The following is a 71512-nucleotide window of genomic DNA, read 5'->3' as shown; positions in this document are numbered from 1 at the left end:
AAGCTTAGCAGAAGTAGACATGCTCATGTTATTTATGTTAGTGCAGGGTGAGCTGCTCACAGTGGACGTCCTCCTAGGGCCTCTGAACCAAATAAATACTGTTAGCACTGAGGCACAGCTATTGTATACAGTAATCATGTGCCTCAGTGCTAACAGTATTTATTTGGTTCAGAGGCACATGATTACTGTATACAATAGCTGTAGGATCAGCAGAGGCGTTCAGGGATTTATTTAGAATTCAAGGCACACTTAACCAGCCTGCCTACCACAGCATTCTGCAGTGATATGTAATCCCATCTGCTTTGCGCTTAGTGGGACTATCATTTGTTTTTCAACAGGACAATGACCCAACAGACCTCCAGGCTGTGTAAGGGCTATTTGACCAAGAAGGAGAGTGATGGAGTGCTGCATCAGATGACCCGACCTCAACCCAAATGAGATGGTTTGGGATGAGTTGGAGAGCAGAGTGAAGGAAAAGCAGCCAACAATTGCTCAGCATATGCGGGAACTCCTTCAAGAGTGTTGGAAAAACATTCCAGGTGAATCTGGTTGAGAGAATGCCAAGAGTGTGCAAAGCTGTCATCAAGGCAAAGGGTGGCTAGTTTGAAGAATATAAAATATATTTTGATTTGTTTAACACTTTTTTTTGGTTACTACATGATTCCATATGTGTATTTTATAGTTTTGATGTCTTCACGATTATTCTACAATGTAGAAAATAAAGAAAAACCCTGGAATGAGTAGTTGTGTCCAAACTTTTGACGGGTACTGTGTATAATTTAACAGACGCTCTTATCTGCAGCGACTTACATTAAGTAGTGGGTGCTGACATTTTCCTACTTTTCCCTTGTGAGAATTGAACACACAACCCCAGCGTTGCCAACGCCATGCCCTTACCAATTGAGCCGCACGGGACTTCCCGTTTTCACACTCACACCGAGTATTCAAATCACCTAGACTTTCCATGACATCGACTGACCAGGTGAATCCATGTCAAAGCCGTGATCCCTTATTGATGTCACTTGTTAAATCCACTTCAATCAGTGTAGATCGGGCCTGGGCAACTCCAGTCCTCGGAGGCCTGATTGGTGTCACTGTTTTTCATTACATTACATTTAAGTCATTTAGCAGACGCTCTTATCCAGAGCGACTTACAAATTGGTGCATTCACCTTATGACATCCAGTGGAACAGCCACTTTCCCCAGCCCCAGCTAACACACCTGACTCCAATAATCAACTAATCATGATCTTCAGTTTAGAATGCAATTAGTTTAAATCAGGTGTGTTTGCTAGGGATGGGGGTAAAAGTGTGACTCCAATCAGGCCCTAGGGATGGGGGTAAAAGTGTGACTCCAATCAGGCCCTAGGGATGGGGGTAAAAGTGTGATTCCAAACAGGCCCTAGGGATGGGGGTAAAAGTGTGACTCCAATCAGTCCCTAGGGATGGGGGAAAAGTGTGACTCCAATCAGTCCCTAGGGATGGGGGTAAAAGTGTGACTCCAATCAGGCCCTAGGGATGGGGGTAAAAGTGTGATTCCAAACAGGCCCTAGGGATGGGGGTAAAAGTGTGACTCCAATCAGTCCCTAGGGATGGGGGGAAAAGTGTGACTCCAATCAGTCCCTAGGGATGGGGGTAAAAGTGTGACTCCAATCAGGCCCTAGGGATGGGGGTAAAAGTGTGACTCCAATCAGGCCCTAGGGATGGGGGTAAAAGTGTGACTCCAATCAGGCCCTAGGGATGGGGGTAAAAGTGTGACTCCAATCAGGCCCTAGGGATGTGGGGACAAGTGTGACTCCAATCAGGCCCTAGGGATGGGGGTAAAAGTGTGACTCCAATCAGGCCCTAGGGATGGGGGTAAAAGTGTGACTCCAATCAGGCCCTAGGGATGGGGGTAAAAGTGTGACTCCAATCGGGCCCTAGGGATGGGGGTAAAAGTGTGACTCCAATCAGGCCCTAGGGATGGGGGTAAAAGTGTGAATTTACCAATCAGGCCCTACAAAGGGATGGGGGTGCATCTAAAGTGTGACTCCAATCAGGTGGGGTTTCAGGTGTCTCCGGAAGGTGGTGATTGACTCAATGGGGGTAAAAGTGTGACTCCAATCAGTCCCTAGGTATGGGGGTAAAAGTGTGACAATAATCAGGCCCCCGAGGACTGGAATAGCCCAGGCCTGTTGTCGATGAAAGGGAGGAGACAGGTAAAAAAAATACATTTTCAAGCGTTGAGATAATTGAGACATGGATTGTGTATGTGTGCCATTCAGAGGGTGAATGATTAGGACAACATATTGAGATATAGAACATATTCAGAGGGTGAATGATTAGGACAACATATTGAGATATAGAACACATTCAGAGGGTGAATGGACCAGACAAAAGAATGCCTTTGGGATATGGTAGTTGGTGACAGGCTCACTGGTTTTAAGTGTGTCAAGAACTGCAACGCTGCTGGGTTTTTCACGCTCAACAGGGTATAGGGTGCACTATTTAGGGAATAGGGTGCACTATTTAGGGAATAACGTGCACTATCTAAGGAATAGGGTGCAATATTTAGGGAATAGGGTGCAGTATTTAGGGAATAGGGTGCAGTATTTAGGGAATAGGGTGCACTATTTAGGGATTAGCGTGCACCATCTAGGGAATAGGGTGCAGTATTTAGGGAATAGGGTGCACTATTTAAGGAATAGGGTGCACTATATAGGGAATAGGGTGCCATTTGGGAAACTTAGTCAAAAGCCCACATGGCTCAGTTCCTATAGATACCGATGTTGTGGCGCCCCCTGGTGGAACAGTCGAAGGTCATCTGTGTTTTAGTTCCACTGTTATGTGTTAGTAACAGACAGTAGTAGTTGGTTACAGCAGTTGTACACACACACACACACACACACACACACACACACACACACACACACACACACACACACACACACACACACACACACACACACACACACACACACACACACACACACACACACACACACACACAGTGGTGTAAAGTAACCAAGTACTTTAAGTATTTTTTTGGGGGGTATCTGTACTTTACATTACTATTTATATTTACTCCGCTACATTCCTAAAGAAAATATGTACGTTTTATTCCTTACATTTTCCCTGACATCCAAAAGTACCTGTTACATTTCGAAAGCTTAGCAGGACAGGAAAATTGTCTAATTCATGCACTTATCAAGAGAACACGTAGTCATACCTACTGCCTCTAATCTGGAGGAATCACTAAACACAAATGCTTAGTTTGTGAATGATGTCTGAGTGCCCCTAGCCAGGGAGATTTAGGTCAGGGAGGACATTTTGTGAATGATGTCTGAGTGTCGGAGCGTGCCCCTAGCCAGGGCCGTAACCAGGGAGATTTAGGTCAGGGAGGACATTTTGTGAAAGTGGAACTCATTTACTGCATTTGTATACAATTAAAACATGTTAAAACGCTGTTTGGAGAACAGCAACAACAAGCGAAAATGCCCCCAGCCGTTATCACCTCGGCTGCTGTAGATTCATTCACCCAGCCATTATCACCTTGGCTGCTGTAGATTCATTCACCCAGCCATTATCACCTCGGTTGCTGTAGATTCATTCACCCAGCCATTATCACCTTGGCTGCTGTAGATTCATTCACCCAGCCGTTATCACCTCGGCTGCTGTAGATTCATTCACCCAGCCATTATCACCTCTGTAGATTCATTCACCCAGCTCGGCTGCTGTAGATTCATTCACCCATCCATTATCACCTCGGCTGCTGTAGATTCATTCACCCAGCCATTATCACCTCGGCTGCTGTAGATTCATTCACCCAGCCATTATCACCTCGGCTCAGCTGATTCATTCCCCCATCCATTCATTCACCCAGCCATTATCACCTCGGCCGCTGTAGATTCATTCACCCATCCATTATCACCTCGGCTGCTGTAGATTCATTCACCCAGCCATTATCACCTCGGCTGCTGTAGATTCATTCACCCAGCCATTATCACCTCGGCTGCTGTAGATTCATTCACCCAGCCATTATCACCTCGGCTGCTGTAGATTCATTCACCCAGCCATTATCACCTCGGCTGCTGTAGATTCATTCACCCAGCCATTATCACCTCGGCCGCTGTAGATTCATTCACCCAGCCATTATCACCTCGGCTGCTGTAGATTCATTCACCCAGCCATTATCACCTGCTGTAGATTCATTCACCCAGCCATTTTCACCCAGCCATTATCACCTGGCTGCTGATTCATGTCAGATTCATGCCCCCAGCCATTATCACCTCGGCTGCTGTAGATTCATTCACCCAGCCATTATCACCTCGGCTGCTGTAGATTCATGCCCCAGCCATTATCACCTTGGCTGCTGTAGATTCATTCCCCCAGCCATTATCACCTCGGCTGCTGTAGATTCATTCACCCAGCCATTATCACTGTAGATTCTCACCCAGCCGCTGTAGATTCATTCACCCAGCCATTATCACCTCGGCTGCTGTAGATTCATGCCCCCAGCCATTATCACCTTGGCTGCTGTAGATTCATGCCCCCAGCCATTATCACCTCGGCTGCTGTAGATTCATTCACCCAGCCATTATCACCTCGGCTGCTGTAGATTCATGCCCCCAGCCATTATCACCTCGGCTGCTGTAGATTCATTCCCCAGCCATTATCACCTCGGCTGCTGTAGATTCATTCACCCAGCCATTATCACCTCGGTTGCTGTAGATTCATTCACCCAGCCATTATCACCTCGGCTGCTGTAGATTCATTCACCCAGCCATTATCACCTCGGCTGCTGTAGATTCATTCACCCAGCCATTATCACCTCGGCTGCTGTAGATTCATGCCCCCAGCCATTATCACCTCGGCTGCTGTAGATTCATGCCCCCAGCCATTATCACCTCGGCTGCTGTAGATTCATGCCCCCAGCCATTATCACCTGCTGTAGATTCATTCACCCATCCATTATCTGCTGTAGATTCATGCCCCCAGCCATTATCACCTCGGCGCTGTAGATTCATGCCCCCAGCCATTATCACCGGCTGCTGGTTGCCCAGCCATTATCACCTTGGCTGCTGTAGATTCATTCACCCAGCCATTATCACCTCGGCTGCTGTAGATTCATTCACCCAGCCATTATCACCTCGGTTGCTGTAGATTCATTCACCCAGCCATTATCACCTCGGTTGCTGTAGATTCATTCACCCAGCCATTATCACCTCGGTTGCTGTAGATTCATGCCCCCAGCCATTATCACCTCGGCTGCTGTAGATTCATTCACCCAGCCATTATCACCTCGGCCGCTGTAGATTCATTCACCCAGCCATTATCAACTGTATTATTTGCTTTCTGATTATATTTTAATAGGATCTGATGTTCATATTGATACAGTGGTTGTATTGTAATGCAGGTCTATAGGGAAGATGGGTCCTGTGGAGATGTTCATATTGAAAGTGGCTGTATTTTAATGTCGGCCCATAGGGAAGATACAGTATATCACAAAAGTGAGTACACCCCTCACATTTTTGTAAATATTTGAGTATATCTTTTCATGTGACAACATTGAAGAAATGACACTTTGCTACAATGTAAAGTAGTGAGTGTTCAGCCTGTATAACAGTGTAAATTTGCTGTCCCCTCAAAATAACTCAACACACAGCCAGCCATTAAATGTCTAAACCGCTGGCAACAAAAGTGAGTACACCCCTAAGTGAAAGTGTCCAAATTGGGCCCACCATCATTTTCCGGCACTGCCTTAAGCCTCTTGGGCATGGAGTTCACCAGAGCTTCACAGGTTGCCACTGGAGTCCTCTTCCACTCCTCCATGACGACATCACGGAGCTGGTGGATGTTAGAGACTCCTCCACCTTCCGTTTGAGGACGCCCCACAGATGCTCAATAGGGTTTAGGTCTGGAGACATGCTTGGCCAGTCCATCACCTTTACCCTTGTAGTGGCCAATAGATTCAAACATGACACGACCAATAACTTTTTGAATTCAATGATAGACTTTTAATACAGCCCCGTATCAGAAGCCTGGAGAGCCCCACGGGACTCACGGGACCCACGGGACTCACGGCACTCCAGAGCTCTCGCTCTCCTTTTTATCTCCTTGCATACATTATCAGTTCATCCCCCCTTCCTGTGGCTTGTGCTCAGACCCAGTAATTAACTCTGTGTCCCTTTTGTGTGTGTCTCTAGTTTTTAGTGTGTTCAGCTGCCCTGGTCGCCTTCACTTCATATGGTTATCTAAGATCAAACAGACTTGTGTCCCCTGTGATGTGATTGATGCCTGCAATCCATCAGTTAGTCATTTGGCTGACCCCGTCCTTAGGCAACCTCTTTCATCCTTGTATGTCCAGCTAGTCTTAAGCATCTATGTGTCTGCATTTTTTGTGTCCCCTATGACCTTCAACTTCTTCCTGCCCTATACAATATAGAATGCATTTTTACCAGAACAAGGAATGAACCCATAATTGTACCTTTTCTCTTTTGTTATCAAATCATGTATATAATTCTACCACACCCTCAGCTTCTTTAGCAAGGCAGTGGTCGTCTTGGAGGTGTGTTTTGGGTCTTATCATGTTGAAATACTGCCCTGCGGCCCAGTCTCCGAAGGGAGGGGATCATGCTCTGTTAAGGTATCTTTACTTTCACTGAAGTATGACAATTGGGTACTTTTTCCACCACTCTGCACACACACACACACACACACACACACAGGCTATATTTGCTCACTCATCACCTCTCTACACTGGGCCGTTTTGTGTTGAAACTGTTGGGCCTTTTCCCCTGGCGTAACAACAAATCCAAATCTCGTTTCCTCCCCGTACGTCGGGTTACAAACGTTTATTATGAAAATATGTACAGTACTTTGTTTTCTAGCTGACTTAAATGGGTCAGGAAATGTCATGTGAATGTTTCCCAGAACAATGAGGCCATTATAAATGATATACATTATATACATGATATACATTAAAAGGACAGAAATGTGCAGGTTTGAAAAGAGGCGTGTTGTGTTACATTATACAGTATAGAGGTCAACCTCTAATACACTATATAATGTGACTTTCCAAATGGCCCCCTACTCCGCCCTATAGGCCCTGGTCATAAGTAGCACACTAAACAGGGAATAGGGTGCTATTTGGGACAGAATAGGGAATAGGATGCTATCTGGGACTAATAGGGAATAGGGTGCTATCTGGGACTAAACAGGGAATAGGGTGCTATCTGGGACTAATAGGGAATAGGGTGCTATCTGGGACTAATAGGGAATAGGGTGCTATTTGGGACAGAATAGGGAATATGGTGCTATTTGGGACAGAACAGGGAATAGGGTACTATTTGGGACTAAACAGATCAGATATCAACACACTCATTCGGACTGCATGCATGGCATATAGAAAAAACAGCAACCTATATCAATTATATTAACATTCATCATTGTCCTTATGTGTGAGGAGAGAGGAGGATGAGAGAGAGAGAGAAGAGGAGGATGAGAGAGAAGAATGAGAGAGAAGAATGAGAGAGAAGAATGAGAGAGAAGAATGAGAGAGAAGAATGAGAGAGGAGAATGAGAGAGGAGAATGAGAGAGGAGAATGAGGAGAGAGCAGAGTGAGAGCAGAGAGAGAGCAGAGAGAGAGCAGAGAGAGAGAGAGAGAGAGAGAGAGAGAGGAGAGCTGGAGCTGATGTCAGTTGTCCAGATGAGAGAGAGTCTGTGAGATCCATGTCTGAGAGGATAGAGGAGAGCCTCTTCAGGACAGGAGAGAGGGGAGGTTCTCTGGAAAGTTGACAGAATGAGAGAGGTCAGAATGAGAGGGGAATGAGAGAGGAGAATGAGAGAGGAGAATGGCTTTATCAGAGTGAGAATGAGAGAGGAGAATGAGAGAGGAGAGAAGAGGACTGGAGTGTGAGAGAAGAGAGAGAGGAGAGAGAGAGAATGAGAGGGAGAATGAGAGAGGAGAGAGAGAGGAGAGAGAGAGAAGAATGAGAGAGGAGAGAGAAGAATGAGAGGAGAATGAGAGGAGAATGAGAGGAGAATGAGAGGAGAATGAGAGAGGAGAATGAGAGAGGGAGAGAAGAGGAGGAGAGTGTGAGAGAAGAGGAGGAGAGTGTGAGAGAGAAGAGAGAGAGAGAGAGGAGAATGAGAGAGGAGGAGAGAGGAGAGAGAAGAATGAGAGAGGAGAGAGAGAAGAATGAGAGGAGAATGAGAGAGGAGAATGAGAGAGGAGAATACGTCACACAGTAACCTGAGAGAACAGAATGGGCAGAGGTTTGAGTTCCTTTAAGAGATTGAACTTGGTTCTTCTGGTTTGTGGTTTGAAAACAGGACTTTGCGAGAGAGGAGAATGAGAGAGGAGAGAAGAGGAGGAGAGTGTGAGAGAAGAAAGCGAGTTTTCATTGGAGAATGAGAGAGGAGAATGAGAGAGAGAGAAAGAGCAGAGGAGAATGAGAGAGGAGAATGAGTGCACTAAATGGGATAGGAGCTCTGGTCTAAAGAGGAGAGAAGAGGAGGAGAGTGTGAGAGCTGGCATGCTGATGTCACCCCTCTCTTTCTGTTGTCCAGATGTGTCCGTGTGTCTGTGTCTGTATCCATGTCTGTTCTTCTAGGATACAGGTAAATGCCTCTTCAGGACATCCTTGGCGTTGCTGGGGAGGTTCTCTGGAAAGTTGACATCAAACTCCACCACCAGGTCACCTCTCTGCTCGGGGTTCTTGGGTAAGGGGAGGCCCTGTCCTGCTACAGTCTGTTTCATGCCTGGCTTTATCACATCCGTGATCTTCATGTTACATGTCTTCCCGTCTATCGTAGACACCGTCACAGAGCAGCCGCACAACGACTGGAAGAGGAGAGAGAGAGAGAGGAGAGTAGAGAGATGAGGGAGAGAGAGGAGAGTAGAGAGATGAGAGAGTAGAGACGAGAGAGAAGAGAAGAGAGAGAGGAGAGGGGAGAGGAGAGGGAGAGAGTAGAGAGCGAGGAGAGAGAGAGAGTAGAGAGAGGGGGAGAGAGTAGAGAGAGAGTAGAGAGAGAGAGCGAAAGAGAGGAGAGAGAGAGAAGAGAGAAGAGAGAGGAGAGAGGAGAGAGGAGAGAGATAGAGGGAGGAGAGAGATAGGAGAGAGATAGGAGAGAGTCACACAGAGTGTAAAACACAGGGCACACATACGTCACACAGTAACCTGCTAGTCATTAACAGAATGGGCATTTAGGTTTGTGGTTCCTTTAACAGATTGAACTTGTGTTTTTCTGGTTTGGTGGTTTGCTAAAACAGGACTTTGCTTCTAAGTAGAAAATATGCTTCATTACTGATAAGCAAAGGCTCAGGCAGCGATTTAAAGTAAAGCTGTTTTCATTGTATGAATTCCGACAACATTTCCAGAACATTCGCACGAGGGCGTCCCAAATGGCACCCTACTCCGTATTGTGCCCTGGTCAAAAGTAGTGCACTAAATAGGGAATAGGGCTCTGGTCTAAAGTAGTGCACTATATGGGGAATAGGGCTCTGGTCTAAAGTAGTGCACTATATGGGGAATAGGGCTCTGGTCTAAAGTAGTGCACTATATGGGGAATAGGGCTCTGGTCTAAAGTAGTGCACTATATGGGGAATAGGGCTCTGGTCTAAAGTAGTGCACTAAATAGGGAATAGGGCCCTGGTCTAAAGTAGTGCACTATATAGGGAATAGGGCCCTGGTCTAAAGTAGTGCACTATATAGGGAATAGGGCTCTGGTCTAAAGTAGTGCACTAAATAGGGAATAGGGCTCTGGTCTATAGTAGTGCACTATATGGGGAATAGGGCTCTGGTCTAAAGTAGTGCACTACATGGGGAATAAGGGTGTAATTTGGGATGCATTCACCATGATATTATACAGCATTACAGGCACTTTGTTGTTTTAATCAAAAACACGACTGAGCTCAAGTCACGATAAGAGAGAAGAGGAGGAGAGGGCAAGAGGAGAGTCCACCTCCATGAGAGAGAGAGAGAGAGAGAGAGAGAGAGAGAGAGAGAGAACAGAGAGAGAGAGTTGGCGAGAGAGAGAGAGAGAGAGAGAGAGAGGAGCAGGGGGAGAGTGGAGAGAGTGTAAGAGGAGAAGAGAGCCCTGAGTCTGGAGAGAGAGAGAGAGAGACCCCTTTGAGACCTGAGGGACAAAGAGGGGAACAGAGAGAGAGAGGCAAGAGAGAGAGAGGAGGAGAGATAGATGACAGAGCAGGCCATATTAGTAGTCCTAACTCAGTCAGTATGCGTGGGCTACCAGCCTGCTGTCTCTTCACACTCCTGAAGTGTTACTGCCTCCTCTCCTGTTTCTCTCCTTTACAGTGGGAATTGCATAACATCCTCCTTATATCATAATGTTCTCTATCTGCACTGGTCTAAACCCTGTTCCCCCTCCAGTCTGCTGAACAATGACCAGGCTTGTGTTCAGTAGACCCCAAAACAGGAGATTGTGAAGTGAAACAGGACGGTATCACTTGAACTTGACCAACAAGATCACAGATTTACATTTTCTGTTGCAAAATGTTCTGCTACGATGTGCCAACTGAACACGATCCATTCCGAATGCCTAGTTCTATAGCATCTACACTAGCCAGACCGACTGAACACGATCCATGCTGAATGCCTAGTTCTATAGCATCTACACTAGCCAGACGGACTGAACACGATCCATTCTGAATGCCTAGTTCTATAGCATCTACACTAGCCAGACCGACTGAACACGATCCATTCTGAATGCCTAGTTCTATAGCGTCTACACTAGCCAGACCGACTACAGGGAAAGGGTTGCTCACAGAATAACCATGTAGACTCTACCATACACCCAGGGATCCATTCTGAATGCCTATTTCTATAGCATCTACACTAGCCAGACCGACTGAACACGATCCATTCTGAATGCCTAGTTCTATAGCATCTACACTAGCCAGACCGACTGAACACGATCCATTCTGAATGCCTAGTTCTATAGCATCTACACTAGCCAGACCGACTGAACACGATCCATTCTGAATGCCTAGTTCTATAGCATCTACACTAGCCAGACCGACTGAACACGATCCATTCTGAATGCCTAGTTCTATAGCATCTACACTAGCCAGACCGACTGAACACGATCCATTCTGAATGTCTATTTCTATAGCGTCTACACTAGCCACACTGAACCACCTTGTACTGGAAGTGTTTCCCCTTACTCTCACTTTGAGGCGGGCCACCAAGATCCGCCCCAAGCAAAACCCATCTCACCTGTCGTAGACTAACTTTCACCGGGTACACGATGTCCGACCCCTCCCTTCTAAAGTGCATGTGGGGCTTGTCCTTGATGACGAACACGATATCAGCAGGGATGGTATTGGGCGACTCGTCTCCTTCTCTGGGGAACGTGATCTTGGTCCCCTCCTTCCACCCTCTCTTAATCTCTATGGTGAGAATCTTATCCTCCGTCCTCATGGTCCGTCCGTCAGGGTTCATCCTCTTCCTGCTGATCTTCATCCTCTTGGTGCAACCATGAAACACTTCCTCCAGCGATACCCGCAGCTCGTGATGAACGGCCGGGTCCTGCTTCCTCCTCTGCTGCCCACCAATCCCCACGGGACGGTCCCGAGGGAACCCGTTGAGGTTAAACGAGGTGAACGAACCGAACGGGTCGTTGCCGTCCACCTCCATGTCCTCGTCGTCCCCGCCGCCCGGACCGCGTCCGTTGGCCTTGCGGCCGAAGAACATCTCGAACGGGTTGGCGCCGCCGAAGAAGGTGGCGAAGGTAGCATGGGGGTCGCCGTGGAACGTGTAAGAGGTGAAGTTGCTGCCCTGTCCGTCTGGACCGTTGCCGGGGCCGCCACCCCCTTTGAGACCTGAGGGACAAAAGGGGGAACAAGGACACAGGCGTCATCAACAGTCCAGGTAATATAGATGACAACCTACTATATACTGCACCAGACATAGGTCAAATATCCTTAAGCTGTACTTGAGTTTGTCCGGTATAATAAAATCAATTGAATGCTCCCAAAAGCACAACCTCCTAAATCAAGTGCTCTGAAAGTATTGTGGATGTGATCTGTACAGTCACAGAATAACCATGTCGACTCTGTACCATACAGGGAAAGGGTTGCTCACAGAATAACCATGTAGACTCTGTACCATACAGGGAAAGGGTTGTTCACAGAATAACCATGTAGACTCTGTACCATACAGGGAAAGGGTTGTTCCCAGAATAACCATGTAGACTCTGTACCATACAGGGAAAGGGCTGTTCACAGAATAACCATGTAGACTCTGTACCATACAGGGAAAGGGCTGTTCACAGAATAACCATGTAGACTCTGTACCATACAGGGAAAGGGTTGCTCACAGAATAACCATGTAGACTCTGTACCATACAGGGAAAGGGTTGCTCACAGAATAACCATGTAGACTCTGTACCATACAGGGAAAGGGTTGTTCCCAGAATAACCATGTAGACTCTGTACCATACAGGGAAAGGGTTGTTCACAGAATAACCATGTAGACTCTGTACCATACAGGGAAAGGGTTGTTCACAGAATAACCATGTAGACTCTGTACCATACAGGGAAAGGGTTGTTCCCAGAATAACCATGTAGACTCTGTACCATACAGGGAAAGGGCTGTTCCCAGAATAACCATGTAGACTCTGTACCATACAGGGAAAGGGTTGTTCACAGAATAACCATGTAGACTCTGTACCATACAGGGAAAGGGCTGTTCCCAGAATAACCATGTAGACTCTGTACCATACAGGGAACGGGTTGTTCACAGAATAACCATGTAGACTCTGTACCATACAGGGAAAGGGTTGTTCACAGAATAACCATGTAGACTCTGTACCATACAGGGAAAGGGTTGTTCCCAGAATAACCATGTAGACTCTGTACCATACAGGGAAAGGGTTGCTCACAGAATAACCATGTAGACTCTGTACCATACATGGAACGGGTTGTTCACAGAATAACCATGTAGACTCTGTACCATACAGGGGAAGGGCTGTTCACAGAATAACCATGTAGACTCTGTACCATACAGGGAAAGGGCTGTTCCCAGAATAACCATGTAGACTGTACCATACAGGGAAAGGGCTGTTCCCAGAATAACCATGTAGACTCTGTACCATACAGGGAAAGGGTTGTTCACAGAATAACCATGTAGACTCTGTACCATACAGGGAAAGGGTTGTTCACAGAATAACCATGTAGACTCTGTACCATACAGGGAAAGGGCTGTTCCCAGAATAACCATGTAGACTCTGTACCATACAGGGAAAGGGCTGTTCCCAGAATAACCATGTAGACTCTGTACCATACAGGGAAAGGGTTGTTCCCAGAATAACCATGTAGACTCTGTACCATACAGGGAAAGGGTTGTTCACAGAATAACCATGTAGACTCTGTACCATACAGGGAAAGGGTTGTTCACAGAATAACCATGTAGACTCTGTACCATACAGGGAAAGGGTTGTTCACAGAATAACCATGTAGACTCTGTACCATACAGGGAAAGGGTTGTTCACAGAATAACCATGTAGACTCTGTACCATACAGGGAAAGGGTTGTTCACAGAATAACCATGTAGACTCTGTACCATACAGGGAAAGGGTTGCAATCCTACATTGATGCCGCTCTAATATAAACAGTGAGATCATGAGTCCTATAGCCCCCAATGTCAAGACATCGGTCAGTGGATTCCTCCCACCCATGGCAAATCTGCTCTTTCCCCATCTGCTGTTTGAAAGGGTCATGATGCCTTCAGCTAGTAACATTATCCATATTGACATGTTCGATTATCAATTCATGTAATTGACAGTAGCCTAAAAAATAATACAATCTGATCTTTTTTTCCTGTATTTCTGACCAATCAACAGCCATGTCTACATATTATGCGCAGATCGATATGCCACCCTGACAACAGAGAAATGTCTGCTTATTGGCTTTCTTATTATCATAAATGGTATGAATAAATAATGAGGGAAATGCTGTGTGGTCTCTTCTAACCAGTGTGGTTAAAATATCGGTCTGTATGACTTGTATAATGGCCCATTCTATTACAACGTGTTCTGTTGTTTACTAAATAATGGACTGGATGAAATGACAAGAAACCCAGGAATTAATAAACATCCGAATGTGTCCTGTTTTCTTACCTTCTTCTCCATACTGATCATAGATCTCCCTTTTCTTCGGATCACTGAGGACTTCATATGCCTCGGCGATCTCCTTAAATTTCTCCTCGGCGTTGGCCGCTTTGTTTTTGTCCGGGTGCCATTTCAGAGCCTGTTTTCTGTACGCCTTTTTAATGTCCTCGTCAGCCGCTCCTTTCACTATCCCAAGGATTTTATAATAGTCTTTCCCCATAGTTCCCCCGAAGCGGCCCCTTGCAGTAGCCAAAGAGAAGCTGCCTGTTAGTTTGATGGGGAATCCAGGAGAGGAGAGACAAGAGACAAACCCCTTTGAGGAAGTTGATATGGCGACAAGCGAAAGAAAAACCCTGAACCGCTTCTCTCTGCCTCTCTAAACAACAATAACTAGTAGATAGACACGGAGGTTGAATCGTGAGAAGCTAGAGAACGGGATGTGATGTAGCGATGTTTAGCGTGGTTACTCAGCGCTGTGGATCCTGGGTTATTTATCCATCACCCTCCCCCGTTAGACTCCCTTTAAATAGCTGTGGCTCCCTCTCCTGCGTCCGACCCACCGGCGGCGTTGCTCGCTGTCATCCAGGGGCTCTTCATAGATGCTAAATTTTGCTAAAGCACGTCATTTCCCATATTCGGCAAAGATTCCGGTTTTTATTTGATTATTTCTGTTTAAACACCCATCCACATGGAATTGACATCTCAACTTGAGTGACAAGAACATGGTAGCCTACATAAAACAATAATTACACTGTAACAGTCTTGACTGGTTATTATAGGTCCTGTGATAAAGGGCTGGTGTTTGGTAAGAGGAGGACGATTTGAATTGAGAAATTGCCTAAATTTGGTGCCTTCCTGTTCAAATGATCAGCTACGGCGAGGAGGAGGTCCATTACCAGAGGACAGGCCTCCTGTCAAGGCTTATAGACCTCTGACCTGTACGTACTGAGACAGACACTAACCTCTGACCTGTACCTACTGAGACAGACACTAACCTCTGACCTGTACCTCCCGAGAGAGACACTAACCTCTGACCTGTACCTACTGAGACAGACACTAACCTCTGACCTGTACCTACTGAGAGAGACACTAACCTCTGACCTGTACCTACTGAGACAGACACTAACCTCTGACCTGTACCTACTGAGACAGACACTAACCTCTGACCTGTACCTACTGAGACAGACACTAACCTCTGACCTGTACCTACTGAGACAGACACTAACCTCTGACCTGTACCTACTGAGACAGACACTAACCTCTGACCTGTACCTACTGAGACAGACACTAACCTCTGACCTGTACCTACTGAGACAGACACTAACCTCTGACCTGTACCTACTGAGAGAGACACTAACCTCTGACCTGTACCTACTGAGACAGACACTAACCTCTGACCTGTACCTACTGAGACAGACACTAACCTCTGACCCATACCTCCCGAGACAGACACTAACCTCTGACCCGTACCTCCCGAGACAGACACTAACCTCTGACCCATACCTCCCGAGACAGACACTAACCTCTGACCCATACCTCCCGAGACAGACACTAACCTCTGACCTGTACCTACTGAGACAGACACTAACCTCTGACCTGTAGGCCTCCTGAGATAGACACTAACCTCTGACCTGTACCTACTGAGACTGACACTAACCTCTGACCCGTAGGCCTCCTGTCCAGGCTTATTTATAGACAACACTTGAGACAGACACTAACCTCTGGTCCATAGGCCCACTAAACCTAAACCCTAACCCACACTAACCTCTGACCTGTACCTACTGAGACAGACACCAACCTCTGGTCCATAGGCCCACTAAACCTAAACCCTAACCCACACTGACCTCTGACCTGTACCTACTGAGACAGACACTAACCTCTGGTCCATAGGCCCACTAAACCTAAACCCTAACCCACACTAACCTCTGACCTGTACCTACTGAGACAGACACCAACCTCTGGTCCATAGGCCCACTAAACCTAAACCCTAACCCACACTGACCCACTGACTGTCTTTAAAATGATCAACTTGGATTAGCTAACACATCGTGCCATTGGAACACAGGAGTGATGGTTGCTGATAATGGGCCTCTGTACACCTATGTAGACATTCCATTAAAAAATCAGTAATTTCCAGCTACAATAGTCATTTACAACATTAACAATGTCTACACTGTATTTCTGATCAATTTGATGTTATTTTAATGGACACAAAAAGTAGCTTTTCTTTCAAAAACAAGGACATTTCTTAAGTGACCCCCGACCTTTTGAACGGTAGTTTCTATTCTACTGTATCTTAGTCTATGCCTCTCTGACATTGCTCATCCCAATATTTATATATACTTCATTCCTTTACTTTAGATTTGTGTGTATTATAATAATATAATAATAATAATAATATATGCCATTTAGCAGACGCTTTTATCCAAAGCGACTTACAGTCATGTGTGCATACATGCTACGTATGGGTGGTCCCGGGGATCGAACCCACTACCCTGGCGTTACAAGCGCCATGCTCTACCAACTGAGCTACAGATTGTTGGATGACAGCACAGCATTTGGTGTGTGCCAGGTGCAGAGAGAGGCTCAAGAGAGGTTCCCAGATATGAAATCAGTCATGATGTATCATATGCAGAGACGGTAAGACCGGTTGTTGGTGCTACAGTGTAGGAATGATGGGAGCTTTACACAGCTGTTCCTGTACTAAGTGGACCTACTGTCGGGCTTGGTGTTTTTTCTGGTCCTGGTATGGTTTTTCTCGAGGCCTGTTCAGAAATCTTCAAGCTCAAGAACGTGAGGTGTCAAAGGAAACTTTGATAATGAAGTTGATAAGTTGACTTCATAGCATTTATTGGTAAGGTTATCAATATGACTCGGGTTGTGGAAAGCAGAAATGTCAGGTTGAAGATTATTGTGGAGACAACAAAAGCTATTGGGGGAAAGGGGGTGTGGTAGAAGTAGGGATTTATTTTATTCATATTGTTTTTTCGAATTGTGTGGATCGTGATTAATCGTACATTCCAGCACAGTAGGTGGCGGCATTCACTTTAAACGTTTGTTTGCGGACAGCCATGATATCATCAAAGATGTTCTACTGTGATATCATAGTAGCAGCAAGCAGAATAATTCCGCCTTCTTCTTTGATGGACGCAATGACAGAGCCATTTCGCGAGATTTGTGTGGCCTTCTCTGCTGTGTCGCAGCACGCACAGCGACAGCAAATATTACTCAACCAAGACCACAGCCACAGTCGTTTCCAACCAGGCAAAAATAAGTCAGAGTGGGCAGAACAAACAAGTGGGCGGGCAGAGCCAAGCATATGTTAGCGAGATCCTATTGGCGCGTTCTAGCATTGATCTGCATATTTCCGTTAGGGAAACACCTCCTCTGTGCAGTGCGCATGTGCATTAACTCGATTCGCCTTTGCACTCCTTCTGAACAACGAGATTTTTTAAAACCTTTGCAACGGGTAAAGTCTACAAAATGTAATACATTCTGTTCATAACATATTGTAGTTTTGAGAACAGAGTGCTGTATTGAAATCAAATGTTTAATCGACGAGAAAATGTGCAGAATATCGGACAAAATCAAATCTCGTTCTATCCTTCTGCCACAGCCGGCCAGTGGGCTTCCTGTCACTACCATATTTGGGTGTGGAAACGCCATTAGCGGATGCTTCAGTTTTATACATCCGGTGAAAAATCTGTATCCTTGTTCTATCCGTGTGGTCAGGATCATTTCCGATGAGAACGGCCATTTTCTCTCTCTCTCCGGATTTGTTCATTTGCAACAGATATGGCCGACTATTCAAACGTGGCTCCGCCGTCGGGAAATGGCGCAGGAATGAACGACGCGTTTAAAGACGCACTTCAGCGAGCTCGACAGGTAAAGATAAATCATTGAATATGGTTTTGTTGAAGCACGTCGAAATTGAAAACTCGTCAAAAGCAAATCAACTTTAGGCCTTAAACCTCCAACTTGCCAACGAGACGATTTTGCGGCCTTCGGGAAGATGCCTGTTGAATTAAAGCTAAATAGATGTAGTTAAGTCTATTTAGTCTAGCTAATTAACCAGGTATTGCTACGCTAATTTAGCTATCTGTTTCAATGTGATTACGTTCGTCTGTGAATTGATCCACTAACTTAACCTACTGTACAATGTTGATATAATTTTCTATAAGGGGCTGTAAAACACAACTCTAAACTAAGTTCGCTATCTACGATATCCATATGCCCTTATCAAAGTTCCCTAATTGTATTGTTATCTGGATAAGAGCGTCTGCTAAATGACTTAAATGTAAATGTAAAATGCTGTTGAATTCTGTGGGATGTGATTGTGTGAAATGAATCACCCACCACCCCACATGCCCTCTTAACTCTGCGGAGTTAATGCAGAATATGTAAGTTTTAACTAACCAAATTGAAAACGCATTGAGAAAATAGTTAACGAAAGAAGTTGTTGTGGTTTTTTTGTCGAGGAGCCTCGTTCAACGTTATGATTCCGCTGGAACTTGGGGTGTTTTGTGTGTTTTCAGATTGCGGCAAAGATTGGGGGGGACGGCGTACCCCCCGCGGCGCCCTCAGGCAGTGAGTTTGGCTATGGAGGCCAGAAGAGACCCCTTGAAGATGCCGGTGAGTACGGTAGGCTACCCCCCCATTTCATACAAGACAGTACATGTGTTAAAATAAACCCAACACATGGTTCAGTACCGATTGCTGTTTTGGGGGTATTTTGCTACAGAGGGAATATTTTGTTTAATTTAAGAAAAATGTTAGTTATACCTTTCCATATGAGTTTGGCTATGGAGGCTTGATGAGCACACTATTCCTGAAAGACATACACCATGTATGAATGTCTTAGCGAATGCACAAGGGTCTCTGCGAACATGACAGGATCATGAAACGTGACAAGTAACCAAACCACTAATATACTGATAGACATGGATTGTCTCAGAAATATGCACAGTTCATCTTTTAATAAAGGAGAAATCATATCATTCTATTGGTCACATTCCCATATTTAGCAGTTATTGTAGGTGAAGCGAAATGCTTGTGTTCCTAGCCTAAACTGTGCAGTAATATCCAACAATTCACACCAATACACAAATCCATGTCTGTTTATGATGGACAGCAGCCTATGAGGTGCAGAGTTGAGTAACCGGGTGATGGCCACTTGAGATAGAAAGTGTTTTTCCCACTCTCTCCCAGCTTTTATGCACCTGTACTGACCTCAACTTCTGGATGGTAGCGGGGTGAACAGGCAGTGGCTCGAGTGGTTGATATCCTTGATGATCTTTTTGGTCTTCCTGTGACATCGGGTGGCGTAGGTGTCTGGAAGGGCAGGTAGTTTGCCCCCGGTGAAGTGTTGGCCAGACCGCATCAACCTCTGTATTTATATAGAATAGGTGTTGTGTATAGTAGGACGTGGGATATATACTGATACACCGGGTGATACAGTCTGGTTAGTGATATAGTCTGGTTGGGGACGATCAACAGGGCTGATATAGTCTGGTTAGTGATATAGTCTGGTTAGTGACGATCAACAGGGTGATATAGTCTGGTTAGTGATATAGTCTGGTTAGTGATGATCAACAGGGGTGATATAGTCTGGTTAGTGATATAGTCTGGTTAGTGACGATCAACAGGGGTGATATAGTCTGGTTAGTGACGATCAACAGGGGTTATATAGTCTGGTTAGTGACTATCAACAGGGGTGATATAGTCTGGTTAGTGACGATCAACAGGGGTGATATAGTCTGGTTAGTGACGATCAACAGGGTGATATAGTCTGGTTAGTGACGATCAACAGGGTGATATAGTCTGGTTAGTGATATAGTCTGGTTAGTGATGATCAACAGGGTGATACAGTCTGGTTAGTGACGATCAACAGGGTGATATAGTCTGGTTAGTGACGATCAACAGGGTGATATAGTCTGGTTAGTGATACAGTCTGGTTAGTGATACAGTCTGGTTAGTGATACAGTCTGGTTAAGAAAGATTTCATGACTTTTAATTAAAAAAAAAACGTTATTCAGTGCTGTTAATAACAGACTTGCCACAAAATGCCTGACTTGTTTTGGTTCTATATTCCCTTTTCGGCAGGATAACATCCCTGGTCGTGTGTTCAGAGATGCCCCCGTTTGTTTCTACAGAAATTCTGTTTTACATTTAAGTCATTTAGCAGACGCTCTTATCCAGAGCGACTTACAAATTGGTGCATTCACCTTATGACATCCAGTGGAACAGCCACTTTACAATAGTGCATCTAAATCTTTTAGGGGGGTGAGAAGGATTACTTATCCTATCCTAGGTATTCCTTAAAGAGGTGGGGTTTCAGGTGTCTCCGGAAGGTGGTGATTGACTCTGGCGTCGTGAGGGAGGGTTTTAATTCGATGGCTTGAAAGCTTTGCATTTCGCAGGGGGATTGTCACCTAGGTCATAAACCGGGAACCCTTGCCTTTGTCCTTAAAAAATATATATATATTTATATATTCAGTAGTTACGAAGTTGTGTTTCTAGAAAATACTATGTCTGTACCATGTCGCGCAGGAAGTGATGTCAAAAGGCCATTTTTCTTTCCAGAAGTATGAGCCCTTCCCAACTCTGCACACCGTTGACAGGGCTTAAACTCGGTCTTCATCTCAATAACGTCTCCTCTTCTCCTTTACAGACCAACCAGAGACCAAGAAGGTGGCACCTAATGACCGTGAGTATCTGCTAGGCCAGGGTCCTCGCAGTACAATATTATCACCGTACTTAGGTGCGCGATATGACATTTTATTCCCACAATTCTTCTATATGTATTGCGATTTGATGTTCCAGACGTCTTGTTCACCATGTGTCTGCAGCAGGGGGACACGGGAGAAAACGAGCTTTGACCCCGGAACTAAAATGCCTGAAAACAAATTGGCTTCCTATTTGTATAAATCAAGGAGAAAAAAAAACAAATATTTCTGGTGCAGCAAACTGGCGACAAAATGCTAGAATGTATCGTTAAGTGACTATCGATTGGTGTCCCTCATCTCTAGCTCGCTGTTAAAGGACATGTGTAGGTTGTCCTGTCTAGACTAACCATTTAAGTGTTTTTAGTGATTCATCCTGTGCTAGCAGGATTACAAGATTCTGTTATATTTATGCACAAAAATGGTTGTTTTTAGTTAGAGTGAGGTTCTTAGGACCTCCCTCTCTGAGTTAGGACCTCCCTCTCTGAGTTAGGACCTCCCTCTGAGTTCGCTGAGGGGTCTTTTTTAATGGAGCTTGGGCTAACAAATGATTTTTAAGGGATGATTAGTGATTAAAAACCAACAGCTGGCATTCCATAGATCAGATGTGGTGGGTGTCACAGAGAGAGAGAGAGAGAGCCTGGAGCAACAGAACAAAGGCCCCAGTATTCCTCATTATCCTAGCATCTAGGAGACAACACCAGAGGCAGATGACCCGAGGATGAACCCGAAGTGGCTTATGGTGCCCCTTTTAATGTATTTGGGGTCAGGGGGTTGAATCAGTGGAGACATTTTGGTATCGGGTATATGTGGAACAGGTCTGTGAAAGGGTAATGCTCTCGTGACAACTTGTTTCATTATTGCAATAATGAATGGATATTGAATAAGGGTGATTGATTGGAAGAAATGACCGTCTCTCTTATTTGAATAGAATATTCCACCACGAGTCTCCTATTCTTCTCAATGTGTTGCATGGCAGCATTTAACGTTGGGTGGGCCTTGGGTCTTTCAGAGAGTACCTTGTCAACGTTGGGTGGGCCTTGGGTCTTTCAGAGAGTACCTTGTCAACGTTGGGTGGGCCTTGGGTCTTTCAGAGAGTACCTTGTAACTTGTCAACGCTGGGTGGGCCTTGGGTCTTTCAGAGAGTACCTTGTCAACGCTGGGTGGGCCTTGGGTCTTTCAGAGAGTACCTTGTGACTTGTCAATGTTGGGTGGGCCTTGGGTCTTTCAGAGAGTACCTTGTAACTTGTCAACGCTGGGTGGGCCGTGGGTCTTTCAGAGAGTACCTTGTCAACGCTGGGTGGGCCTTGGGTCTTTCAGAGAGTACCTTGTCAACGTTGGGTGGGCCTTGGGTCTTTCAGAGAGTACCTTGTCAACGCTGGGTGGGCCTTGGGTCTTTCAGAGAGTACCTTGTCAACGTTGGGTGGGCCTTGGGTCTTTCAGAGAGTACCTTGTAACTTGTCAACGTTGGGTGGGCCTTGGGTCTTTCAGAGAGTACCTTGTCAACGCTGGGTGGGCCTTGGGTCTTTCAGAGAGTACCTTGTCAACGCTGGGTGGGCCTTGGGTCTTTCAGAGAGTACCTTGTCAACGTTGGGTGGGCCTTGGGTCTTTCAGAGAGTACCTTGTCAACGTTGGGTGGGCCTTGGGTCTTTCAGAGAGTACCTTGTCAACGTTGGGTGGGCCTTGGGTCTTTCAGAGAGTACCTTGTAACTTGTCAACGCTGGGTGGGCCTTGGGTCTTTCAGAGAGTACCTTGTCAACGCTGGGTGGGCCTTGGGTCTTTCAGAGAGTACCTTGTGACTTGTCAACGTTGGGTGGGCCTTGGGTCTTTCAGAGATTACCTTGTCAACGCTGGGTGGGCCTTGGGTCTTTCAGAGATTACCTTGTCAACGCTGGGTGGGCCTTGGGTCTTTCAGAGAGTACCTTGTGACTTGTCAACGTTGGGTCGTAAGATGAAAGGCTTTAGTCTAAAGTAGTGCACTGTATGTATAGTCGTGATGTGGGGGGGACATATTTGATATTTAAATATCATAATATTATTTTTTATTTTTTTTGTTATTACAAATGTAGTCATTGGTTCTTTGACTCTAAGTATCGATTTAGACAATTGGTAGGTAGCGTCGGCTAGTGCCAGTCGTCTGTACCTGCGCAAAAAGGCCTGCATTTTTCATGAGTCTTCCTGGGTTTGACGCTACAAGCTTGGTGCACCTGTATTTGGGGAGTTTCTCCCGTTCTTCTCTGCAGATCCTCTCCTGCTCTGTCTGGTTGGATGGGGAATGACTATATGTTCGGAAAATCAAATTGCAATAAAATCTCAGTATGGAATCGCATTACATAACGCATCGGCACCTAAGTATCACGCTAATGTCTTGTTGTGGGGTACCTGGTCATTCCCGGCCCTACTATATAGCGACTTGGGTCATTCCGGCCCTACTATATAGCGACTTGGGTCATTCCCGGCCCTACTATATAGCGACTAGGGTCATTCCCGGCCCTACTATATAGTGACTAGGGTCCCGGCCCTACTATATAGTGACTAGGGTCATTCCCGGCCCTACTATATAGTGACAGTCATTCCCGGCCCTACTGGGTGGTGACTAGGGTCATTCCCGGCCCTACTATATAGCAGAGAGGGTCTTTCCCGGACCTACTATATTGACTAGGTCATTCCCGGCCCTACTATATAGCGACTAGGGTCATTCCCGGCCCTACTATATAGCGACTAGGGTCATTCCCGGCCCTACTGTATAGCGACTCAGGGTCATTCTTGCCCTACTGTATGGGACTAGGGTCATTCCCGGCCCTACTGTATAGCGACTAGGGTCATTCCCGGCCCTACTGTATAGCGACTAGGGTCATTCCCGGCCCTACTGTATAGCGACTAGGGTCATTCCCGGCCCTACTATATAGCTTGTCAACTAGGGTCATTCCCGGCCCTACTATATAGCGACTAGGGTCATTCCCGGCCCTACTATATAGCGACTAGGGTCATTCCCGGCCCTACTATATGGGACTAGGGTCATTCCAGGCCCTACTTGTAACTAGGGTCATTCCCGCCCTACTATATGGGCCTTGGGTCTTTCCCGGACCTACTATATAGCGACTAGGGTCATTCCCTGGCCCTACTATATAGCGACTAGGGTCATTCCCCCCTGTAACTAGGGTCATTCCCGGCCCTACTATATGGGCGACTAGGGTCATTCCGGCCCTACTATATAGCGACTAGGGTCATTCCCGGCCCTACTATATAGGACTGGGTCATTCCCGGCCCTACTATATAGAGGTCATTCCCGGCCCTACTATATAGCGACGAGGGTCTTTCCCCAGGACCTACTATATAGTAACTTGTCATTCCCGCCCTACTATATAGGGACTAGGGTCATTTCAGGCCCTACTATATAACTTGACTAGGGTCATTGGGCCCTACTATATAGTACCTTGACTAGGGTCATTCCGGGCCTACTATATCGACTAGGGTCATTCCCTTGCCCTACTATATAGTGGGACTTGGGTCATTCCCGGCCCTACTTGTAACTAGGGTCATTCCCGGCCCTACTATATGGGTCTTTCAGGGTCATTCCCTTGCCCTACTATATGCGACTAGGGTCATTCCCGGCCCTACTATTAGCGACAGGGTCATTCCTTGTAACTATGTCAACGCTAGGGTGGGCATTCCCGGCCCTACTATATAGCGACTAGGGTCATTGCCCTACTATATAGCGACTGGGTCATTGGCCCTACTATATAGCGACTAGGGTCATTCCCGGCCCTACTATATAGCGACTAGGGTCATTCCCGGCCCTACTATATAGTACGAGGGTCTTTAACCCGGACCTACTATATAGCGACTAGGGTCATTCCCGGCCCTACTATATAGCGACTAGGGTCATTCCCGGCCCTACTATATAGCCGACTAGGGTCATTCCCGGCCCTACTATATAGCGACTAGGGTCATTCCCGGCCCTACTATATAGCGACTAGGGTCATTCCCTTGCCCTACTATATCGACTATGGGTCATTCCAAGCCCTACTATATAGGCTAGGGTCATTCCCGGCCCTACTATATAGCGACTGGTCATGGGGGGCCCTACTATATAGCGACTAGGGTCATTCGGCCCTACTATATTTTTTAGGGTCATTCCCGGCCCTACTATTAGCAAACTAGGGTCATTGGCCCTACTATATTGACTAGGGTCATTCCGGCCCTACTATATTAGCGACTAGGTCATTCCCGGCCCTACTATATAGCGACTAGGGTCATTCCCGGACCTACTATATAGCGACTAGGGTCATTCCCGGCCCTACTATATAGCGACTAGGGTCATTCCCGCCCTACTATATAGCGGGGGGGTCATTCCCGGCCCTACTCTATAGCAGACTAGGGTCATTCCCGGCCCTACTATATAGGACTTATGGGGTCATTGCCCTACTATATAGCGACTAGGGTCATTCCGGCCCTACTATATAAAACTCAGGGTCATTGGCCCTACTATATAGCGACTAGGGTCATTCCCGGCCCTACTATATCAGCGACTAGGGTCATTGCCCTACTATATAGGTACCTAGGGTCATTCCCGGCCCTACTATATAGCGACTAGGGTCATTCCCGGCCCTACTATATAGCGACTAGGGTCATTCCCGGCCCTACTATATAGCGACTAGGGTCATTCCCGGCCCTACTATATAGCGACTAGGGTCATTCCCGGCCCTACTATATAGCGACTAGGGTCATTCCCGGCCCTACTATATAGCGACTAGGGCTCCCGTTGGTACACCTGGACAGGGTCCTATTTTCAGCTTAGTTTCCTGTTCTACTTCAGTTCTGGTTATTTTAGCAACAACACCAGGGTCTTTCTTCGTCGGTGCTCCCCCTCCTGATATATGTCTTTGGTTTCCTCGTTGCAGCGTTCTCAACAGCGATGGGAATGGGAGGAATGGCAGGTGGAGGAATGGGAGGTGGAGGTGGAGGAATGGGAGGTGGCGGACCACGATCGGCGTCTGAGGATTTCAAGGTTCCTGACGGGATGGTGGGATTCAGTAAGTACCAACTCTCGCATTAGTTTTTTTGCCCAACCTCTACCCATGCTCCATATGTTTAGGCCCCGGTTTGTTTCTGCCAAATGTTAGGCCCCAAACCTGAAATACTGGAATCTCCTTATATTAGCTGCTCTTCTCTGTCATTTGCTCCCAGCTCGACTCTGGGTCTGAGTATCCATAGCAACGGTTCCGGTTGGGCCTGCTCTGCTCAGTGACACGACTCGAGAGCGGTTGGCTCTTAGCTACTTTTCCTCAGTTTCCTCAGAACTCACGACAACTCGAGGAACATTTTTTTTTTGTTTGTTTCCTGTGAAATAATAATCTTGGTTTTCTGTTTTGACCTACCTGATGTAATTTACTATCAGGGTCCTGCTGGCTAGCGGAGCTTTAGCCCATACACACACACACACACACACACCGTGCAGATGGACGTTGGGGGGGTTGATTGACAAATCTTCTCTGAACCCAGTTATTGGAAGAGGAGGAGAACAGATATCTCGCATGCAACAGGAAGCGGGCTGCAAAATCCAGATCGCCCCCGGTAAGTTTTCCTCCAGACATACTGATCTCATGTCCTGTAATAATGTATCCCGATTAGCGGGCGCTTTCCACCATATAACCTTGTCTTGTTTGTTGCACCGACCTGTAACTAAGGCCCAGAGTGTTTCCAGGTCATGAGACTCGTGACCCCCTTGTCATAATGGGTTCATTTAGCTGTCCTCTTGATCTCTCTGTGTTGTAGACAGTGGAGGAATGCCTGATAGGTCGGTGACACTGACTGGATCCCCGGACTCCATACTGTACGTATAGTTGCCCCGCCCCCTGTTCCCCCCCCCCTGTTCCCCCTGTTCCCCCCCGCCCCCTGTTCCCTGTTCGCCCCGCCCCCTGTTCCCCCTGTTCTCTGTGGTGACACTACATTTGTTGATATTTCCGCTGCCAAAGTTGTGTCCCTCGTCAGACACCGTAGCTGACTGTCTTTGCCCCTGATGTGTGTTACCCGGCTGTGTCTTTTGTACTAGGTCCCATAGTCCCACTGTCCATGCAGATGTTTTTGTCCCCAACCAGAGCTGCCAAGAGGCTGCTGACGGAGATCGTTGATAAGGGTCGTCCTACTCCAGCCTTCCACCACAACGACGCCGGTGGCCCCGGTATGTCTGTCCAGGAGATGCTGGTCCCTGCCTCCAAGGCTGGCCTGGTCATCGGGAAGGGAGGAGAGACCATCAAACAGCTACAGGAGAGGGCCGGGGTCAAGATGGTGATGATCCAGGAAGGGCCTCAGAACACAGGAGCGGACAAACCTCTACGCATCTCTGGGGAACCTTTTAAAGTCCAGGTTAGTGGTGCAGAGGGGGGCTGGTGGTGCAGGGGGGGGACTGGCGGTGCAAAGGGGGTGACTGGCGGTGCAGAGGGGGGTGACTGGGGGCAGGGGGGACTGGCGGTGCAGACTGGCGGGGGGACTGGCGGTGCAGGGGGGGGGACTGGCATGTGCTTGATTGGCTGCGTTTACACAAGCAGCTCAATTCTAATCTTTTCCCACTAATTAGAAGGTGTGTTGGGCTGCCAGTCCCCTGAACAAGGTACCCGTGTACTGTCATGCTGACTGGTCTCCTCTCTGTTCCTCAGCAAGCCAAGGACATGGTGATGGAGCTGATCAGAGAGCAGGGCTTCAGGGAGCAGAGAGGAGAGTATGGCTCCAGGATGGGAGGAGGTGGCGGCGGTGGAGGAGGTGGAGGAGGAGGAGAGGGCCTGGATGTAAGTGTACAGTAACTCCCACACTACACTTGTCTTCACTGACACATAAATGGGTTCAGTTGAGTTGGCAGCGTCTCGCCATTTCTCCGTATGAAGGTCAGTTGGTAGAGATTGGACCTGCCGTCTGGGATGGGAGGAGACTTTAACGGCTTTATTTTAAACGTGTGGGTTTATCTGAAGGCATTGGAGTTGACTTCTAACCAGGGCCCCGTTTCCCGACAGCGATGACCATTAGACTTCTGAGTTTTTTTTGTTTCTTTAACGATGTTTTTGTTTCTTTAACGATGCCTCGTTCCGACAACGGCCCGAAGATGTAACGTGTGTTTTCCCAGAACACCACACTGAGAGAAGGTTCACCAAGGTTGTTGAGGCGTAGTGTTGATAGGATGGAAACAAAGGGAGCTCTCAGATCAGCTTTCTCCATTCAAATCTGACCTTTAACATTAGAATTATTTCACCAAACTGACAATGGATCAGCTCCTAGAGAGAGATTACCAGCTAGGTTTTTTATTTTTATTTAGTTGACCTCTAACCTGGCCCGTGTCCTCCCTCCTCAGGTTTGAGTTGACCTCTAACCTGGCCCGTGTCCTCCCTCCCTTAGGTTCCTGTCCCCAGGTTTGAGTTGACCTCTAACCTGGCCCGTGTCCTCCCTCCCTTAGGTTCCTGTCCCCAGGTTTGCGGTAGGAATCGTAATCGGGAGAAACGGAGAGATGATCAAGAAGATCCAGAGCGACACAGGAGTCAGGATCCAGTTCAAACCAGGTGAGACCTCACTGACTGACAGTCTGTGCTTGTAAAGTTGGTTCAGTCGCGGGTCTCCAACCCTGTTCCTGGAGATCTACTGTCCTGTAGGTTCAGTCCAACCCTGTTCCTGGAGATCTACTGTCCTGTAGGTTCAGTCCAACCCTGTTCCTGGAGATCTACTGTCCTGTAGGTTCAGTCCAACCCTGTTCCTGGAGATCTACTGTCCTGTAGGTTCAGTCCAACCCTCTTCCTGGGGATCTACCGTCCTGTAGGTTTTACAGTCCAACCCTTTTCCTGGATCTACTGTCCTGTAGGTTCAGTCCAACCCTGTTCCTGGAGATCTACCGTCCTGTAGGTTCAGTCCAACCCTGTTCCTGGAGATCTACTGTCCTGTAGGTTCAGTCCAACCCTGTTCCTGGAGATCTACTGTCCTGTAGGTTCAGTCCAACCCTGTTCCTGGAGATCTACTGTCCTGTAGGTTCAGTCCAACCCTGTTCCTGGAGATCTACTGTCCTGTAGGTTCAGTCCAACCCTGTTCCTGGCGATCTACTGTCCCGTAGGTTCAGTCCAACCCTGTTCCTGGAGATCTACCGTCCTGTAGGTTCAGTCCAACCCTGTTCCTGGAGATCTACTGTCCTGTAGGTTCAGTCCAACCCTGTTCCTGGAGATCTACTGTCCTGTAGGTTCAGTCCAACCCTGTTCCTGGCGATCTACTGTCCTGTAGGTTCAGTCCAACCCTGTTCCTGGAGATCTACCGTCCTGTAGGTTCAGTCCAACCCTCTTCCTGGAGATCTACCGTCCTGACCCAGTTTCAATGTACAGTCAAGTGTCTCACTAGAGGGAGACTTTACTGACCGTGCAGCTTACCAGGAGAGAGAGCCTGTCCTTAGTCTGACAATAGAAAGCACCAGGAACTAAACCCTTTATGCCTGGGGGCTGCTGCTGCTGCTAAGGGAAATGCTGACATCTCTTAATCCTACTTTTTCTCTCTTCTCTCCCTTCCTCCCCTTCTCCAGATGACGGCACTACTCCGGAGAGGATAGCCCAGATCATAGGTCCTCCAGACCAGTCCCAGCATGCAGCAGAAATCATCACTGACCTTCTGAGGAGTGTCCAGCAGGGGGGGCCGGGCGGTCCTAACGGAGGGGGCCGGGGGAGAGGCAGGGGGGGTAACGGGGGTGGTAACTGGAACATGGGTCCTCCGGGAGGATTGCAGGAGTTCACCTTCACCGTCCCTACCATGAAGACTGGACTCATCATCGGCAAAGGTAGATGAACTTAGATTGAGCTAGAGACACCTATGGGCTTTACAGGACCCTGTTTTAACTTCCTCTTTTACCTTCCCGTTTTACCTTCCCCCCGCCCGTTATACCTTCCCCCCGTTATACCTTCTTCCTGTTTTTAAGGTTGGAAGACTTAACAAAACATATCTGATACTTTCATACACAAGGTAGAACACACACACACACACAGCTAAAACACTACTACACAGGCTTCGTTCCTAGGGTTGTAGTCACTATACTTAGTCCTAAACTGGAGTAGTACAACATTGCCAAAAGCTGATGCAGCCTAGTCCGTTAGATGCATGTGAGGACCGGCAATACCCGTTGGTTTGCTAGTTGAAACCATGGTTTGCTAGTTGATTTTCTTCCTCATGCCTGCTTCAGTGAGAATATTGTGACTAAATATAGTTAATTGTGGGCAGCTGTGCCTCCTCCCAGCTCTCTCTGTAGTAGAGGGTCTGCCTCCACAGCTGCCCCAGAGCAAAGCAGAGGGTTTCTGTCCCACCACCCAAAGAACCAGTGGAGGGTTCGTTCCCCTTCTCACACCCATCCCATGTCTAGGTCTCGATCTCCTGGAATGGGATTTTCCCCAGATTAAAAAAAATGGAATCCTCCGTTCTTATAAATAATAGGATCTGAAACTACGTCCCCCTAGAAAACATTCAGGTTTTTATTACGTTTCCATGTTGTCCTGATCATTTCTCTCTATTAGGACAGTGTGTGTCCTGATCATTTCTCTCTAGTAGGACAGTGTGTGTCCTGATCATTTCTCTCTAGTAGGACAGTGTGTGTCCTGATCATTTCTCTCTAGTAGGACAGTGTGTGTCCTGATCATTTCTCTCTAGTAGGACAGTGTGTGTCCTGATCATTTCTCTCTAGTAGGACAGTGTGTGTCCTGATCATTTCTCTCTAGTAGGACAGTGTGTGTCCTGATCATTTCTCTCTAGTAGGACAGTGTGTGTCCTGATCATTTCTCTCTAGTAGGACAGTGTGTGTCCTGATCATTTCTCTCTAGTAGGACAGTGTGTGTCCTGATCATTTCTCTCTAGTAGGACAGTGTGTGTCCTGATCATTTCTCTCTAGTAGGACAGTGTGTGTCCTGATCATTTCTCTCTAGTAGGACAGTGTGTGTCCTGATCATTTCTCTCTAGTAGGACAGTAGGACAGTGTGTGTCCTGATCATTTCTCTCTAGTAGGACAGTGTGTGTCCTGATCATTTGTCTCTAGTAGGACAGTGTGTGTCCTGATCATTTGTCTCTAGTAGGACAGTGTGTGTCCTGATCATTTGTCTCTAGTAGGACAGTGTGTGTCCTGATCATTTGTCTCTAGTAGGACAGTGTGTGTCCTGATCATTTGTCTCTAGTAGGACAGTGTGTGTCCTGATCATTTGTCTCTAGTAGGACAGTGTGTGTCCTGATCATTTGTCTCTAGTAGGACAGTGTGTGTCCTGATCATTTGTCTCTAGTAGGACAGTGTGTGTCCTGATCATTTGTCTCTAGTAGGACAGTGTGTGTCCTGATCATTTGTCTCTAGTAGGACAGTGTGTGTCCTGATCATTTGTCTCTAGTAGGACAGTGTGTGTCCTGATCATTTGTCTCTAGTAGGACAGTGTGTGTCCTGATCATTTGTCTCTAGTAGGACAGTGTGTGTCCTGATCATTTGTCTCTAGTAGGACAGTGTGTGTCCTGATCATTTGTCTCTAGTAGGACAGTGTGTGTCCTGATCATTTGTCTCTAGTAGGACAGTGTGTGTCCTGATCATTTGTCTCTAGTAGGACAGTGTGTGTCCTGATCATTTGTCTCTAGTAGGACAGTGTGTGTCCTGATCATTTGTCTCTAGTAGGACAGTGTGTGTCCTGATCATTTCTCTCTAGTAGGACAGTGTGTGTCCTGATCATTTCTCTCTAGTAGGACAGTGTGTGTCCTGATCATTTCTCTCTAGTAGGACAGTGTGTGTCCTGATCATTTCTCTCTAGTAGGACAGTGTGTGTCCTGATCATTTGTCTCTAGTAGGACAGTGTGTGTCCTGATCATTTGTCTCTAGTAGGACAGTGTGTGTCCTGATCATTTGTCTCTAGTAGGACAGTGTGTGTCCTGATCATTTGTCTCTAGTAGGACAGTGTGTGTCCTGATCATTTGTCTCTAGTAGGACAGTGTGTGTCCTGATCATTTGTCTCTAGTAGGACAGTGTGTGTCCTGATCATTTGTCTCTAGTAGGACAGTGTGTGTCCTGATCATTTGTCTCTAGTAGGACAGTGTGTGTCCTGATCATTTGTCTCTAGTAGGACAGTGTGTGTCCTGATCATTTGTCTCTAGTAGGACAGTGTGTGTCCTGATCATTTGTCTCTAGTAGGACAGTGTGTGTCCTGATCATTTGTCTCTAGTAGGACAGTGTGTGTCCTGATCATTTGTCTCTAGTAGGACAGTGTGTGTCCTGATCATTTGTCTCTAGTAGGACAGTGTGTGTCCTGATCATTTGTCTCTAGTAGGACAGTGTGTGTCCTGATCATTTGTCTCTAGTAGGACAGTGTGTGTCCTGATCATTTGTCTCTAGTAGGACAGTGTGTGTCCTGATCATTTGTCTCTAGTAGGACAGTGTGTGTCCTGATCATTTGTCTCTAGTAGGACAGTGTGTGTCCTGATCATTTGTCTCTAGTAGGACAGTGTGTGTCCTGATCATTTGTCTCTAGTAGGACAGTGTGTCCTGATCATTTCTCTCTAGTAGGACAGTGTGTGTCCTGATCATTTCTCTCTAGTAGGACAGTGTGTGTCCTGATCATTTCTCTCTAGTAGGACAGTGTGTGTCCTGATCATTTCTCTCTAGTAGGACAGTGTGTGTCCTGATCATTTGTCTCTAGTAGGACAGTGTGTGTCCTGATCATTTGTCTCTAGTAGGACAGTGTGTGTCCTGATCATTTCTCTCTAGTAGGACAGTGTGTGTCCTGATCATTTGTCTCTAGTAGGACAGTGTGTGTCCTGATCATTTGTCTCTAGTAGGACAGTGTGTGTCCTGATCATTTGTCTCTAGTAGGACAGTGTGTGTCCTGATCATTTGTCTCTAGTAGGACAGTGTGTCCTGATCATTTCTCTCTAGTAGGACAGTGTGTGTCCTGATCATTTGTCTCTAGTAGGACAGTGTGTGTCCTGATCATTTGTCTCTAGTAGGACAGTGTGTGTCCTGATCATTTGTCTCTAGTAGGACAGTGTGTGTCCTGATCATTTGTCTCTAGTAGGACAGTGTGTGTCCTGATCATTTGTCTCTAGTAGGACAGTGTGTGTCCTGATCATTTGTCTCTAGTAGGACAGTGTGTGTCCTGATCATTTGTCTCTAGTAGGACAGTGTGTGTCCTGATCATTTGTCTCTAGTAGGACAGTGTGTGTCCTGATCATTTGTCTCTAGTAGGACAGTGTGTGTCCTGATCATTTGTCTCTAGTAGGACAGTGTGTGTCCTGATCATTTGTCTCTAGTAGGACAGTGTGTGTCCTGATCATTTGTCTCTAGTAGGACAGTGTGTGTCCTGATCATTTGTCTCTAGTAGGACAGTGTGTGTCCTGATCATTTGTCTCTAGTAGGACAGTGTGTGTCCTGATCATTTGTCTCTAGTAGGACAGTGTGTGTCCTGATCATTTGTCTCTAGTAGGACAGTGTGTGTCCTGATCATTTGTCTCTAGTAGGACAGTGTGTGTCCTGATCATTTGTCTCTAGTAGGACAGTGTGTGTCCTGATCATTTGTCTCTAGTAGGACAGTGTGTGTCCTGATCATTTGTCTCTAGTAGGACAGTGTGTGTCCTGATCATTTGTCTCTAGTAGGACAGTGTGTGTCCTGATCATTTGTCTCTAGTAGGACAGTGTGTGTCCTGATCATTTGTCTCTAGTAGGACAGTGTGTCCTGATCATTTTGTCTCTAGTAGGACAGTGTGTGTCCTGATCATTTCTCTCTAGTAGGACAGTGTGTGTCCTGATCATTTCTCTCTAGTAGGACAGTGTGTGTCCTGATCATTTCTCTCTAGTAGGACAGTGTGTGTCCTGATCATTTCTCTCTAGTAGGACAGTGTGTGTCCTGATCATTTCTCTCTAGTAGGACAGTGTGTGTCCTGATCATTTCTCTCTAGTAGGACAGTGTGTGTCCTGATCATTTCTCTCTAGTAGGACAGTGTGTGTCCTGATCATTTGTCTCTAGTAGGACAGTGTGTGTCCTGATCATTTGTCTCTAGTAGGACAGTGTGTGTCCTGATCATTTGTCTCTAGTAGGACAGTGTGTGTCCTGATCATTTGTCTCTAGTAGGACAGTGTGTGTCCTGATCATTTGTCTCTAGTAGGACAGTGTGTGTCCTGATTATGTGTCTGTCGTAGGACAGTGTTTTTATAGTAGAGTCCAAACCTCTTCCGTTCTCTGTCCCGCTCCAGGAGGAGAGACCATCAAGGGCATCAGTCAGCAGTCTGGAGCGCGTATTGAGCTCCAGAGAAATCCTCCCCCCAACTCCGACCCCAACATTAAGATGTTCACCGTCCGAGGATCTCATCAACAGATAGACTACGCACGGCAGCTGGTCGAGGAGAAGATCGGGGTGAGTGGGTTTCAGTGTCTGTAGTAGATATCCTACATATCAATGTGAAGCTCAGTCACCGGACGCTGGTGTAGAAGACTAGTTTAACTAGTAGAAGTGGCTGGTCAGTGAGCACTGAGCCTAGTTTAACTAGTAGAAGTGGCTGGTCAGTGAGCACCGAGCCTAGTTTAACTAGAAGAAGTGGCTGGTCAGTGAGCACTAAGCCTAGTTTAACTAGTAGAAGTGGCTGGTCAGTGAGCACTAAGCCTAGTTTAACTAGTAGAAGTGGCTGGTCAGTGAGCACTAAGCCTAGTTTAACTAGTAGAGGTGGCTGGTCAGTGAGCACTAAGCCTAGTTTAACTAGTAGAAGTGGCTGGTCAGTGAGCACTAAGCCTAGTTTAACTAGTAGAGGTGGCTGGTCAGTGAGCACTAAGCCTAGTTTAACTAGTAGAAGTGGCTGGTCAGTAAGCCTAGTTTAACTAGTAGAAGCGGCTGGTCAGTGAGCACTGAGCCTAGTTTAACTAGAAGAAGTGGCTGGTCAGTGAGCACTAAGACTAGTTTAACTAGTAGAGGTGGCTGGTCAGTGAGCACTAAGCCTAGTTTAACTAGTAGAGGTGGCTGGTCAGTGAGCACTAAGCCTAGTTTAACTAGTAGAAGTGGCTGGTCAGTGAGCACTAAGCCTAGTTTAACTAGTAGAAGTGGCTGGTCAGTGAGCACTAAGCCTAGTTTAACTAGTAGAGGTGGCTGGTCAGTGAGCACTAAGCCTAGTTTAACTAGTAGCAGTGGCTGGTCAGTAAGCCTAGTTTAACTAGAAGAAGTGGCTGGTCAGTGAGCACTAAGCCTAGTTTAACTAGTAGAGGTGGCTGGTCAGTGAGCACTAAGCCTAGTTTAACTAGTAGAAGTGGCTGGTCAGTGAGCAGTGAGCACTAAGCCTAGTTTAACTAGTAGAGGTGGCTGGTCAGTGAGCACAGCCTAGTTTAACTAGTAGAGGTGGCTGGTCAGTGAGCACTAAGCCTAGTTTAACTAGTAGAAGTGGCTGGTCAGTGAGCACTAAGCCTAGTTTAACTAGAAGAAGTGGCTGGTCAGTGAGCACTAAGCCTAGTTTAACTAGTAGAAGTGGCTGGTCAGTGAGCCTAGTTTAACTAGTAGAAGTGGCTGGTCAGTGAGCACTAAGCCTAGTTTAACTAGTGGAAGCGGCTGGTCAGTAAGCCTAGTTTAACTAGAAGAAGTGGCTGGTCAGTGAGCACTGAGCCTAGTTTAACTAGTAGAAGTGGCTGGTCAGTGAGCACTCAGCCTAGTTTAACTAGTAGAAGTGGCTGGTCAGTGAGCACTAAGCCTAGTTTAACTAGTAGAAGTGGCTGGTCAGTAAGCCTAGTTTAACTAGTAGAGGTGGCTGGTCAGTAAGCAGTAAGCCTAGTTTAACTAGTAGAAGCGGCTGGTCGGTGAGCACTGAGCCTAGTTGAACTTGTCGAAGTGGCTGGTCGGTGAGCACTGAGCCTCTAACGGACTCGTTCTCGAGGTTCTAACTGGTATCTGTCTAGTTCGTTGACACGCCTGTCCTGTCCGCCTCTCCAGGGTCCAGTCAGTCCAATGGGTGGTCCTCACGGCCCACCAGGCCCCCACGGAGGTCCCTCTCCTCACGGGCCCCCCGGCCCACCTGGACCCCCTGCTCAGATGGGCCCCTACAACCCCGGCCCCTACAACCAGGGACCCCCTGGACCACAGTAAGAGCACTTCTGCCGGCGGCTTGCCTTTATCCCTACATATCTCGGTTGATCTGAAGTTCATTTGAGATAATTTGCACATGATTCATTAACGATAAAATCAGAGGGAAAGCAATATTTAAAAAAAAAAAAAAATAAGAATAACCTTAAATGAGTGATCGAAACGAGTCTGACACAGGCTTGTATGGTGTTGTAATGGTTCTCTTCTTCTTCTCTTAGTGGTCCTCCGGCTCCCTACCAGCCTCAGGGTTGGGGCAACGGCTTCCCCCATTGGCAGCAAGGACAGCCAGACCCCGGTGAGATTTTTGTAGCCACCATCTGTTATGATGGTGGCGGTTTTGAGTACTTTGTGTCAGTTGGGTTTTTGTACAGTTCTGCTGTGCGAATACATGTACTGGTCAAAATAGATGTTAAACAAAAGGTCCTTTTTGCCTAGAAAAGACAGTTGCTAGTGTGTGTTAGCCCTTAGCTCCTGTTGATTGGCCCCTTTTTCTGTGTTGCAAGACCATAAGACAAAGCGGGTCGAACCCGTTTGTAGGTAAAGCAACCCGGGATGTATCTGTTTGTTTTGTTTGTAGGTAAAGCAACCCGGGATGTATTTGTTTGTTTTGTTTGTAGGTAAGGCAACCCGGGATGTATTTGTTTGTTTTGTTTGTAGGTAAGGCAACCCGGGATGTTTTGTTTGTTTTGTTTGTAGGTAAGGCAACCCGGGATGTTTTGTTTGTAGGTAAAGCAACCCGGGATGTTTTGTTTGTAGGTAAAGCAACCCGGGATGTTTTGTTTGTAGGTAAAGCAACCCGGGATGTTTTGTTTGTAGGTAAAGCAACCCAGGATGTTTTGTTTGTAGGTAAAGCAACCCGGGATGTTTTGTTTGTAGGTAAAGCAACCCGGGATGTTTTGTTTGTAGGTAAAGCAACCCGGGATGTTTTGTTTGTAGGTAAAGCAACCCGGGATGTATATAATGTTTGTTTTGTTTGTAGGTAAAGTTGCAGCTGATGCCAACGCGGCGGCCTGGGCAGCGTATTACTCCCAGTACCAGCAGCAACCCCAGGCCCCCATGACGCCCACCGGCGGTGCCCCCGGCAACCCACAGGCCAATGGGCAAGGTAGCTACCACCTCCTCCAATCTCTACCTCAGCCTGTGGTTTTCTGCTGGACTGTGTTCACTAGGAACCAAATGGGGAGGGACCGACCTCCATTTTGTCTCCTTTTCAACCCCGTGTCTCAAATCTGTCTGGCCTACGACTTACAAATCAAATCAAATTTTATTTGTCACATACACATGGTTAGCAGATGTTAATGCGAGTGTAGCGAAATGCTTGTGCTTCTAGTTCCGACAATGCAGTAATAACCAACAAGTAATCTAACTAACAATTCCAAAACTACTGTCTTATACACAGTGTAAGGGGATAAAGAATATGTACATAAGGATATATGAATGAGTGATGGTACAGAGCAGCATAGGCAAGATGCAGTCGATGGTATCGAGTACAGTATATACATATGAGATGAGTATGTAAACAAAGTGGCATAGTTAAAGTGGCTAGTGATACATGTATTACATAAGGATGCAGTCGATGATATAGAGTACAGTATATACGTATACATATGAGATGAATAATGTAGGGTAAGTAACATTAGTTAGCATTGTTTAAAGTGGCTAGTGATATATTTACATCATTTCCCATCAATTCCCATTATTAAAGTGGCTGGAGTTGGGTCAGTGTGTTGGCAGCAGCCACTCAATGTTAGTGGTGGCTGTTTAACAGTCTGATGGCCTTGAGATAGAAGCTGTTTTTACCCTCACAACCACAACCAATACCGTCCACCTATACCACCTATACCCCTCCCCTCTCACCCCCCTCGTTCGACGTCTCAACTATCGGTTTTCTGTTTTAGATAGAACCCATCTGTATAATGTACTGGTAGTGTAATGTGGGTGAGTCCAGACCTCACAACCATGGAGGGTAATGGGTTCTATCTGTATAATGTACTGGTAGTGTAATGTGGGTGAGTCCAGACCTCACAACCATGGAGGGTAATGGGTTCTATCTGTATAATGTACTGGTAGTGTAATGTGGGTGAGTCCAGACCTCACAACCATGGAGGGTAATGGGTTCTATCTGTATAATGTACTGGCAGTGTAATGTGGGTGAGTCCAGACCTCACAACCATGGAGGGTAATGGGTTCTATCTGTATAATGTACTGGCAGCAGCCACTCAATGTTAGTGGTGGCTGTTTAACTAAAACGATGTACTGTGTACGACTCATACTACGTGCTATTTAGAAAAGTACTGTTGAGTTGAAAGATACGCTGTCAGCAACATATATCAACATACTCCACTCGTTAGATTAATTTGTACCTTTTATTTTACCAGGCAAGTCAGTTAACCTGTTGCAACGAGCAATCCCGTATCCGGGAGCGTAATTATAGCCTCAAGCTCATTACCATAACGCAACGTTAACTATTCATGAAAATCGCAAATGAAATTAAATAAATATTTTGGCTCTCAAGCTTAGCCTTTTGTTAACAACACTGTCATCTCAGATTTTCAAAAAAATGCTTTTCAACCATAGCAAAACAAGCATTTGTGTAACAGTATTGATAGCTAGCATAGCATTTAGCGTTAGCATTCTGCAGGCAACATTTTCACAAAAACAAGAAAAACATTCAAATAAAATCATTTACCTTTGAAGAACTTCGGATGTTTTCAATGAGGAGACTCTCAGTTAGATAGCAAATGTTCAGTTTTTCCAAAAAGATTATTTGTGTAGGAGAAATCGCTCTGTTTTGTTCATGTTTGGCTAAGAAAAAAAACGCACTTGTTCCCAGACATTCATTCATTCATTCATTCATTCATTATTTTTTTTTTTTGTAGAGGTTGTCCCCTATTCAAATGTCTCACACACGTGGGGGTTGGAAGTTAGTCTGACAACGTAGCACCCATCTTGACTGCATCAAACCGAGAGAGCCAGCTTATCGAGACTACAGTTAATAATAAATTACCTGTTGGCTCTTGGTGGTGTCGTCTGTCCTTCTCGTTTAACTTGTAGTTCTGTCATTTTAACGCCGTCTTCCATTGACTAGATATCTCCTAATAACTTGCCACACCCAGACTCTATAACTGTAGCCTCGTGCCGGTTTGATGAGGCCCGAGAACAAGACGCCACGTACCACTCTCGTGTAAACGCAAGACCAGCAGCAGCATAAATGATAACATTTCTCTCTCTCGTCAAGGAAGCCCGATGTCTTCCATCTGCATTGTGGAGTTGTACATTTTATTTTCTTTATTTTCGCTTGAATGAAAAACCCGGTGAATTAAAACGATAAGTATTTAGCCATTTGTCACCTGTAGCATTAACATAAATAAATGTTTTGCAGGAGTAACCAGGGATCCGTGTGTACAGCCGCTGTGCTTTGAAAGTCGTCAGTCCGTTTTCCACCTGAATGTGCCGCGATGAGAGCCGTGGTGATCAGCTATGGTTGTGGTCCACTCACTGTTATGTTTATAGCTGTTTAGACTGCTGTTTCGTCTACCCAGCAGTCTTGCTTTCCACAGACAGGTCCGGGTTATACTGGGAATGCAGAAGAGCTTTATTTCAAGAGGAGACAACCAGCCGTATGGATTCGTTCGGGCCCATACCGATTTCTGTGGGTTAATGAACCAGCGTTTTTGTTGTAATTTCAGGTCAGCAACCACAGGACTACACTAAGGCCTGGGAAGAGTACTATAAGAAACAAGGTGAGAAATTACAAAATATCAGTTGAAACTTATGTTTATAATAGTTTAGTAAGGCCAGCTGTCATTGGTCATGTTGTGGGCAGCTGTGCCTCCTCCCAGCTCTCTCTGTAGTAGAGGGTCTGCCTCCACAGCTGCCCCAGAGCAAAGCAGAGGGTTTCTGTCCCACCACCCAAAGAACCAGTGGAGGGTTCGTTCCCCTTCTCACAAAAAATATAAACGCAACAATTAAAAACATTATAGAGTTACAGTACACGTAGGGAAAGCATTAAATTAAAATCAATAAATGATTCACCAATCTATGGATTTCACATGACTGTTCAGACATGCCTTAAACATTATTATTTTTTTTTAAATACGGTAGGGTCTCGTATCAGAAAACCAGTCAGTATCTGGTGTGACCACCTCCATACAGCGCTACACATCTCCTAGAGTTGATCAGGCCTGTGGAAATGTTGTCCCACTCCTCTTGTGGGAGTGTTGATTCTCTGGCAACAGCCCTGGTGGACAGTCAGCATGCCAATTGCACCAAGAGCCATTGTGTTTGAAAACTGCACATTTTAGTGACCTTTTATTGTCCCCAGCACAAGGTGCACCTGTGTAATAATTGTGCTGTTTATATTTATTTATTTTACCCCTTTTTCTCCCCAATTTCGTGGTGTCCAATTGTTTTAGTAGTTACTATCTTGTCTCATCGCTACAACTCCAGTACGGGCTCGGGAGAGACGAAGGTTGAAAGTCATGCGTCCTCCGATACACAACCCAACCAAGCCGCACTGCTTCTTAACCTGTTGCGACGAGCCATCCCGGATCCGGGATTGTGAATACAGCCTCAAGTTCATTAGCATAACGCAACGTTAAATATTAATGAAAATCGCAAATGAAATGAAATAAATCTATTTGCTCTCAAGCTTAGCCTTTTGTTTAACAACACTGTCATCTCAGATTTTCAAAAAATATGCTTCTCAACCATAGCAAAACAAGCATTTGTGTAACAGTATTGATAGCCTAGCATAGGATTATGCCCGACATTCAGCAAGCGACATTTTCACAAAAACCATTAAAACATTCAAATAAAAATAATTTACCTTTGAAGAACTTCAGATGTTTTCAATGAGGAGACTCTCAGTTTGATAGCAAATGTTCAGTTTTTACAAAAATATTATTTGTGTTGACAAATCGCTCCTTTTTCTCCATCACGTTTGGGTAAGAAAAAAAATGAAATTTAAGCCATTAAAACGCAAACTTATTTCCAAATTAACTCCATAATATCGACAGAAACATGGCCGATAAACCGATGTTTAGAATTCACATATCTATCGCCGATAAATCCATCGTGGCAGTTGACTTTCTCTTCTGAAGAAATGGAACGGCGCATGGACCTAAAGATTACGCAATAATTTCGACACAGGACTCCGGGCGGGCCCCTGGTAAATGTAGTCTCTTATGGTCAATCTTCCAATGATATGCCTACAAATACGCCACAATGCTGTAGACACCTTGGAGAAACGACACAAAGGGCAGGCACATTCCTGGTGCATTCACAGCCATATAAGGAGACATTGGAACACAGCGCCTTCAGAATCTGGGGCATTTCCTGTATGAAACTTCATCTTGGTTTCGCCTGTAGCATTAGTTCTGGGGCACTCGCAGATAATATCTTTGCAGTTTTGGAAACGTCAGTTATATGCATAGTCGAGAATCTTTTCGTGACAAAATATCTTGTTTAAAACGGGAATGTTTTTTATCCAAAAATTAAGAGCGCCCCCTATCTCGAAGAAGTTAACACAGCGCGCATCCAACCCGGAAGCCAGCCGCACCAATGTGTCGGAGGAAACACAGTGCACCTGGCAACCTTGCGTGCACTGCGCCCGGCCCGCCACGGGAGTCGCTGGTGCGCGATGAGACCAGAATATCCCTATCTCTAGTAGTGTGTTCCTGCATGATCTCCTCTGGTCCAGTTTGGTTGCCTTGGGTACAGATTATAATCCCAAAGTCCTCCAGTAGCGTTGTCCTGCATGATCTCCTCTGGTCCAGTTTGGTTGCCTTGGGTACAGATTATAATCCCAAAGTCCTCCAGTAGCGTTGTCCTCCAGTAGCGTTGTCCTGCATGATCTATCTCCTCTGGTCCAGTTTGGTTGCCAGATTATAATCCTAAAGTTTTTATATTTGACTATTAGTCACTTCTTATTGTTGCTGTTTTTTAATCCTTATTGACGATGACATTGTTGCTTAGGCAACATTAACCTTGTCACTTGTCCCCTTAAATCATATTGAAATTAGTGTTAATGCTGTTACCACCTCCCCCAGGTCAAGCTGCCCCCCAGGCATCAGCAGCAGCCGGTCAGCCAGCCGGTCAGCCAGGCGGTCAGCCGGGCGGTCAGCCGGACTACAGTGCTGCCTGGGCAGAGTACTACAGGCAGCAGGCTGCTTACTACGGACAGGGAAGCCCACAGGCGATGGGCGCCCAGCCGCAAGCACCTCAGGTACACCACCAATAATACCAATACCGTCCACCTATACCCCTCCCCTCTCACCCTCCTCGTTCGACGTCTCAACTATCGGTTTTCTGTTTTACTGTGTTTGTCCATGTATTTTGTCCGAGCTATTTTTGATGCTGTGACTATGAACGACTGATTTCTCCTACTGTGTTTTTTTATAAAGCGTCCATCTCTGTCTGTGACCCGCTTCCTTCCTCCTAGGTGTTATAGGGGACAGGAGTCGTCGGTGTAGCCCAGAAGAAACTAATGCTACTCTTACCTCCTTTAGACAGGGTTAATATTATATATACATATACATATACACAGTCCAGTCAAATGTTCTGATGCACCTACTCATTCACTCAGGGTTGTCCGTTTTCTACATTGTAGAATAATAGTGAAGACTTCAACTGTGAAATAACACATATGGAATCATGTAGTAACCATAAAATATATTTGAGATTCTTTAAATTAGTCCCCCATTGCCTTTATGACAGCTTTGCACATTCTTTGGCATTCTCTCAACCAGCTTCACCTGGAATGCCTTTCCAACAGTCTTGAAGGAGTTCCCACATATGCTGAGCATTTTTTTTGGGCTGCTTTTCCTTCACTCCGCTCCAGCTCATCCCATACCATCTCAAATGGGTTGAGGTCAGGTGATTGTGGAGGCCAGGTCATCTGATGCAGCACTCCATCACTCTCCTTCTTGGTCAAATAGCCCTTAAACAGCCTGGTGGTGTGTTGGGTCATTGTCCTGTTGAAAAACAAATGATAGTCCCACTAAACGCAAACCAGATGGGATGGAGTATCGCTGCAGAAGGCTGTGGTAGCCATGCTGGTAAAGTGTGCCTTGAATTCTAAATAAATTACAGACAGTGTCACCAGCAAAGCACCATCACACCACCACCTCCATGCTTCACGGTGGGAACCAAAAATTTGGACTCATCAGATCAAAAGGACAGATTTCCACCGGTCTAATGTCCATTGCTCGTGTTTCTTGGCCCAAGCAAGTCTCTTCTTATTGGTGTTCTTTAGTAGGGGTTTCTTTGCAACAATTCGACCATGAAGGCCTGAATCACGCATTCTCCTCCGAACAGTTGATGTTGATGTGTCTGTTACTTGAACTCTGAAGCATTTATTTGGGCTGCAATTTCTGAGGCTGGTAACTCTAATGAACTTCTCCTCTGCAGCAGAGGTAACTATGGGTCTTCCTTTCCTGAGGCGGTCCTCATGTGAGCCAGTTTCATCATAGCGCTTGATGGTTTTTGCGACTGCACTAGAAATGGACTTTCGTTTCTCTTTTTTTTTTTTAGTTGAGCTGTTTTTTGCCATAATATGGACTTAGCCCTATTTGGTAAAAGACCATCTTCTGTATACCACCCCTAGTTTGTCACAACACAACCAACGCATGAAGACATTCCACAAATGAACTTTTAACAAGGCACACCTGTTAATTGAAATGCATTCCAGGTGACTACCTTAAGAAGCTGGTTGAGAGAATGCCAGGAGTGCAACGCTGTAAAGGCAAAGGGTGACTACTTTGAAGAATCTGAAATATAAACTATATTTTGATTTTTAACACTTGAAAAAAAAAAAAAAACATTTTTACTACATGATTCCATGTGTGTTGTTTCCTACAGTGTTGATGTCTTCACTGTTATTCTACAATGTAGAAAATAGTAAAAAAAAAAATGAGTAGGTGTGTCAACGTGTGACCGATACTGTCTATACAAATATGTGTGTGTAGGTATCTGGAGAGAGAAGCTCTGTGTTCTGCTGGTAACAAGGCTTGTATGTTCTATGTATTCTGCACAGGGCCAGTAATGTGAAGTGGACAAAAAAGTTCATGCTACATTGTCGAAAAAAAAACAAACAAAAAAAAAAGCCCTTTTTTTTTTGTTAAATGTGTTGGATGATGGTGCAGATGACGTCTTGATGAAGATCTTAATACCCCCCCTCTTGGTTGGTTGGTTGGTTGGTTTAAAAAAAAAAAAAAATGTTTCACAATAGATGTGATGACCACGAAGTCACTCCAGAGACACGACACAAGCCACCGTCCTATTTATCTATTTTTGTTTGTTGATTTTCTTGTAAATTAACGGTTTTGTTTTTAGTGAGGTAATATGGTGATTTCTATTCTTCTGTCATGCTATGTGGTTAGAGCTCCTGTTATTATCTCTAGTCGTCTACCATGTGATATCAGCTCCATTTTTAAATAATATGCCTGTGTTTTGCAATAAACTAAAGTGAAACCTACTGTGTTGGTAAGTTGGGTCGGTAATAGATGTGACTAAATATGAACTCAACTTAAAAAAAAAAAATCATGTACCTATATTCTTTGTTTTGACCGTAATGGAAACTTGGAAAACTTTTAAAAAAACTAAATTCACTTCTCTCTCACTCTCCTTTGACTGTCAAAATGATTTTTTCTGACTGCCTGAAAGTTGTTGTCCTGTCTCTCTCCAACGGTCTACACATCTCCTGGTAACAGTACGGTGGTTTATTTAGATGTGAGTTCATTGTTCTGCCTGTCTTTGACTGGGGTCTGGTTTCGGTGTTCCCCAAGGTTCTGTTCTAGGACCAATTTTTGAAATATTACCCAGTCTCGACTCTTGTTTATATTATTAGTCTTTGTTTTTCTGCCTCTACTGCTCTGCCTGTTCTGTATGACCAGGCAGATGTCACCTTATCCCATAATGTAGTACTGGTAGAGTTGGTGGCTTAACGTTCTGATCTACGTGTCTCATTACCAGCAGTGTTCTGGCATCTCTGTCAAACTCAACTGATGTAATCTGACTGGCTGCGGCCCAAATGTTGTAACCCTATTCCAGTTATAGTGCACTGGGCTCCCTATGGCTCTGGTCTAAAGTAGTGCACTATACTGTGAATCAGGTGCCATTTGGGGAGGGACTCAACCTGAACTAAGGTAACTATAAGGCTGTGTTTTACACATGCAGCCCATTTTTCACATTATCGTATCTTCTCACTAAACTGGTATTTTGACCAATGCTGGATCAGCATTGAATCAAGATCTGATGTGATTGGTCCAAAGGCCAATGAGTGGACAAAATATTGGATTTGGGCTGCCTGTGTCAACACGGCCTTCGTGTGCTTTTCTGTTTATATAATGAGTTACTTCCTCCCTCACACTCAAGCTTAGACAAGCGGTAATCAAAGCAAGTATATATTATTATTTTTTTGAAACAATCCAATGTTCCTCAGAAAAAATGTCTCACTGCAAAAATGTTGCGTTAGTGTATTTCTGTTCTGCTCCCTCTGTCTTCCAGGACAGGTAACTGGTCTGTATTGAGACATGCCCTGACGTTTTGTTCTCTCCCCCACCCCTCTCTCTAAAATGTGTACATACATTTGCTGGCATTTTCCAAACTCTTTTTGATACTATAACAAAAATGCATAAATTTACTCTACCCAATGCATTGTTCTGTTTAGTCAATTTAAGGACGTAGGTTGTTTGTAGGGCCGAGGGTTTGGCTGGTCTGAGCGGTGCCAACAGTTGACCTCTTACTCTGTAAGTACAATACTGTGACTATATAACAACACCTGTGACTGAGCACTACTATATAACAACCCCTGTGACTGAGTACTACTGCTGTGACTATATAACAGTGACTGAGCACTACTGCCGTGACTATATAACAACCCCTGTGACTGAGCACTACTGCTGTGACTATATAACAGTGACTGAGCACTACTGCCGTGACTATAACAACCCCAGTGACTGAGCACTACTGCTGTGACTATATAACAGTGACCGAGCACTACTGCTGTGACTATATAACAGTGACTGAGCACTACTGCCGTGACTATAACAACCCCAGTGACTGAGCACTACTGCTGTGACTATATAACAAACCCAGTGACTGAGCACTACTGCTGTGACTATATAACAGTGACTGAGCACTACTGCTGTGACTATATAACAGTGACTGAGCACTACTGCCGTGACTATATAACCCCAGTGACTGAGCACTACTGCTGTGACTATATAACAAACCCAGTGACTGAGCACTACTGCCGTGACTATATAACAGTGACTGAGCACTACTGCTGTGACTATATAACAAACCCAGTGACTGAGCACTACTGCCGTGACTATATAACAGTGACTGAGCACTACTGCCGTGACTATATAACAAACCCTGTGACTGAGCACTACTGCTGTGACTATATAACAAACCCTGTGACTGAGCACTACTGCTGTGACTATAACAAACCTTGTGACTGAGCACTACTGCTGTGACTATATAACAGTGACTGAGCACCACTGCTGTGACTATATAATAGTGACTGAGCACTACTGCTGTGACTATATAACAGTGACTGAGCACTACTGCCGTGACTATAACAACCCCTGTGACTGAGCACTACTGCCGTGACTATATAACAACCCCTGTAACTGAGCACTACTGCTGTGACTATATAACAACCCCTGTGACTGAGCACTACTGCTGTGACTATATAACAGTGACTGAGCACTACTGCTGTGACTATATAACAGTGACTGAGCACTACTGCCGTGACTATAACAACCCCAGTGACTGAGCACTACTGCCGTGACTATATAACAACCCCAGTGACTGAGCACCACTGCAGTGACTATATAACAAACCCTGTGACTGAGCACTACTGCAGTGACTATATAACAGTGACTGAGCACCACTGCTGTGACTATATAACAAACCCTGTGACTGATCACTACTGCTGTGACTATATAACAAACCCTGTGACTGAGCACTACTGCTGTGACTATATAACAAACCCTGTGACTGAGCACTACTGCTGTGACTATATAACAAACCCTGTGACTGAGCACTACTGCTGTGACTATATAACAAACCCTGTGACTGAGCACTACTGCCGTGACTATATAACAAACCCTGTGACTGAGCACTACTGCTGTGACTATATAACAAACCCTGTGACTATATAACACCCTGTGACTGAGCACCCCGTGACTATATAACAGTGACTGAGCACTACTGCTGTGACTATATAACAGTGAAGCACCCCTGTGACTGAGCAGCACTATAACAGTGACTGACGTGACTATAACAGTGACTGAGCACTACTGCCGTGACTATATAACAGTGACTGAGCACTACTGCACCACTGCTGTGACTGATATAACAAACCCTGTGACTGAGCACTACTGCTGTGACTATATAACAACTATATAACCCTGACTGAGCACTACTGCCATGCTATATAACTGACTGAGCACTACTGCCGTGACTATATAACAGTGACTGAGCACCACTGCTGTGACTATATAACAAACCCAGTGACTGAGCAAACCGTGACTATATAACAGTGACTGAGCACTACTGCTGTGACTATATAACAAACCCAGTGACTGAGCACTACTGCCGTGACTATATAACAGTGACTGAGCACTACTGCTGTGACTATATAACAGTGAAACCCAGTGACTATAGCACTGACTGAGCACTACTGCGTGACTATATAACAGTGACTGAGCACTACTGCTGTGACTATATAACAAACCCAGTGACTGAGCACTATTGCTGTGACTATATAACAGTGACTGAGCACTACTGCTGTGACTATATAACAGTGACTGAGCACTACTGCCGTGACTATATAACAGTGACTGAGCACTACTGCTGTGACTATATAACAGTGACTGAGCACTACTGCTGTGACTATATAACAGTGACTGAGCACTACTGCTGTGACTATATAACAAACAGTGACTGAGCACTACTGCCGTGACTATATAACAGTGACTGAGCACTACTGCCGTGACTATATAACAAACCCAGTGACTGAGCACTACTGCTGTGACTATATAACAGTGACTGAGCACTACTGCTGTGACTATATAACAAACCCAGTGACTGAGCACTACTGCTGTGACTATATAACAGTGACTGAGCACTACTGCCGTGACTATATAACAGTGACTGAGCACTACTGCCGTGACTATATAACAGTGACTGAGCACTACTGCCGTGACTATATAACAAACCCAGTGACTGAGCACTACTGCCGTGACTATATAACAGTGACTGAGCACTACTGCTGTGACTATATAACAGTGACTGAGCACTACTGCCATGACTATATAACAAACCCAGTGACTGAGCACTACTGCCGTGACTATATAACAAACCCGGTTATTGTCTTGCTATAGATATATTTATTTGCCTGATTGCGAAACATACATGTTTTTGTCAAATTGCAAATGTTTTCCTTAAGTACCGGGTAAGTATCAAGTTCTGGTACAGAAAGTAAAGTACTTTGGAATTTTGTCCTTCCTGAACTAAACTTGCATTATTATTTTTCTGGACTGTTTTGTTTCCCTGTGTAATAACTCCCATGATGCATTTAGAGTATATTGAATTTTTGCTTGTGTTCAATCGGGACTCTACGTAGGAACCTGTTCTATCACAATTACCAGTCAGACTGTTCTGTTTGAACTCTGAACTCTGAAGTGTAAGCATAGTTTCCTGTCAGATTTTAGTACATGTACTATCGACAGACTGCTTTGTGCATTCATCATGTAGGAATGTAATCATTTCTTGGTTATATACGAGGTTTTGCTTAGTCAGAATATAGAGATGGTTATTAATTGATGCATTATTTGAAGAGAAGAAAAACAAGAAGTGATTTTAATGGCCCAAAAAAAATGTAATTTTCTATTGGAAATGCATATTTTCTCTGAATTTCTCGTTTTTCCCCATTCAGTAGCATGTCGACGTTGTTTCAATGCTTATTGATGTCTCCTATCATCAGCATGAGGGTTATGGGTTCAGTACAAATGTTCTAAAAAGTAACACAGATATTCTATCTCCGCTGTTCTGTTGATATTCAGCACTGTAACTGAACTAAGGCTGGTTTTGAACTGAGTGAGTACAGTTGCAATGTCATCTGTGTGATCGTTGCAGTGTCACTGTCACCCCAGACCTTGACCCGTAGGTTCTGCTGCTGGCAGTGAGTCACACAGGTAAGGAAAACGCCCGACCCCCTGTCTCCATACATTTTGTATACACCCAGTTTTGCTCACCTGAACGTACCATGTTCAATCTAGAGCTATGCTGAGGATCTTAATAAGCTCGGTAGGATTTGTAGTGATATCAACAGTCGTTTTGTTCATTTTTATAAAGTTGTGACGGTAACGAATGACTTGAGCACGAATGAATGAACATGTTGAGTTGTGTGGGTTTTGTTTTAGAGCAGCAACTTTTTTTTTTTTTTCTTCCTCTGAAGCTAACGCAACTTGTTTTATGATGGCTTGTCCCACCTCTGACTTTATCTTTAGGACAATTTGACATTCCTTCCTATATGTTGCTTTGGTTCTAGTAATTCTCTGATTGTAATAAATTAGTTTTTTTATTGAAGGTTGTGTAGCATAGTCTCCCCATGGATAATACGTTACTGTCCCGGTAAGTCCTGCAGCTTGCCTGAAGCATAGCTGGTCTACTTTAACATTTAGCCTGGGTACCTGTCTGTTTAGCTGTCGTTCCACTCGTTGCCACTCCTTGGTATGACCCAGGGGTGGCTAAGGAGTAGAATGTTAGCATAAAACGAGCCACTTTTTAACATGCCTATAATATGACAGACTGCTACTGTTGTCAGAAAGCCAGATGTGCATTCAAGTTATACAAGTACATGATGCTGTAATCTAATGATGCTCATGCTGTTAAACTGACTGATCATTGGTGTGATGCAAAGCTTTCATTATCTATAATATAATGCCCCACAATGCAATGATGCAGTGTTGTTTTAAAAAAAAATATATATATATATATAAACCCCCTGCTGCCTTGCCTGCCTCCCTCCCACCTCTCACTCAGATGCTGTTGGAAGACTTGAGGTTCCACATTCTAGATCTGGTTCTTCATCTAGTATGTTCTAGATTCAGGAACAGGCCCCCAGCCAGGCTGGGCTAGTTGTCCTGTAGAGGAGACTACTACTGAGAGAGGCGTCACACCTTTTTTTTTGAGTCTGTCTGATGATCGAGGTGTAGGTGACCATTTGAGAGCGAGCTCCAGATAAGGTAAACTAAAACAATGTAATGAAATGGGGGCGGGGATTCTGTGATTTGATAAATTGACCGTGATGCTGTTTGTTAGGGATGTCTTCTTTGTACAGCTATCTCTTTCTCTAAAAGATGTCATAGCATTCCTGATGATCGCACCTGGTGACGTATCGATCACATTTATCTCGTGATTCTCTGCCACTTCCTGCATCCCAAATGGCACCCTGTTCCCTACGCGTGTCTCACTTCTGCCCTGGTCAGTTGTGTGGTTTTTTTTTTTACATAGGCAATAGGGTGCTATTCTCAATGCTGCCGTTGTCATGAGCTAGCTAGCGTGTTGCTTAGTTGTGCTGAACCACCAATGCTTTAGAGAGTTGGATGAGAAATAACCAGGAAGTGCTGTTGTGTTTTTTTTTTTTTACGTTCTAATGTCAGGCTCGTTCAAACGTTGTTTTGGCAGTAAATTTGGAGAGTGTCCTTCCAGTTCTGTTTGTCCTCTTCATTCATTATTCTTATGTCTTCTTGCTAGTCATTTTCGCTCCTATATATATATATATATATATATGCCATTTAGCAGACGCTTTTATCCAAAGCATATTAGCATATTCTGTGTAGTAAGTCTTTGCTCAAGAGATCAGCATCTCACACGTATACAGTTTGAGGTCAGGGGGCACGTTTGGGTGGTATGGAAGACTCCAGAAGGGAGAAATATGGAGCATGGCCTTTATAAGGTAAACAAATGAAAGGTTTATTAATGTTTTATTATTATTATAGCAACTTCTGTTTTTTGTTTTTCTGTCTGACTGTTCTGGATCTTTGTTGCCCTGTCCAGTAATGGTAATAAAGACGGTGGTGTTTATCTGGTCCCTTTGAGTCTTTCTCTACAATATACCTCCAGTTAACAACTCTCTATAGCCAGATACTCATTGACTGTCACGCAATGTTTCGCTTGCTGAGGCTGGGGGGTGGGGGTGGTTGAGGTAGTCGGGCTGGGGGGCGGGGGTGGTTGAGGTAGTCGGGCTGGGGGGCGGGGTGTTGAGGGAGTCAGGCTGGGGGGTTGAGGGAGTCGGGCTGGATTTGGGGGGTTCACCTGGTTTAGAGGGAGGAATGTATAACAGTCAGATGGTGAGTCCTTTGGCACAAACGCGTTGGATGTGACATGTTTCTCACCCCCCTCTCAGATCCAACCTGGTGCCCCCCCCCTCCCTCAGTGTTCCAGGTAGACTAATTTCCTCAAACCTTTTTGGGCTCAGTCGACTTATCACTCACCTCCATTACAAAAAAATATTAGCCAATCACACACATCCATTAGACTAAGTCCTTATCAACAGTCAACTTGTCTATTTTACATAACCCCTGTTCTCATTTTTGTGGGTGATACGGGAACAGCCTGTAAACTCTTAAGAAATGTCTGTTGGAGAGACAAGTTAATATTTACTCATCTTTCCTCTCGTGAGGAGGGGATTTGAGGTGGGTCTCACCAATATCACTCCACAGAATGATAGCGTTGGCTAGGCTATTGCGTTTTAAGGAGCGGGCTCTTTACTGTTGCGTTTTAACGAGCGGGCTCTTTACTGTTGCGTTTTAACGAGCGGGCTAGGCTGTTGCGTTTTAAGGAGCGGGCTAGGCTGTTGCGTTTTAAGGAGCGGGCTAGGCTGTTGCGTTTTAAGGAGCGGGCTCAGCTGTTGCGTTTTAATGAGCGGGCTCAGCTGTTGCGTTTTAATGAGCGGGCTAGGCTGTTGCGTTTTAATGAGCGGGCTAGGCTGTTGCGTTTTAAGGAGCGGGCTCGGCTGTTGCGTTTTAAGGAGCGGGCTAGGCTGTTGCGTTTTAAGGAGCGGGCTAGGCTGTTGCGTTTTAAGGAGCGGGCTAGGCTGTTGCGTTTTAATGAGCGGGCTAGGCTGTTGCGTTTTAAGGAGCGGGCTCGGCTGTTGCGTTTTAAGGAGCGGGCTCGGCTGTTGCGTTTTAATGAGCGGGCTAGGCTGTTGCGTTTTAATGAGCGGGCTAGGCTGTTGCGTTTTAAGGAGCGGGCTAGGCTGTTGCGTTTTAAGGAGCGGGCTCTGCTGTTGCGTTTTAATGAGCGGGCTCTGCTGTTGCGTTTTAAGGAGCGGGCTCGGCTGTTGCGTTTTAAGGAGCGGGCTCGGCTGTTGCGTTTTAATGAGCGGGCTAGGCTGTTGCGTTTTAATGAGCGGGCTCTGCTGTTGCGTTTTAAGGAGCGGGCTAGGCTGTTGCGTTTTAATGAGCGGGCTAGGCTGTTGCGTTTTAATGAGCGGGCTCGGCTGTTGCGTTTTAAGGAGCGGGCTCTGCTGTTGCGTTTTAAGGAGCGGGCTAGGCTGTTGCGTTTTAATGAGCGGGCTAGGCTGTTGCGTTTTAATGAGCGGGCTAGGCTGTTGCGTTTTAATGAGCGGGCTAGGCTGTTGCGTTTTAAGGAGCGGTTGGCCACCCCTGTCTGTCCTGACCAGGATGTGTTTCAGAGAGATGATATCAGTAGTTTGACATGGTTGCTATGGGGAAGGCAGTGTTGTGGTTAGGGCTGTTGTCATGACCACAGTAAAATTCCACGTGACCGTTGAGTCAAGGTAACCAACCTCTGGTTATAACACTTCCCCCCTCCCAATTGTCCAGTGTCTGTTGCTTTGCCCATCTTAATCTTTTCTATTTATTGGCCAGTCTGAGATATGTATTTTTCTTTGCAACTCTGCCTAGAAGGCATCCCTGAGTCACCTCTTCACGTTGAGACTGGTGTTTTTGTCGGGTACTATTTAATGAAGTTGCCAGTTGAGGACTGGTGAGGCGTCTGTTTCTCAAACTAAACACTAATGTACTTGTCCTCCTGGCTCAATTGTGCACCGGGGGCCTCCCACTCTTTCTATTCTGGTTAGAGCCAGTTAGCGCTGTTCTCCAAACATAACAATGGTCATTATGGCCAAACAGTTTTATCAGACCAGTGCACATTTCTCCAAAAATCATTGTCCCCCATCTGCATTTGCAAACTGTAGTCTGGCTTTTTGTTGTGGTTTGGGAGCAGTGGCTTCTTCCTTACTGAGTTGCCTTTTAGGTTGTCGATATAGGACTTGTTTTACTGTGGATATAGATACTTTTGTACCTGTTTCCTCCAGCATCTTCACAAGGTCCTTTGCTGTTGTTCTGGGATCTATTTGCACTTTTCACACCAAAGTACGTTCATCTCTAGGAGACGGAACGCGTCTCCTTCCTGAGCGGTATGACGGCTGCGTGGTCCCAATGGTGTTTATACTTGCGTACTATTGTTTATACAGATGAACGTGAAACCTTCAGTCATTTGGAAATTGATCCCAAGGATGAACCAGACTTCTGGAGATCTATAATTTTTGGCTGATTTCTTTAGATTTTCCCATGATGTCAAGCAAAGAGGCACTGAGTTTTGATGGTAGGCCTTGAAATACATCCACAGGTACACCTACAATTGACTCAAGACTAATTGACATCATTTATCAGAAGCTTCTAAAGCCATGACATTTTCTGGAGTTTTCCAAGCTGTTTAAAGGCACAGTCAAGTTAGTGTATGTAAACTTCTGATTCACTGGAATTGTGATTAAGTGAAATAAACTGTAAACAATTGTTGGAAAAATGACTTGTCATGCACAAAGTAGATTTCCTAACTGACTTGCCAAAACTATAGTTTAACGAAATTTGTTAAGTGGTTGAAAAACGAGTCCAAGGGTATGTACATTTCCGATTTACACTATATATGTGAGCTCAATCCGGAAACCAATAGCCTGATTTAAAAAAAAAAAAAAAAAAAAAAAAAAAATGTTTGCGCTTTCATACAGCTATGGTTTATTACACACACAGTAAAACATGAAACAAAAAAAGGCATTTGTTGTCTCTGGTACATCATTCGTCTAGCCTATACTCCAAAATTAATGAACTTCAGTTGGCCTACAATTATAGTCCATTTATCTGATTTTTGTATAGCCTCGTGATAGGTTTGATTTAAACTGTTTTCTTAATGGATAGGCCAATACGACCTTTTGAGTAATAGAATCGGTCACCACTGCGTTTCAATCTCCTCTGTCCTTAATTCCTTTCACCAGTGCGCAGAGAGGTGCTGGCAACAGTTAAATACAATGTTTAATTGTAGAAACATGTTTCTCTCGATGTTCCCGGAAAGATTTTACTCTGTTTCCCAAATGTAAGAACTGCAAGAACAACGTTGGGAGAGCCCATGGCATAATGGCATACAACGTTTGGGTGTAATATCACCTGTCGCGCAGCAGAAGACTGCGTGCTCCTCAAACGGTGGTTTAACGTGTGGAGTGAAATATCTATCCGACCCTGCATGAATAAAAGACGAACCGGCAGGTAAGTGGCCTCCATCTGCTATTGGAGTGCGAATAAGTCATCTCTTTCACCTGGCCATCTGAAAAATAAGCCATTATAAATATAAACAAATTTGACATATTAATAAATTATTCAATTGAAAATAGTCTAATGTAGGATGGGAATATTTTGTAATACCCAAAATGCGTGACAACAGGGTGATTTTTGAGGGACCTTGTAAACGAATAAAAAACATTTGGCAGCATTTGCATATCCATTTTTATATCCGGATTGACTGTTGTGAGCAGATCGTGTTAAACTACACTGAACCAAAATATAAATGCTTTTTATTTTTATATTTACACTTAAGGTAATCAGTCAATTGAAAAATGTATTAGGCCCTAGTTTATGAAATAAACAGGACTGAGAATAGTGATGCATCTGCTGGTCACATAAGGTAGGGGCCTGGATTAAAAACCATTCGCCTCATGCAGCTCGACACCTCCTGAATAGAGTTGATCAGGCGGAGTTGCTGAATATTTTCAGGAACTGGGACATGCTGTCGATTCCAGAGCTTCCTAAACATGCTCAATGGGTGACATGTCTGGTGAGTGTGCAGGCTATGAAAGACCTGGGACATTTTCAGCTTCCGGGAACTGTGTACACAGATCGTTATGACACGGGGCAGTGCATTATGCTGAAACATGAGGTGATGGTGGCCTATGAATTGCACAACAACGGGCCTCGGGATTTCACCATGTTATTTCTGTGCATTTAAATTGCCATCAATAAAAAGCAATTGTGTTCGTTGTCTGTAGCTTATGCCTGCACATACCATACATAACACAACAGTTTGTGGAGAATTAATTTGGTTCTGCAAACTCTGTTTCATCAGCTGTCCGAGAGGCTGGTGTAAGACAATCCCTCAGGTGAAGAAGCCTGATGTGGAGTTCCTGGGTTGGCATGGTTACATGTTGTGAGGCCGGTTGGACGTGCTGCCAAGTTCTCTAAAACGATGGAGGCTTATGCTAGAGAAATTAACATTAAATTCTCTGGCAACAGCTCTGGTGGACATTCTTGCAGTCAATATGCCAATTGCTGCTCCTTCACGTCCTGAGACTTGTGTTTGTGACAGCTGCACATTTTAGTGGTACTGTATTGTCTCCAGCACAAGGTGCACCTGGTAAACAGCATGATCATTAAATCAGCTTCTTGATATACCACAGCTGTCAGGTGGATGGGAGGCCTTACCTCAGCTCACTGGTCACCATAGCAACACCCACCCGTAGCACGCGATCCAGCAGGTATATTTCACTGGTCACCATAGCAACACCCACCCGTAGCACGCGCTCCAGCAGGTATATTTCACTGGTCATCCCCAAAGCCAACACTTCCTTTTGGCTGCCTTTCCTTCCAGTTCTCTGCTGCCAACGACTGGAACTAATTGCAAAAAATCACTGAAGCTGGAGACTCATATCTCCTTCACTAACTTGAAGCATCAGCAGCTTACCGATCACTACACCTGTACACAGCCCATCTGTAAATAGCCCACCCAACGACCTCATCCCCATATTGTTACTTACCCTCTTGTTCTTTTGCACCCCACAGTATCTCTACTTGCACATCCGTCACTCCAGTACTAATGCTAAATTGTAATTATTTTCACCTCTAGGGTCTATTTATTGCCTACCTCCCTACTCTTCTACATTTGCTCACACTGTACATATATTTTTCTATTGTGTTATTGACTGTACGTTTGTTTGTAACTCTGTTTTTGTCTCACTGCTTTGCTTTATCTAGGCCTGGTTGCAGTTGTAAATGAGAAATTGTTCTTAACTGGCCGACCTGGTAAAATAAAGGTGAAATGCTAACCGCTATGGAAACAAAAGTTTTTAATATTTGTCTTCTTATGGAAGATTTCTGGGTTCTCTTATTTCAGCTCATGTAAATATGGGACCAACACAGATTCAGGACCAGTTCACTGTTCATCCAGAGGGAGCACCCCTCCTCTCTGGGCAACATGGTAGGCTCTGGCTGGAGGGGCATGTCCTAGTGCTGCTACAGGGAGCTCTGGTCAAAATTGTTGCATTGATATTTTTGTTCTGCAGACAAAAGAAACGTAGTAAACTGATTTAAAATGCTGCAAAACTAGTTTTGTTGCACCTGGACTACTGTTCAGTCGTGTGGTCAGGTACTACAAAGAGGGACTTGGGAAATTAATAGCTGGCCCAGAGCAGGGCTGCACGGCTGGCCCTGAAATGTACCCAGAGAGCCAACATTAATATGCATGTCAATCTCATAGCTCAAAGTGGAGGAGATAATGACTTCATCGCTACTTGTTTTTGTAAGAAGTATTGACACGTGGAATGCACCGAGTTGTCTGTTTAAACTACTAACACACAGCTCAGACACCCATACATACCCCACAAGACATGCCACCAGAGGTCTCTTCACAGTCCCCAAGTCCAGAACAGACTATGGGAGGTGCACTGTACTACATAGAGCCATGACTACATGGAACTCTATTCCACAGTACTACATAGAGCCATGACTACATGGAACTCTATTCCACAGTACTACATAGAGCCATGACTACATGGAACTCTATTCCACAGTACTACATAGAGCCATGACTACATGGAACTCTACTCCACATCTGGTAACTGATGCAGCAGTAGAATCAGATTTTAAAAACCAATACAAACACACCTTATGTAGCGGGGACTGGGAAGAGACACTAACACACATACTAACATACTAACTAAGCTGCTGCCTTGGCAGGAACTAATGGGGATCCATAATAAACCCCAGGAAGAGTAGCTGCTGCCTTGGCAGGAACTCATGGGGATCCATAATAAACCCCAGGAAGAGTAGCTGCTGTCTTGGCAGGAACTAATGGGGATCCATAATAAATCCCAGGAAGAGTAGATGCTGTCTTGGCAGGAACTAATGGGGATCCATAATAAACCCCAGGAAGAGTAGCTGCTGTCTTGGCAGGAACTAATGGGGATCCATAATAAACCCCAGGAAGAGTAGCTGCTGTCTTGGCAGGAACTAATGGGGATCCATAATAAACCCCAGGAAGAGTAGCTGCTGTCTTGGCAGGAACTAATGGGGATCCATAATAAACCCCAGGAAGAGTAGCTGCTGTCTTGGCAGGAACTAATGGGGATCCATAATAAACCCCAGGAAGAGTAGCTGCTGTCTTGGCAGGAACTAATGGGGATCCATAATAAACCCCAGGAAGAGTAGCTGCTGTCTTGGCAGGAACTAATGGGGATCCATAATAAACCCCAGGAAGAGTAGCTGCTGTCTTGGCAGGAACTAATGGGGATCCATAATAAACCCCAGGAAGAGTAGCTGCTGCCTCGACAGGAACTAATGGGGATCCATAATAAACCCCAGGAAGAGTAGCTGCTGCCTTGGCAGGAACTAATGGGGATCCATAATAAACCCCAGGAAGAGTAGCTGCTGCCTTGGCAGGAACTAATGGGGATCCATAATAAACCTCAGGAAGAGTAGCTTCTGCCTTGGCAGGAACTAATGGGGATCCATAATAAACCCCAGGAAGAGTAGCTGCTGCCTTGGCAGGAACTAATGGGGATCCATAATAAACCTCAGGAAGAGTAGCTTCTGCCTTGGCAGCAGGCTCATACCTGCTGGTGAAATGTCGTACTCTCTCTCCTCCAACGGCCCGTCGTACAGAGACACGCGCAGCACCACAGACTGAAGGCTCATGAGATGTCGTTTTTTTTAATCGATTGATAAAATTTGTGTTTTGTTCCATGAATTACATTAACAACAATTATGAAACTAATTTCCATGATTTTATCATGACCTTACGAACCCTCATTTGACAACTTGGAACAAATCCAATTTATTTATAAAGCCCCCTTTATTTTTTTATTTTTTTTTTACATCAGCTGATGTCACAAAGTGATCATACAGAAAAAAAAACACAGACAACGCATCGTGCTTCGGTCCGGCACATTTTCAACCTGAGCAATCTGGAACTGCCTGGGGTCACTCACAGATTCACAGACGAGCGGCAAATTCATCTGAACAAAGAAAAATCGGGAAATTAATGCCCTCGTCATTCCGTTTTGATCAACATTTTTTTTTTGCCTCGGTGTGTGAATCTGGACCAGCAATAGGCAACTGTGTTTTTATAGAGGAGCCGGGAAGCAATTCCCCGAAAAAATAGAAGTGCTGGTATGTCGTTCCTGACAGCTTCCACCCAAATCAAGCACTGGTATTAGCAATCCCTTCAGACATAGTGACTCAACCGTTGGTGACTTGAACTCGACTCGGATTTAACCATAGGGATTCATGACTCGACTTGGACTCCAACACAGGGGACTTGACTCGGACTCAAGGTTTAGTGAGTCGACAACAATACTGTCCTGAACATGTGAAAGTTGATTTGGTCGAACGGTTTGAGTTACTGTTGGTTAGGGGCCTTGAGGTCTTCAGTAGGTAGCGATATAGAGATGGGCCTGAGAGATGAGGTCTTCAGTAGGTAGCGATATAGAGATGGGCCTGAGAGATGAGGTCTTCAGTAGGTAGCGATATAGAGATGGGCCTGAGAGATGAGGTCTTCAGTAGGTAGCGATATAGAGATGGGCCTGAGAGATGAGGTCTTCAGTAGGTAGCGATATAGAGATGGGCCTGAGAGATGAGGTCTTCAGTAGGTAGCGATATAGAGATGGGCCTGAGAGATGTTTGCTGCTGGAGTCTATACCAGTAAATCTTCAATCAGTAAGGTCATGCCAGTGTGCAAAGGGGTGGCTTTCAAAATAAAAGTCAGGTGGAGCGCTGGGGAATCCGGTTCTGAAATATAAGGTGAAAATAAAATCCACCTTTTCTTATTTGTTGTTTTTGGCATTCAAAAAATAAATCGAAACATGATTGTTACAGATAAAATAAAAAAAACTGCAATGTTAATTTGAAATCCAAGTAAATGTGTTTATTGGTCAGAAGGGGACGCTTTGGGCTGGGATTGTGCAGAATCAGATTGAGGTTATTCCACTGTTGACCGCCAGGTGGCGCAGCGACACCCGGTTCACACGCCACCGGAAAACGGCCGTTGTTGTGTCAAAAGGCGGATCTTCAACCTGCAAGTTTTTTTTTTTTGCGTTACGGTCAAACGGGAACTGTGACATTTTCCAAAGCATCACCGTTTGAAATAATGTCACAGATACATGTTTAATTGCCGTGTTTAACTTTCAAGATCAGTTCCTTTGAACTGTAACTTCATAAAGTGCAGGTAAGAGCCAAGAGGTTATTTTCCGGGTTTGTTTCATGCTGCAAAAGAGAAGAAGAAGAAGAAGAAGCTGTTTTATTAGAGTGACTAGCTAGCTAGCTAATGTTAGCATGACAGCTCAATCCATCTATTCTGTTCCCATCAATACAACTATTGTTTAGCTAGCACGATTTGATCCGATAACTTTTCTTGATTCTCACACATCGGAATTGAATTGGACCCGAAAATATATTTAATATCGACCGGTTTAGCCACTTGTCTAACTAGTTAATATCATCACAGGGGCCATCTGCCCGTTAGCCTCTTGGCCAACTAGTTAAAGCTAGTTAATATCACAGGGGCCATCTGCCCGTTAGCCTCTTAGCCAACTAGTTAAAGCTAGTTAATATCACAGGGGCCATCTGCCCGTTAGCCTCTTGGCCAACTAGTTAAAGCTAGTTAATATCACAGGGGCCATCTGCCCGTTAGCCTCTTAGCCAACTAGTTAAAGCTAGTTAATATCACAGGGGCCATCTGCCCGTTAGCCTCTTGGCCAACTAGTTAAAGCTAGTTAATATCACAGGGCCATCTGCCCGTTAGCCTCTTGGCCAACTAGTTAAAGCTAGTTAATATCACAGGGCCATCTGCCCGTTATCATCACAGGGGCCATCTGCCCGTTAGCCTCTTGGCCAACTAGTTAAAGCTAGTTAATATCACAGGGGCCATCTGCCCGTTAGCCTCTTGGCCAACTAGTTAAAGCTAGTTAATATCACAGGGGCCATCTGCCCGTTAGCCATCTATTCTGGCCAACTAGTTAAAGCTAGTTAATATCACAGGGGCCATCTGCCCGTTAGCCTCTTAGCCAACTAGTTAAAGCTAGTTAATATCACAGGGGCCATCTGCCCGTTAGCCTCTTGGCCAACTAGTTAAAGCTAGTTAATATCACAGGGGCCATCTGCCCGTTAGCCTCTTAGCCAACTAGTTAAAGCTAGTTAATATCACAGGGGCCATCTGCCCGTTAGCCTCTTGGCCAACTAGTTAAAGCTAGTTAATATCACAGGGGCCATCTGCCCGTTAGCCACTTGGCCAACTAGTTAAAGCTAGTTAATATCACAGGGGCCATCTGCCCGTTAGCCTCTTGGCCAACTAGTTAAAGCTAGTTAATATCACAGGGGCCATCTGCCCGTTAGCCTCTTAGCCAACTAGTTAAAGCTAGTTAATATCACAGGGGCCATCTGCCCGTTAGCCTCTTAGCCAACTAGTTAAAGCTAGTTAATATCACAGGGGCCATCTGCCCGTTAGCCTCTTGGCCAACTAGTTAAAGCTAGTTAATATCACAGGGGCCATCTGCCCGTTAGCCACTTAGCCAACTAGTTAAAGCTAGTTAATATCACAGGGGCCATCTGCCCGTTAGCCTCTTAGCCAACTAGTTAAAGCTAGTTAATATCACAGGGGCCATCTGCCCGTTAGCCTCTTAGCAGTGAGTGTCGCACCGACTGATCTGCATGTGATGTCCGCCCCGTGGGCCTTTTTTGATGATTGAATAGTAGCTTCCTTCACTAAATACATTACATCCACATAGTTAGTAACCGTTTTGACATGCTGGGGTTTGTTGGTAGCTGGGCCATTCATAGAAGATAAACTATCATCAAAGACAGTACAGGAGGTGTCGAAACTCTGTTCTTAGCGCCTGTTGTTCATCAGTGCTCATTAAGAGATGTGAGTTGGGAGTCGTCTTGGTTAGATGTGAGGGTGTCTTAACAGAACATTATTACAAATCATTTTGTAGACTTCAACAAGCCCAAACAGATTTTGTTTCAATATGCTTTGTGTTGTAGTCACGACAGACAAAGATAATAGTTAAGTCAACTTTCCAATGCATGTTGTCAACCATCACATCCAGTACATGAAGACGGTAATTAACGTTTGGTTTCCGTTTCCTGTGTAACAACAATATTGTTATCTCACTGTCCATTACATTAATTTGTTTTTAAAATGTTAAATGTACATTCACACAGTCTTTCAGGTGTTGAGGTCTGCGGATGGCCCTACCAGACCGTGTGTGTGGGGAGGGTTTATTTCATCAGGAGGGGGCTTGACCTGAGATGTCTGGATCTTCTTGTTGAGGTGCAGCGTCCACCTATAAGGTTGTGTTCCGCACCCTGCTGGGTGTCAGCTGGTGCTCTGTTTACTGGCTCTGTGTGCGGAAATACTCCTCTACTTCTCTGCTCTTCCTCAAAAGGTCTCCTGTTCCTCCTGAAGACATGTCCTGTTCTGTCTTCACGTCGTAGGACCTTTGCTCCACAGGTCTGACTGCTATGACCCTCTGCCACCACTGTGTCTGTCCTGTGAGTGGCTGGACTCTCACCCTGTCATCTCATTGGCAGCTCTGTGAGATCCTCAGCGGAGGTGTCGTAGTACGTTGCCCGTCTCTGCGGTCTTTCTGTGAACTTCTCCAGCTGACGGTTTGTCATCACCGGTCTCAACAGATTTTCACTCATTAGCCGTAGTCTGTGTACGTCTTCCCATGAGCACCATGGCAGGGCTGCTGTCTGTTCCTTGTGAAGGGTATCCCTGTGATCCAGCAGGGCCAGTTATGGGTCAGAACCTGCTCTCTTTGCTGTTGCCATCAGTCTTTTGGCTGTTTTCACTGCCGATTCCACTTTCCCATTACTTTGCAGGTATCCTGGAGACTATGTTTTGTATGTATGTATGGTATCCTGGAGACTATGTTTTAAAGTCCCAAACCTTGCTGAAACTTGGGAACTCGTCTGACGATTACTGAGGACCATTGTCTGTGTACAGGATGTCATGTATCCCATAGCGTGCAAAGTATGTCTTCAGTTTTTGAATGACCGTTTTCGACTGTCAGGGCTCTGCAAGCTGCTCCTCTATCTGTGCATACCCTTTATCCGTCTCTGTCAGGGCTCTGCTAGCTGCTCCTCTATCTGTGCATACCCTTTATCAGTCTCTGTCAGGGCTCTGCTAGCTGCTCCTCTATCTGTGCATACCCTTTATCAGTCACTGTCAGGGCTCTGCTAGCTGCTCCTCTATCTGTGCATACCCTTTATCAGTCTCTGTCAGGGCTCTGCTAGCTGCTCCTCTATCTGTGCATACCCTTTATCAGTCTCTGTCAGGGCTCTGCTAGCTGCTCCTCTATCTGTGCATACCCTTTATCAGTCTCTGTCAGGGCTCTGCTAGCTGCTCCTTCTCTATCTGTGCATACCCTTTATCAGTCTCTGTCAGGGCTCTGCTAGCTGCTCCTTCTCTATCTGTGCATACCCTTTATCAGTCACTGTCAGGGCTCTGCTGGTGTATGCTATTGGTTGTCCTCCCTGCATCAAGGCTGCTCCTAACCCACTCTCTGAAGCATCACACTGTAGTACAGCTGTTCTGTTGGATTGTAGTAGTTCAGCACAGGGGTCTGCAATGGTATCCCTGATTTTATTGATAGCCAGCTCTCACAGTGAGTCCTTGTGTGTGTTAGCTGATTTTATTGATAGCCAGCTCTCACAGTGAGTCCTTGTGTGTTAGCTGATTTTATTGATGGCCAGCTCTCACAGTGAGTCCTTGTGTGTTAGCTGATTTTATTGATAGCCAGCTCTCACAGTGAGTCCTTGTGTGTTAGCTGATTTTATTGATAGCCAGCTCTCACAGTGAGTCCTTGTGTGTTAGCTGATTTTATTGATAGCCAGCTCTCACAGTGGGTCCTTGTGTGTCAGCTGATTTTATTGATAGCCAGCTCTCACAGTGGGTCCTTGTGTGTTAGCTGATTTTATTGATAGCCAGCTCTCACAGTGAGTCCTTGTGTGTTAGCTGATTTTATTGATAGCCAGCTCTCACAGTGAGTCCTTGTGTGTTAGCTGATTTTATTGATAGCCAGCTCTCACAGTGAGTCCTTGTGTGTTAGCTGATTTTATTGATAGCCAGCTCTCACAGTGAGTCCTTGTGTGTTAGCTGATTTTATTGATAGCCAGCTCTCACAGTGGGTCCTTGTGTGTCAGCTGATTTTATTGATAGCCAGCTCTCACAGTGAGTCCTTGTGTGTTAGCTGATTTTATTGATAGCCAGCTCTCACAGTGGGTCCTTGTGTGTTAGCTGATTTTATTGATAGCCAGCTCTCACAGTGGGTCCTTGTGTGTTAGCTGATTTTATTGATAGCCAGCTCTCACAGTGGGTCCTTGTGTGTTAGCTGATTTTATTGATAGCCAGCTCTCACAGTGGGTCCTTGTGTGTTAGCTGATTTTATTGATAGCCAGCTCTCACAGTGAGTCCTTGTGTGTTAGCTGATTTTATTGATAGCCAGCTCTCACAGTGGGTCCTTGTGTGTTAGCTGATTTTATTGATAGCCAGCTCTCACAGTGAGTCCTTGTGTGTTAGCTGATTTTATTGATAGCCAGCTCTCACAGTGGGTCCTTGTGTGTTAGCTGATTTTATTGATAGCCAGCTCTCACAGTGAGTCCTTGTGTGTTAGCTGATTTTATTGATAGCCAGCTCTCACAGTGAGTCCTTGTGTGTTAGCTGATTTTATTGATATTTTATTTATTTCACCTTCATTTAACCAGGTAGGCCAGTTGAGAACACCTTTATTTAACCAGGTAGGCAAGTTGAGATCAAGTTCTCATTTACAATTGCGACCTGGCCAAGATAAAGCAAAGCAGTTCGACAGATACAACGACACAGAGTTACACATGGAGTAAAACAAACATACAGTCAATAATACAGTATAAACAAGTCTATATACAATGTGAGCAAATGAGGTGAGAAGGGAGGTAAAGGCAAAAAAGGCCATGGTGGCAAAGTAAATACAATATAGCAAGTAAAACACTGGAATGGTAGTTTTGCAATGGAAGAATGTGCAAAGTAGAAATAAAAATAATGGGGTGCAAAGGAGCAAAATAAATTAATAAAATGAAATACAGTTGGGAAAGAGGTAGTTGTTTGGGCTAAATTATAGGTGGGCTATGTACAGGTGCAGTAATCTGTAAGATGCTCTGACAGTTGGTGCTTAAAGCTAGTGAGGGAGATAAGTGTTTCCAGTTTCAGAGATTTTTGTAGTTCGTTCCAGTCACTGGCAGCAGAGAACTGGAAGGAGAGGCGGCCAAAGAAAGAATTGGTTTTGGGGGTGACTAGAGAGATATACCTGCTGGAGCGTGTGCTACAGGTGGGAGATGCTATGGTGACCAGCGAGCTGAGATAAGGGGGGACTTTACCTAGCAGGGTCTTGTAGATGACATGGAGCCAGTGGGTTTGGCGACGAGTATGAAGCGAGGGCCAGCCAACGAGAGCGTACAGGTCGCAATGGTGGGTAGTATATGGGGCTTTGGTGACAAAACGGATTGCACTGTGATAGACTGCATCCAATTTGTTGAGTAGGGTATTGGAGGCTATTTTGTAAATTACATCGCCAAAGTCGAGGATTGGTAGGATGGTCAGTTTTACAAGGGTATGTTTGGAGTATGAGTGAAGGATGCTTTGTTGCGAAATAGGAAGCCAAATCTAGATTTAACTTTGGATTGGAGATGTTTGATATGGGTCTGGAAGGAGAGTTTACAGTCTAACCAGACACCTAAGTATTTGTAGTTGTCCACGTATTCTAAGTCAGAGCCGTCCAGAGTAGTGATGTTGGACAGGCGGGTAGGTGCAGGTAGCGATCGGTTGAAGAGCATGCATTTAGTTTTACTTGTATTTAAGAGCAATTGGAGGCCACGGGAGGAGAGTTGTATGGCATCGAAGCTCGTCTGGAGGTTAGTTAACACAGTGTCCAAGGAGGGGCCAGAAGTATACAGAATGGTGTCGTCTGCGTAGAGGTGGATCAGAGACTCACCAGCAGCAAAAGTGACCTCATTGATGTATACAGAGAAGGGAGTCGGTCCAAGAATTGAACCCTGTGGCACCCCCATAGACTGCCAGAGGTCCGGACAGCAGACCCTCCGATTTGACACACTGAACTCTATCAGAGAAGTAGTTGGTGAACCAGGCGAGGCAATCATTTGAGAAACCAAGGCTGTCGAGTCTGCCGATGAGGATGTGGTGATAGCCAGCTCCCACAGTGAGTCCTTGTGTGTTAGCTGATTTTATTGATAGCCAGCTCTCACAGTGAGTCCTTGTGTATTAGATGATTTTATTGATAGCCAGCTCCCACAGTGAGTCCTTGTGTGTTAGCTGTCGCAGTGGCTCACAGCGCTCCGTGGCGTAGCTGCAGAACTTGGCTAGGTAGGGACACCGTTTGTACATTTATCAGTTATTCAGCACTTTCGCATACTCAGACTGAATTTACGAACACACCCAAAATGGTTACTTGCCTTTTTAAGACATGTAGCTAGCTAGCAAAACAATTAACGTAGCTAAGTAAACAACATGTATGATCATACACGGCACGTAGCATTAGCTAACGCGCCAGCCAGCTAACATGATCTAGTTAAACAACAATGAACATAATGCCAAATCATGTCATACTACCCTGCGTGAATCTGCTGGGAACTAACCAACCAGGTTCAATGTTAGCTAGCTAACATTAAGCTCTAACTATACAAATAATACCATACACCTAACGTTAGCTAAACTCAGTTCTTCACAATTCCTGACATTTAATCCTAGTAAAAATTCCCTGTCTTAGGTCAGTTAGGATCATCACTTTATTTTAAGAATGTGAAATGTCAGAATAATAGTAGAGAGAATTATTTATTTCAGCTTTTATTTATTTTATCACATTCCCAGAGGGTCAGACGTTTACATTCACTCAATTAGTATTTGGTAGCATTGCCTTTAAATTGTGCAACTTTGGTCAAACGTTTCGGGTAGCCTTCCACAAGCTTCCCGCAATAAGTTGGGTGCATCTTGGCCCATTCCTCCTGACAGAGCTGGTATAATTGAATCAGGTTTGTAGGCCTCCTTGCTCGCACATGCTTTTTCAGTTCTGCCCACACATTTTGTATAGGTTTGAGGTCAGGGCTTTGTGACGGCCACTCCAATACCTTGACTTTGTTGTCCTTAAGCCATTTTGCCACAACTTTGGAAGAATGCTTGTGGTCGTTGTCCATTTGGAATACCCATTTGCGACCAAGCTTTAACTTCCTGACTGATGTCTTGAGATGTTGCTTCAATATATCCACATAATTTTCCTGCCTCATGATGCCATCTATTTTGTGAAGTGCACCAGTCTCTCCTGCAGCAAAGCACCCCCACAAGATGATGCTGCCACCCCCATGCTTCACGGTTGGGATGGGGTTCTTCGGCTTGCAAGCATCCCCCTTTTTCCTCCAAACACAACAATGGTCATTATGGCCAAACAGTTCTTTTTTTGTTTCATCAGACCAAAGGACATTTCTCCAAAAAGTACGATCTTTGTACCCATGTGCAGTTGCAAACCGTAGTCTGGCATTTTTATGGCAGTTTTGGAGCAGTGGCTTCTTCCTTGCTGAGCAGCCTTTCAGGTTGTGTTGATATAGGACTCGTTTTACTGTGGATATCGATACTTTTGTACCGGTTTTCCCGGCATCTTCACAAGGTCCTTTGCTGTTGTCCTGGGATTGATTTGCACTTTTCGCACCAAAGTACTTTCATCTCTAGGAGACAGAATGCGTCTCCTTCCTGAGCAGAATGACGGCTGCGTGGTCCCATGGTGTTTATACTTGCATACTATTTTTTTGTACAGATTAACGTGGTACCTTCAGGCGTTTGGAAATTGCTCCCAAGGATGAACCAGACTTGTGGAGGTCTACATTTCTTTCGGAGGTCCTGGCTAATTTCTTTTGATTTTCCCATGATGTCAGGCGAAGAGGCACTGAGTTTGAAGGTAGACCTTGAAATACATCCACAGGTACATCTCCAATTGACTCAAATTATGTCAATTAGCCTATCAGAAGCTTCTAAAGCCATGATATAATTTTCTTGAATTTTCCAAGCTGTTTAAAGGCACAGTCAACTTAGTGTAGTAAACTTCTGACCTGCTGGACTTGTGATACAGTGAATTTTTAGTGAAATAATCTGTCGATAAACAATTGTTGGAAAAATGACTTGTGTCATGAACAAAGTAGATGTCCTAACCGACTTGCCAAAACTATAGTTTGTGAACAAGAAATTTGTGGAGTGGTTGAAAAATGAGTTTTAATGACTCCAACCTAAGTGTATGTAAACTTCCGACTTCAACAGTATCTGTAACCTAGAGGACAACCAGTGGGTCTGTCTCCTCTATACCACTCACCTGGTAGTGTGGTGGATGGAACTACCAGCTCTCTGTAACCAGTGGGTCTGTCTCCTCTATACCACCCACCTGGTAGTGTGGTGGATGGGACTACCAGCTCTCTGTAACCTAGAGGGCAACCAGTGGGTCCGTCTCCATTATACCACCCACCTGGTATTGTGGTGGATGGGACTACCAGCTCTCTGTAACCTAGAGGACAACCAGTGGGCCCATCTCCTCTATACCACCCACCTGGTAGTGTGGTGGATGGGACTACCAGCTCTCTGTAACCTAGAGAACAACCAGCGTCTCCTCTATACCATGTTTCTTGTAGAATAACAATGTCTGTATTTCTGTTTTCTGGGTTCCTGCTTTTCAGGCCAAAGTCAGATCACCTATAAATGGTGTGGCCAGGGTTTGTTTGAGGGGGTCTAGGTGGTTGGGGATGTGGTCTGGTCCTTTTGGTGCAGGTCCTCTGGGCAGGGTGTCTCGCTGGTCTGGGCAGGGTGTCTCGCTGGTCTGGGCAGGGTGTCTCGCTGGTCTGGGCAGGGTGTCTCGCTGGTCTGGGCAGGGTGTCTCGCTGGTCTGGGCAGGGTGTCTCGCTGGTCTGGGCCGGGCGTCTCGCTGGTCTGGGCCGGGCGTCTCGCTGGTCTGGGCCGGGCGTCTCGCTGGTCTGGGCCGGGCGTCTCGCTGGTCTGGGCCGGGCGTCTCGCTGGTCTGGGCCGGGCGTCTCGCTGGTCTGGGCCGGGCGTCTCGCTGGTCTGTTGTTCCTGTGTGAGGTGTTGGGACTACGGTTGAGGGTGACGTCCTTCAGGGTCCTGGCGAAGGTGGGGACTACGGTTGAGGGTGACGTCCTTCAGGGTCCTGGCGAAGGTGGGGACTACGGTTGAGGGTGACATCCTTCAGGGTCCTGGCGAAGGTGGGGACTACGGTTGAGGGTGACGTCCTTCAGGGTCCTGGCGAAGGTGGGGACTACGGTTGAGGGTGACGTCCTTCAGGGTCCTGGCGAAGGTGGGGACTGTTGTCTTGTAGAGGTGGATTTGTTTTGTACTTGTGCGTATGAAATTAGCTCAAATTCTTGTCTGACTGAACCACTAATGAATGAATGATTTTTGTTGTTTTGCTTTGTTAGGCTCTGTCTGTCTGAGAGAGAAGGACCCCATATGACGGATACCCCCTAGTCTAAGGGTATGCTGTACCGTAGGGATTGGTGCACATCGATCAGCCCTCGGCTAAGGGTATGCTGTATGGTAGGGATTGGTGCACATCGAGTCAGCCCTCGTCTAAGGGTATGCTGTACGGTAGGGATTGGTGCACATCGAGTCAGCCCTCGTCTAAGGGTATGCTGTACCGTAGGGATTGGTGCACATCGATCAGCCCTCGTCTAAGGGTATGCTGTACTGTAGGGATTGGTGCACATCGAGTCAGCCCTCGTCTAAGGGTATGCTGTATGGTAGGGATTGGTGCACATCGAGTCAGCCCTCGTCTATGGGTATGCTGTACCGTAGGGATTGGTGCACATCGATTCAGCCCTCGTCTAAGGGTATGCTGTATGGTAGGGATTGGTGCACATCGAGTCAGCCCTCGTCTAAGGGTATGCTGTACCGTAGGGATTGGTGCACATCGATTCAGCCCTCGTCTAAGGGTATGCTGTATGGTAGGGATTGGTGCACATCGATTCAGCCCTCGTCTAAGGGTATGCTGTATGGTAGGGATTGGTGCACATTGAGTCAGCCCTCGTCTAAGGGTATGCTGTATGGTAGGGATTGGTGCACATCGATTCAGCCCTAGTCTAAGGGTATGCTGTATGGTAGGGATTGGTGCACATCGAGTCAGCCCTCGTCTAAGGGTATGCTGTACCGTAGGGATTGGTGCACATCGAGTCAGCCCTCGTCTAAGGGTATGCTGTATGGTAGGGATCGGTGCACATCGAGTCAGCCCTCGTCTAAGGGTATGCTGTATGGTAGGGATTGGTGCACATCGATTCAGCCCTAGTCTAAGGGTATGCTGGGTAGGGATTGGTGCACTGTCTAAGGGTATGGTAGGGATTGGTGCACATCGAGTCAGCCCTCGTCTAAGGGTATGCTGTACCGTAGGGATTGGTGCACATCGAGTCAGCCCTCGTCTAAGGGTATGCTGTATGGTAGGGATCGGTGCACATCGAGTCAGCCCTCGTCTAAGGGTATGCTGTACGGTAGGGATTGGTGCACATCGAGTCAGCCCTCGTCTAAGGGTATGCTGTACTGTAGGGATTGGTGCACATCGAGTCAGCCCTCGTCTAAGGGTATGCTCTACTGTAGGGATTGGTGCACATCGAGTCAGCCCTCGTCTAAGGGTATGCTGTATGGTAGGGATTGGTGCACATCGAGTCAGCCCTCGTCTAAGGGTATGCTGTATGGTAGGGATTGGTGCACATTGATTCACTGGAGTATTGCTTCTTCTATCCCTTGGCCTCAATCTTCTTTTTTAACTGTTGAGCCAAAATATTTTCAACACTTTTTAAAAAATGTCCATGCTTGATCAAAACTAATTTGCTCATATGATGATATGTGTATTTTGGACTGCCTCTTTAGTCCTCACAACTCGTCAGAGATGAAGGTTGTCAGGCCTCTAGCCCCATTAGTACTAACGGGAGATCATAGGGGCACGGATAATATCTCTCTCTGAGAGATGAGAAGAGGAAGTTGTTGCTTACTATGCGTTACGACGTATACAGAGCAGACCTGGAAAAACCAGTTATGCTGTCTGGAGCCTCCGGTTCCAAAGGTGACAAGCAGGCAGACGGACAGACAGCTTGGTGTTTAACAGGCAGACGGACAGCTTGGTGTTTGACAGGCAGACGGACAGCTTGGTGTTTGGCAGGCAGACGGACAGCTTGGTGTTTGGCAGGCAGACGGACAGCTTGGTGTTTGACAGGCAGACGGACAGCTTGGTGTTTGGCAGGCAGACGGACAGCTTGGTGTTTGGCAGGCAGACGGACAGCTTGGTGTTTGGCAGGCAGACGGACAGCTTGGTGTTTGGCAGGCAGACGGACAGCTTGGTGTTTGGCAGGCAGACGGACAGCTTGGTGTTTGGCAGGCAGACGGACAGCTTGGTGTTTGGCAGGCAGACGGACAGCTTGGTGTTTGGCTGGCAGGCAGACGGACAGCTTGGTGTTTGGCTGGCAGGCAGACGGCTTGGTGTTTGGCAGGCAGGCGGCTTGGTGTTTGGCAGGCAGGCAGATTGCTTGGTGTTTTTAAAAAATAATAATAATTTTTAAAATTTTACCTTTATTTAACCAGGCAAGTCGGTTAAGAACATATTCTTATTTTCAATGACGGCCTGGGAACAGTGGGTTAACTGCCTGTTCAGGGGCAGAACGACAGATTTGTACCTTGTCAGCTCGGGGGTTTGAACTCACAACCTTCCGGTTACAAGTCCAACGCTCTAACCACTAGGCTACGCTGCCGTCCCGTTTGACTGGCAGGCAGGCGGCTTGGTGTTTGACTGGCAGGCAGGCGGCTTGGTGTTTGACTGGCAGGCAGGCGGCTTGGTGTTTGACTGGCAGGCAGGCAGATGGACAGCTTGGTGTTTGACAGGCAGGCAGGCAGACGGACAGCTTGGTGTTTGACTGGCAGGCAGA

General features: G+C 45.6%; 2 protein-coding genes and 1 long non-coding RNA gene across 5 annotated transcripts; 2 read left to right on the top strand and 1 right to left on the bottom strand.

Moving 5' to 3' along the window:
• Nucleotides 1-8484: 8484 nt before the first annotated feature.
• LOC118376098 (dnaJ homolog subfamily B member 4-like) lies at nt 8485-14711 on the bottom strand. Its single transcript, XM_035762769.2, has 3 exons — nt 14122-14711; nt 11220-11824; nt 8485-8824 (listed from the first exon to the last, which is right to left on the bottom strand). Exons 1-3 carry the CDS (start codon nt 14330-14332, stop codon nt 8591-8593), a joined length of 1050 nt encoding a protein of 349 aa, XP_035618662.1. The 5' UTR covers nt 14333-14711; the 3' UTR covers nt 8485-8590.
• A 3117-nt stretch (nt 14712-17828) lies between these two features.
• LOC118376097 (far upstream element-binding protein 1-like) lies at nt 17829-44397 on the top strand. Of its 3 annotated transcripts, none has more exons than XM_052462860.1 (17): nt 17829-17997; nt 18648-18744; nt 20783-20818; nt 25739-25870; nt 26340-26411; nt 26613-26670; nt 26936-27203; nt 27494-27622; nt 28282-28384; nt 29383-29634; nt 34057-34217; nt 35772-35920; nt 36140-36216; nt 36901-37026; nt 39611-39664; nt 41972-42147; nt 43957-44397. In XM_052462860.1, exons 1-17 carry the CDS (start codon nt 17908-17910, stop codon nt 43963-43965), a joined length of 1989 nt encoding a protein of 662 aa, XP_052318820.1. In that variant the 5' UTR covers nt 17829-17907; the 3' UTR covers nt 43966-44397. The 3 variants fall into 3 exon arrangements, with proteins under 3 accessions (XP_052318820.1, XP_052318818.1, XP_052318819.1); XM_052462858.1 differs by having other exon boundaries at nt 18648-18753; XM_052462859.1 differs by lacking the exon at nt 43957-44397 and adding an exon at nt 42364-43950 and having other exon boundaries at nt 18648-18753.
• Nucleotides 28448-29376, top strand: LOC127907501 (uncharacterized). Its single transcript, XR_008064615.1, has 3 exons — nt 28448-28597; nt 28722-28885; nt 28968-29376. It is a non-coding gene; the product is annotated as an uncharacterized LOC127907501 (long non-coding RNA).
• Nucleotides 44398-71512: the final 27115 nt, after the last annotated feature.

The sequence above is a fragment of the Oncorhynchus keta genome, chromosome 15, assembly GCF_023373465.1.
Source record: "Oncorhynchus keta strain PuntledgeMale-10-30-2019 chromosome 15, Oket_V2, whole genome shotgun sequence".
In the NCBI taxonomy this organism is placed as follows: domain Eukaryota; kingdom Metazoa; phylum Chordata; class Actinopteri; order Salmoniformes; family Salmonidae; genus Oncorhynchus; species Oncorhynchus keta.
The sequence above is the reverse complement of the archived record's forward strand: the minus strand, read 5'-3'. Positions and strand labels throughout refer to the sequence as shown.

Bases quoted from the DNA above. Each gene is read 5' to 3' on its own strand.
- LOC118376098 (XM_035762769.2), bottom strand. From the start codon at position 14,332: ATGGGGAAAGACTATTATAAAATCCTTGGGATAGTGAAAGGAGCGGCT. The intron at 11,825-14,121 runs GTAAGAAAACAG...TTTGTCCCTCAG, and splicing joins TGATCAGTATGGAGAAGAAG to GTCTCAAAGGGGGTGGCGGC. The intron at 8,825-11,219 runs GTGAGATGGGTT...CTCCTCTTCCAG, and splicing joins TGAAAGTTAGTCTACGACAG to TCGTTGTGCGGCTGCTCTGT.
- LOC118376097 (XM_052462858.1), top strand. From the start codon at position 17,908: ATGGCCGACTATTCAAACGTGGCTCCGCCGTCGGGAAATGGCGCAGGA. The intron at 35,921-36,139 runs GTAAGAGCACTT...TTCTTCTCTTAG, and splicing joins CAGGGACCCCCTGGACCACA to TGGTCCTCCGGCTCCCTACC. The intron at 36,217-36,900 runs GTGAGATTTTTG...TTTTGTTTGTAG, and splicing joins GCAAGGACAGCCAGACCCCG to GTAAAGTTGCAGCTGATGCC.